Source organism: Cupressus sempervirens, chromosome 5, assembly GCF_028749045.1.
Source record: "Cupressus sempervirens isolate cs-2001-9-10 chromosome 5, ASM2874904v1, whole genome shotgun sequence".
Taxonomy (NCBI): domain Eukaryota; kingdom Viridiplantae; phylum Streptophyta; class Pinopsida; order Cupressales; family Cupressaceae; genus Cupressus; species Cupressus sempervirens.
Genome location: NC_143122.1, coordinates 202,224,032 through 202,296,120, shown reverse-complemented (window position 1 = coordinate 202,296,120; position 72,089 = coordinate 202,224,032). Strand labels below are relative to the sequence as shown.

Sequence of the window (72,089 nt, the reverse complement as noted above, 5' to 3'; positions counted from 1 at the left end):
TTTTGATCACTAGTTTTCATTTTATTAGGTTAAATTGTTTAGGTTCTTTATTCCCGCTATTCAGTTTTGATAAGGCTTTAATAAAATGGCTAGAACTTGAGTTTGCATGGTTGAGAACCTATGGCCTTTGGGAATCAAATAATGGCCTATGTAAATTATGTAAATATCAGTTTTGGAGGTTGTGGGAGTCAATTTGCTATTTTTGCAAGCGAGCCCTAAGCAAGCCAGTGGAAGCTTCATAAGGCACAATGATGCTTGCAAGAAAGTTCTAGAAGGAATGATGGATTAGCACATGCCAATCTTGGTTGGGCAATGGTAGAATGGTGTGTCTAGTGTCCAAGAATTAGTGGAGGGAGTTTGGAGTGAAGATTTTTTTGTGTTAGAAGTGTAGTTGTTGTCATTGCTCTAGAAACCCTTAAAAGTAGGGTTTTCTGAAAAGGTACTATACAGACACTTTGAGGACCTAAGATCTAGAAAATCCTTGAGCCTAGGTCAAATGGAGACAAAGTCTATAAGGCTTTAATAGGCCTTGTTAAGAGTTTTTTCAAGATATTGAAGATTCCTTGTTTTTAGGAGGGCTAATAGGGGCTCTCTGGGCTACTAGGCCAAATAGAGCAAGAAAGAGTTGTGAAGGTGGTAAACCTATCAAAATGATGCAAAATGACTTGGAATGTGTCAAGAACCTCATAAGGGAGGTTTAAACTTGATTTTTATTTGCTCATAGCATTTGGTGGATTTTTGGCTTGATAGGACAAGAAGTGCATAGTTTGGATTTTTGGGGTTAGAGGAGAGGAAACTAAATTGATTAGTAAGTTTCATGGTGGAAGGGGATTAGGAGAGAGTCCTCTAGGTTAGGGTTAGAGTAGAGACCCTAAGAAGGCTAAGTAGTAGCCTTAGTAGAGCAAAAAGGCTCTAAGAGAAGAAGCTCCCCATCAAGGGTGAAGACCAAGGCAGGTTGCTCTTGCATGGGAATGATGTTGTGCCCATACATGGAACCACCAAGATTAAGAACCTGGACAATAATATATCCTCCGTCTCTCTAAATCTGACTGTTGATGACATGAAGAAAATTGAGGCCATATTTTTTCCACTATAGATGCTACAGTCAGCATTCTAAACAAGTCAGAGTTTTTGCAATAAAGGTGGACGAATTTAGAAATACCACCTTACAATACTCACCATTGAATTAAAACACATAAACATTTGTTTGTCTCTTAATTTTGCACTACAATACTTACATCAAATAAAGGCATTACATGGAAGAGCTAGATGAATAAAGGCCTATAAAGAATTAGAAACATGAAATGAAAAAGTGTTCTAAATAAATGGTTTTTGTTATTCTTGTTTTCCTCTATCAGTACTATTTAGTTATTACAACATTTTTCGCAATCTATTGATATGCTTATTATGGTATAGTATTCTATTGTAATCAAACATCTCAGAGCTCACAACATTTCATTTAGATCTTAATCATTATTATATTTTGTGAACATAATGCGCAATATAGGTGGAGAAATAGTTTATTGATTAGGCTAGAATTTAGAGTATTAATTGGTAGTGATAAATTAGAGGAGGTTTTTGTGTTGTTGAAGGGGAGGAAAATTTAATCTAGAGATTGGGGTGGCTGTAAAGGAGGCCATAGCTTTCAAGAAGTGGTGCACGAGATGTTATAGTAGACAATATAGATGTAGTGACAAAGCGATGGGAGAAATAATTATTTGCAAGAGTCATTATTTTGGGCTAAGCAGCAACCGTTAGAAAGCCTAATGACCCTAACCCTAGACCTAACGCAATGGGAAATTAGAAGAAATTCAAGGGAATGACGATGAGAGGGCTTGAAGAAAATTGAGGCGAACATCAATTGAAAAGGATGAATAATATTGAATCTGCATGTCCAGCAGACGTTATCCATGAAATTTGTTGAGACATCATAAATTTCAATTTTATGAAGAAGTTAAAGGATTTTCAATTTGAAACTTGCACATAGATTTATAATTTCTTTATGATCTTTTCACTGCAAACTGAGATATCTATTTCTAGTTCGAGTAAATTGACTCACAAACTTATAGTAATCAGTTTTTTTTTTTTTGGATTCTTTAGGAGCTTTAGCATCTTAAATTTAATGTCCACAAAAAGTGAACAATTCTTTTATTCAAACTTACATCAGCGTAAGTAGTATTATCTTGAAGGAAAGACTTTGAATACTTTATTTTTTTAGCCAAAGCCCTATTGTCGAGATGGTAAGCTATTTTCAGCTTGATGAATCTGATGACCCTTGAAAATTCTATTGGATCTCAGCTTAAAAATGCCGGAGACATCAGTTTTTATTAAAGCAAAATGATTTCTAAAATTTTGCCTCCCTTAAAGAATTGTAAATTTTTTTTCTAGCTTTAGCTGCAAAAACATAAACAGCAAATTGTATCGTACCAAAGGGAAGAAAGAGCATACAACAGAAGAATAAATGGAAAATAGATAAACACACACTGTACCAAAAAAGAAAAACATCACAATCCTCCTCCTTCTGCATACTTCTTTTGCAGCCTATTTGCTCATACCAAGGAATAAAGAAGAGGTTGAAGACTTCGCTGGAAGAATCCCAAGGAGTTTATGCCTGCCAACGCATTCCAATTGGAAAACAATAGATGTACAACTGTGCATTAAATGAAATTTATGATGGTTTGACAGTTAATTTTTACTATTTTCCTTTATAAATTCGAATTTATTCCTTGCGTTTTTTCTCAAGAGTCAATTGGAAAACAGATAATTAACTTCTTTAGATTTGTAAAATACATATAAACTCATAAACTATAGGATAAGCCTATATGTCTGAAAATTCTGAAATGCTATTATATAATTAAATTATTTCCTTCCACTTGGGCTAACTTGTCCACGTGAATCTCAAAAATTAATAACAAATTAAATATCCCAATGAACCAGCTAGGACCTGCCACTCAAATTGGGTTCAGCCAGCCAGATTTTATATTCTAACATATGCACAAGCCAATACAATCGATCAACCTAAAGGAGCCCTAAAAATGATAAAGATTGGAGTGAAGAACTATCAAGAGATGCTGTTCTTATCATCTTCAAGCATTAAATTCCTTGTTAGGCTTTCTCTCACATTTCCTGCGGGTAAAGCTTCTTTCCCCATTTTCTATCTCCTCAACCACTTTGTTCCAAATACGTAGAGCTTTCCTAAAAACAGAGCTTTAACAAAAATCCATCGGTATATACTAGTAGCGATGCACACTGCCAGTACTGATATATACCTGAACGTATAATGCTAAGAGCATCGTTTAGATGTCCAAGCCCTCAGAAAAAGGCAATTTTTACAAATGAAAAATAAGAACTTGTCTCAAGTGTCACATTCGCACTCGTTATTAGTGCGAACCTACGTCTAAAGATTGCTTTTATTAGCATCACCAATTATCACTACGGGAACACTCTTCTTATTTGTAATGAGAAAATTTGTTCGCATCTCTTACAACTAGTTTTCTTGCCACGCTGTTCAAGATAAACTCGTTTTTAGTATGGCAGTTCACATTCTGAGAGTCTCTTGACAACTCTAAAAGTTGCTCCAAATTGTGTTTAACGATCCAAAAGCAATTGCCAACTTCTCACTATGGCGATAGAGTGATGATTCTTCTTCCTCTTCTTCCATATTATTATTCAGGACATAATGAATCTGGAAACTGTCCTGCTGCCTTGATCTTCCAGGACAAGGTCTCCAACTTTTCCTATGCACCTGGTGTCTATGGGTGTAGTGTGTGTCATGCACAAAAAGCATGTACCAGTTTATGACCTTCAATCCAACTACATCCAGGAGACTTTCTAATTCCTCTATCTTTCATCAAATTCCATACATCTTGAGCCTCATCCCACCGGCCCATTTCTGCATAGACATTTGCCAGAAGAACATAAGTCGCCATCTTGTTTGGATCCACCTCAAGAAGTAGAGTTGCAGCAAATATTGCTAAGTCTTTGTTCTTATGTGATCTACATGCACCGAGTAAGCACATCCACACAACCACATCAGGTTTAATTGGCATCTTAATGATAAAGTTAAAATCTTCCTCAAGATAGCCAGCACGGCCAAGAAGATCGACCATGCACACATAATGATCCATTGTAGGTGTCAGGCAATAAGATTCACTTATGTCATTCAAGTATTTACAGCCCTCGTGTACCAAACCGGCATGGCTGCACGCAAATAAAATACAAGCAAAGCTTACGCTATCAGGGCATGTTCCAGAGTTCTTCATTAGTTCAAAGTGTTGGAGAGCATCCTTGCTAAAGCCATTTTGTGCAAATCCTGCAATCATTGCAGTCCATGAGACCACATTCCTTTGACGCATTCCGTCAAATACTTCCCGTGCATTTTTAATGGTTCCACATTTTGCATACATGTCAATCAGGGCATTTGCAACTATGACATCTGACCAAAAACCACTTTCGATTATGCTTTGGTGGATACTCCTTCCCTGATCTAAAGTCCCAAATTGGGCACAGGCTGGGAGGATGCAGGAAAACGTAGTGGAGTCTGGCTTTACACCTGCTGATTGCATTTCCTTAAAAGTCTCCAATGCCTTTTCAACAAACCCATTTTGTGCATATCCTGTCGTCATGGTATTCCAAGAGACAACGTTTCGTTGAGGAATTTTGTCAAACAGTTCACGTGCCTTCTGTATGCTTCCACATTTTGCATACATGTCTACCAGTGCACTTGCAACTACAACATCAGCTGAAAATCCACGTTCAATTATGCTTTGATGTATTTTTACACCATGTTCTAAAGCTCCCAATTTGGCACAGGCTGGAAGGACGCTAGCAAAAGTTGCGGAATTTGGTTTTGAACCTGCAATATGCATTTGCCTAAATACCTCCAAAACCCTTTCGTCAAACCTATTTTGCAGATATCCTGCAATCATGGTATTCCATGAGATGACATCTGTCTGAGGCATTTCTTTAAAAAGATTCAAAGCCTCATCGAGAACACCATTTTGTGTATATCCTGCAATCATTGCATTCCATGTGACCATATTTCTTTGAGGCATTTTGTCGAACAGTGCGCGTGCCTTACCTATGCTACCACATTTCGCATACATGTCTAGCAGAGCAGTAGCAACAACAACATCTGATAAAAATTCCCTTTCAATTATTCTTTGATGGATCTCCATACCCGTTTCCAAATCACTGATCTTGGCACAGGCTGGAAGCATGCTGGCAATGGTGAAATGATTGGGCTGGGCATTCGTTCCTTGCATTTGATTAAATAGTGTTAATGCTTCGTAAGGATAGCCATGTATTTGGTAAGCTGCAATTATCACATTCCATGAGAAGCTGTTTGGATTTTTCATGTCGTTGAAAACTTTACGGGCATCTGCCAATTCCCCGCATTTGACATACATATTGATAAGCTTTTCTTTTACAGAGCTCATACCTGCCAATGCCGACCTGCAATGGTTGAACATATGATGAAGAGTCTGGAGAATGTTTAACACCTCCTCCAACCAACCCTCTCTGCATTGTACTTTGTAAAGGATATCCGGTCATCTGAATTGTACATTAATGCGATCAGATTTCCACAATCCATCATAGTTATGTAAATCAGTTTCTGGATTAGATTGTGTGGAGATTTTTACCATCAACGTTCTACGTGATCCATAAAGTGATGTCAAATAAAGTGTATTTGATTGTCTTTTTAAAAAGGGTATTTGGTGTAGAGTTAAATTCTTAATTATTTAGCTGTCAGCTTTCATAAGAATTGAAGAGTATCCATTTCATTGAAGTCCTTCGTGGTAGGATTCTAGGCCTCCTCTAGGGTTTGCCCTTTCTAAAATTTGATTCAATAATTAAACTTCAAGCACATTAAATATTTATTGATAAAATTATTTTTTTCTAAAAATTAAACTTTTCTAAAATTTAATATTAAAGAATATGTTTCAAAAAATAAAATAAAAATAAATAAATAGAATAATGCAAACTTTTTTACTCGTGGAAAACATCTAAGGATGAATATAATCAAGCTTGTTATGTTGGTAGATTTCTTAAGATTTTAACTTTATATTAGGTATTTTATTTTATTCGTCAAATATTTTTATTTTCTTTTATTTTCTTTTGAAAGTTTTAAATTTATATCTAAAGAGGACATCCTTTACATATTATTTTTCAATGACCTACACTTCTTTATTTTAAAAAAAACTCAATATAATATCAATTATTTTTAGCGGTTATTAAAATAACATGAAAGTAACACATTTAAAGATTAATATACATATGATCTCAACAAACAGATAAAAATATATGAGAAACATACACAACAAAATTGAAAATAGCTAAATTCTAGTATAGGAGAATTAATACTTCTTATTTCACTATAAAAAAGGTGAAGTATAGATGTTTACTTATTGCAATTACTTCAATGAATTCTAAAAATAATCTAATAAATATAAAATCTAAAATTACATTTTCACTATGATTAGACTTGTAACACACTTGCAAAAATCTTGAGATGGGTTAAAGTCCTACCAAAAATAGAGAATTGACCCCACATTAATCATGGAAAAGAATTGCATAAACCCCCTTAGTCTTTTGTCCTTCAAAATTGAGAAACCAATTAAAAAGTTAAAGATCAAAAGAGGAAAACTCTTTGTATTACATGTTTTCTTTCCATGGTGGAAATTTTATTGATTCGAAACTAATATGCAACCATTGATGCATTTTTTGTTTGCTACTTCATTTGAGCATTCATTGTTGTTAGAGTAATTAGATATTTTCTAATTAACTCTATTCTACTAATCTAAACTTTTAGCAGATAATAATTAATTCTTTTATTAATTATAACCTATGTTTTACCTTTTAGGATATTGATCCCCTTTATAAGGATTGACCTCTTTGTACACTGATCATTCACTTAATATATTTTTGTTTTGATTCAATCAAGTATGTCTCCTCTGTAGATCTGGTGATTGCAACCTCCATAGCTTTTGCTCCTCTCTTTCTGTGACAAGTGTTTACATGTAGGTGATTCTTTGGAGTTGTGAGGTTGATCTTTCATCAACTTCAAGGTGGTATCAACCCTAGATCTTCATGCCCTCGTTCTCTTCCTGAGTGGTTTGGCTTGGTTTTGAGCTCTGTATTCTCTCTTTCAGAGGTGTATTGTAATGGATATTGGGGGGGTGTCACTTTTTTCAAGGCACTTTGAGCCCAAACAGACATCAACATTGAGCTTAGAGCACTTGAGAACCTCAATTTTCATATATAATATGTCCAATTTGGATGTTGTTGAAATATGAGACAATTTTTTTGTAACTAGACCATATTGACATGGGGATGCAAAATGAGGCAATGATTTTTTATTTTTTATCAAAACAATTTACATGAAATTTATTTGATTTTTTGGTGGAGATCATATTTAATTTTGGGCCCCTCCCATGGAAACACAGTCTCGTACCTGAAGCCACATTTTGTTTTGGGTTTCCATGCCTCGACCTTGAGACATGTGCTTTGCCCACCTTGCATTTTGATTGGAGGATATTTCTGGGCCCTGTGCACCACAAACTTTTGGGCTTGTTGCCGATGCACAAGTCTTTTTTTTGCATGGTCAACACATGCAAGGGCATGTACAACCCACATGCTACTCGACGAGGAGATGAGCATACTTGGTCTGGGCCCAAGCATTTTCTTTTGGTTGTGCATGTGGTATGCATTTTTCTTTGGACAAAACACTTTTTGTTTTGGAGAATACGCTTGGTGTTTTCAGTGCCTCTCCTTCATATGTGGTGGTTGGTGTTCTCCCTCACAGACTCAACCCAAGCACCCTCAACTCCAAGTCTCTCCCTTTGAGTTGACTTGGCACATCTAGTCACAAGGGAAAGTTCACATCGTTCACAACGTTAGTGCTTTCAATGTACATGGGTCATTGGTTTTTGGGCACCATACCATTTCTCATGTAGTTTCTCCCTTTTTGATAGGGGTTTGCGATTTGGGCACTGTTTTTTTAAACATTGTTTTTCATGCATTATTGTTTTGATTCACTCATTGATCATTCACTTAATATATTTTTGTTTTGATTCAATCAAGTATGTCTCCTTTGTGGATTTAGAGATTCCAACCTCCATAGCTTTTGCTCCTTTCTTTTTGTGATACGTGTTTGCATGCAGGTGATTCTTTAGAGTTGTGGGGTTGATCTTTCATCAACTTCGATGTAATATCAACCCTAGATCTTCATGTCCCCATTCTCTTCCTAAGTGGTTTTGCTTGGTTTTGAGATCTATATTCGCTCTTTCAGAGGATTTCAGTTTTTAGAGGTGTATTGTAATGGATATGGGGGGTCACTTTTTTCAGGGCACTTTGAGCCCAAACAGACATCAATTTTGAGCTTAGAGCACTCAAAAATCCCTATTTTCATATAAAATATGTCCAATTTGGATGCTGTTGAAATCTGAGGCAATTTTTTTGCAACTAGACCAAATTGACATGGGCATGCAAAATGAGGCAACGATTTTTTATTTTATATCAAAACAATTTACATGAAACTTATTTGTTTTTTTGGTGGAGATCATATTTAATTTTGGGCCCTTCCCATGGAAACACAGTCTTGTACTTGAAGCCACATTTTGTTTTGGGTTGCCATGCCTCGACCTTGAGACACACGCTCTGCCCACCGTGCATCCTAATTGGGGGAGATTTCTGGGCCCTGTGCACCGCAAACTTTTGGGCTTGTTGTCGATGCACAAGTCTTTTTTTGCATGGTCAACACATGCAAGGGCATGTACAACCCGCATGCTACTCAACAAGGAGATGATTGTACTTGGTCTGGGCCCAAGCATTTTTTTTTGGCTGTGCATGTGGTATGCATTTTTATTTGGACAAAACACTTTGTGTTTTCAAGAATATGCTTGGTGTTTTTGGTGCCTCTCCTTCATATGTGGCGGTTGGTGTTCTCCCTTACAGACTCAACCCAAGCACCCTCAACTCCAAGTCTCTCCCTCCGAGCTGACTTGGCACATCTAGTCACGAGGGAAAGTTCACATCGTTCACAACATTAGTGCTTTCAATGTGCACGGGTCATTGGTTTTTGGGCGCCATACCATTTCTCCTACAATTTCTTCCTTTTTGATAGGGGTTTGCAATTTGGGCATGATTTTTTCAAACATTGTTTTTCAGGCATTTTTGTGGGCCTTGCTAATAATATCTTTGCCTTGGTCGATGCCACACCCTACACAATTTTTTTGGAGATTTTTGGTGATCAGGCCAACTTTGGCACTATTTCTTGAACTCCTCCATAGATCGAAATGGCTATCGAACTGACGAAATTGCAATTTATTAATTATTTATAAATTCTAAAGAAACTATTTTGTAATTTTAATTTAATTTTTAATAGTAGAATAATGTCTATTCTATCCACTGGGTAGACGCTTCCTCCTTATACTGTCATTTGTCACCGATGTTAGCATCACCCATCATGACCTGTCACCATATCTTGGGTGGACCATGTGAAACCATTGTAATCAATGCCCTTTATATGAGTCTTCTATGTTTCTTAGGCCACTTTTTTAGGGAGTGAGTTTTCTTTGGCCATGTGGGCCCCTTCGCCTTCTGGTCACGAACCTCACAAGCCCTCTCAATGGTGCCTTGGAATGCAGATATTGGGATTTGTCCCCGTGCTCCATGCATGCCCAATCAACAAGTATGTAGGCAAAAAAGTTTGGCTTGTACTTTAGGACTCCATTTTTCTCCCTTGCTTCTCCAATGCACTCACGCCACAAGCTTCTCCCACACAATGTGCTCATGTTGGGCCACACGTTCCCTGCATGTATTGCTCAGTGGCTTTGATCATTGTGCAAGTATTGTTTTGAGCATGCATTTTTTAAAGAGTGGTTTGAATAATGTTGCAGTTTATATTGGTGGTTTAAGGCTCTTTGGTAGTATTTACTTCTAGTAGTATTCCAACTTTTGGGTGGTTTACCACTTTGCTAAGTAGTTATTCGTTGTTTTACCAGCTCTGTTGTGATTTGGTGTTTTCCAACCACGACAACAGTTTGTTGAATTATTATTTTTCAATCACATCTAGAAATATTTGCCATCAGATTTTGTTTTCCAACTCCAACAACATTTTTTGGTGGAACTGTCTCTTTTTGGTGAACCTTTTCCTTCTTCAGCATTTAGGTTATTTTTCAGGTAGGTTTTTTGCCTTGACCACCATTTGACTATCAAATATGGGCTAGTCACTTGTTGACGTTAGTACTACATCAGCGTGCCCTACAAACCCTTATGGATCACTTTGTACATATATGTGGTTTTTCTGTCATATCTTGCTCATCTAGACTTCATTTTTGGCAAACAAGATATTGTTAGAAAGCTGATTTCGAGCCCCTTGTATTGGTATAGGCTTTTTTCAGTTTTGATGCATTTTTTATAGCTTTTTTTTGCTATCAAAGTCAAGTGTTCTTTTTTGCACTCCGAGAGACATATCTTGAGCATCTGATCTCCAATTTGGGAGTTCTTTATATATTGTTGGAAAGGTCTTTGTACATTCTTTCCAATGATGCTATTTATTTTTCTACATTATACTCTAGGCACATTCTATTCAATTTTTTGCATTTTTGCATTATGGTGGATATCTTGGTTGTTTCAGGTCTGAGGATTGATTTCGTTGCTTTAGATGATTTGTCATGGGTTGTACTATATTTTGTATCAATCTTATGTCTCATCTGGTCTTTGTAGACATTATTTGTAAGCATTTTTGCAAATGCACTGAGATAAAGTGTCATATTTCTTTTGTATTTTCATTTCAATTATTTTGCTTATTTTTCCTTCTAATTCGAGAAGTGTCATTTGAGGATATTCATGTAGATTATTGTATTCTTGGGATTCATTATATCTTGTTCCTTATTGTACATGCACTACCCTGATTAAAATTCCATGAGGGGTGGATGTTTTTCCTTTGTTTACCATCTTCCTTTGTTAGTGACTATTCCTTCCATGATATTAGCCATGTTTGAGATTGATCACCTCAGTACACACATATGTATTCTTTTGTGCATCTTGATCGTGGTTCCTTGACTTGCAGTTCCTTTGGACCACTTTTCCAATTGCCTATTACCTCACCCTTGTCTGCACTAGGGGAGTTCTTCTGTTTTTTCTCATGCTTCCTTGGTTCAATGAAGTGAGCTACATAGTTAGTGTTTGTTCCTATGCACTAGGAGGATGCAAGGGCTGGGTACCTATGCATTTCAATTAGATGGATCATTTACCATATAGACACTCTAATTTTTGCTCCTACTTTGAATGCAACCTTTCATGTTTGATTGATCAACTCTTTAGGCTTTAGTGTTTCATGTCATCTGTATCTTTGAGTTCAATTATTTTCCTTTGTGTGCCTCCTGATTTGGGTAGTGTCTTATGAGATCACTCATGCAGGTTATAGACTTCTCTACTTGGTTAGGTTCTATTGTAGTGGAGGCTCTTCAGATCAACAGTTGCTTTTGACAAAGCTTTGCAACATCTACATGTTTTAGTGGTGTTCTTCATGATCATTCTTTTGTTCCTATCTTTTGAGACATTCTCTAGTTTGGAGGCTTCTTCAGTCATTCACTAATTCTGTCAGCATTTTTTCCATCTCTTCTTGGAGTAAGATTTTTCCCATGTGGTTTTCTCTATTTCTCCTCTTTATAGAGATTTGGTTGTGCTTGGGTACCTCATCAACCCTTATTGCTAGGACCCAAATCTACTTTCAGTAATAGTTTCTAGGTTTTAGCTAGTCCCTAAGTTTATCTTAAGTGGGGTTGTTAGAGTAATTATATATATTTTTAATTAACTCTACTATACTTAAGCTTAACTTTAGGCATAATATAATTAACTATTTTATTAATTATTACATGCAACCTAGGTCTTACCTTTTAGGGTTTTTCTCTTCTTTATAAGGATTGATCTCTTTGTACACTGATCATTCACTCAATATATATATTTTCAATTCAATCAAGTATGTCTCCTCTATGGATCTAGGAATTCCAGCCTCTGTAGCTTTTGCTCATCTCTTTTTGTGACAGGTGTTTGCATGTAGGTGATTCTTCAAAGTTGTGGGGTTGATCTTTCATCAACTTCAACAATTATAATAGTGGAGTAATTAACATGGTGGAGGGAGAGTTTGTTGAGCTTTCAAGATCATTTAGAGTTATTCAACCTTTCCCAAAGACGTCTTGGGATGTTTCATAGCATCCTTTCTCATCCTTAGAGATCATCACACTTCACTTTATGATATTGCCCATAAAAAAGTATTAAATCCATCTTTGTATCATTGCCATCCTCTAACAGATGCACAAAAATATGACCCAAAAGGTCTAGCAGAATTTACCTTAATTTTTGAAATAAAACCTCCTTGATAAGGATGATTTTGGTCTCCCAAATCTTTAGAAAAATTAAAACAAGGAATATTTTGCAAGTTTGAGAAAGAAGAGAACTTGGATGAGTTATTGATGTTGTCATTGTCATTGATATCAACATGTCTTTGTTTTGATTAGTGATTGGTTGTTGTAGATTTTCTTGTGTATTTTATGCAAACACTTGAGAGTTATGATCCACATTTATTCTTGTTGAAGTTGATGAAAGATCAACTCCACAGCTCCCAAGAATCATCTGCATGTAAACACCTGTCATAGTAAAAGAGAAGCAAAAGCTATGGAGGTTGGAATTCCCAAATCCATAGATGAGACATTCTTGATGAGCAAAAAGAGAAATTTTTATTAATCAAAAGTGAATTAGTCAGTTAATTACAATGAGGGATCAATATTTATAAAAGGAGATCCAAAACCCTAACATGAATCTAACCTAGGTTGCATGATAAAAATTAATAAAATGATTAATTATTATATGCCTAAAGTTTAGCTTAAGTAAAATAAAGTTAATTAGAAAATATCTAATTACTCTAACAAATCCCCCTTAAGATAAATTTAGGGAGTAGCTAAAAACCTAGAAACTACTACTAAAAGTATATTTGGGTCTCGAAAAACAAGGCCTAATGAGGTACCCAAGCATGACCAAATCTCTGAAAAGAGGAGAAATAGAGAAAACCACATGGGAAAAAGCCTACTCCAAAAAGAGATGGAAAGAATGCATTGAAGCATGTAGAAGTTGCAAAGGTCTGTTAAAAGTAATTGTTGATCTAAAGAACCTCTGTTGAAATAGAACCTGACCATGTAGAGAAGACTATAATATGCATGATTTCTCTCAAGATACACTACTAGAATCAAGAGGAACACAAAGGAAAAAAAATGAATTCAAAGATATAGATGACATATAATACCAAATCCTGAAGAGTTGATTAATCAAACATGGATGGTTGCAACCAAAGTAGGAATGAAAAGAAGAGTGTCTATATGGTAAATGATCCATCTCACCAAAATGCATAGGTACCTAGCCACTACATCCACCTAGTACATAGGAACAAAAACTAAATACATAGCTCACCCTATTGAACCAAGGAAACATGAGAAAAAAATAGAAGAACCACCCCCCTCCCCCACACCCCCCCTCCAAAGTAGACAAGGGTGAGGTGTCAAGCAAATAGAAAAGTGGGTCAAAAGAACTGCATGTCAAAGAACCATGATCAAGATGCACAAAAGAATACATATGTGTGAACTATGGTAATAAATCTCAGACATGTCATGAGGCTGATGTCACAGAAGGGAGACTCACTAGACAAAGGAAGATGGAAAACAAAGACAAAAAATCAACCCCCCTATGGCACTTTAATCAGAGCAGTGCATGCACAATAAGACACAAGTTATGGTGAATCCAAAGAATACAGTAATTTGTATGAGTTTCCTTAGATGACACTGCTCGAATCAAAAGGAAAAACTAGGCAAAATAATTGAAATGAAAATATATATGCAATATGGGACTTTATCTCAGTGTGTTTTCAAAAATGCATACAATAGATGTCTAAATAGACTAGAAGAGACATAAGGCTAATACAATAGATAGTACACCTATGATGAGTCATATCAAGCAATAAAATTGATCTCCAAACCTAAAACAACCAAGATATCCACTAGAATGCAAAAATACAAAGAATGAATAGAATGTGCCTAGAGAAAAATCTGGAAAAACAACCAACATAACTGGGAAGATCTCTAAAAGACCTTTCCAATGATATAAATAATTTCTAAATCAGAGATTAGATGCTCAAGATATGTCTCTCAAAGTGAAATGTAGAACTCTAACTTTAACAAAAAAAAGGCATAATAATGCATAAAAATTCAAAATTACCTATACCACTATGATGGGCTTGCAACTATCTTTCTGATGATATCTTGTTTGTAGGAAACAAAGTTTGTATGCCTGAGATATGAGCAAAAAATTGAAGGTAGGTCTAAACAGAGCTAGGACGAGTGCCATGAGTGCTAATGGTACTGACATTGTAAGTGACGAACCCAAATTTGATGGTCAAATCATCATTCAAACAAAAAAATTCCTAAAACATGACCCCTACTAGAAAAACATCTAGTTTTTGAAAACAATATGCTAGAAAACAAAGGGACGGTGCCAGAAACAAACCCGATGGCCAAAAATGACTTGTTCTAGAAACAAGTTTAGAAAAAATCTTAAATTGCCTATGGTGCATGGAGACCATCAAAAGTCGCCAATAAAGGCTCACATAGTAGGCACTATTTGAAAGGACAAAAATTTCTTCAATCCACCATAGTTGTTGAAACTATGTGGGGCCCATGAAAAAAGGCATTTGGTCCCCAATCAAAAAATTATGCCCAAGTCAAGGAATGCATGTCTCCACAGAAGTGCAGTCAAATCCTCCAACGAGCACACGAAACCATAAAATATTGCCAAGTCCAAAATATATGTAAATTTCCAAAAAAGCACCATTGAACACACCACAAAAACTACTGAATATGGATGGGGCTGGAAAATCAAGGTGTAGGAAAAGCATGCTAGAGACAAGAGCACGTAACAAAGTTCTTGGAGAGACCAAGACATGAGGTGCCAGAATTCCATGTGCATCAAGCATGGTTCTCCAAACAAAATTGTAGGCAGGGCCCCAAGGAAAAGTCAGCGACAAGAAGAAGGTGCAAATTTTTCCTTTTAATGAGCACCCAACACAAGTTGCAAAGCCCAAGCCAAAAAACATGCAGGGAAGGTGGCTATAGACTTGGGCACAACTCCAAATGAAATAAAAGCAACCCAAAGGTGAATCAAAGCTTAATTCCAAATGAGGGAAAGTTGCATTAGGCAACATGTAGAGGGTACTTTGGGCAGAGAGCCACAAGGAACAAAGGTCAACAACTTTGGAAGATCCAACCAAGCCTCAAAAAACTTCCCACAACTACATTTGTGTACAAGATCCAAAGTGGGGACATTGATTGACCTATAAACTTTCCAAAAAGTGCTTCCTTCAATTTGGATTGCATGTGCTTTCTTACATATTGAATGCATGAGATGTAAAATAAATCAACCCCATACCATGTGTTTTTATTAAACACTTTTCTACACAAAAACCAATGATGTTTTTGTAAAAAAAAATTGCCCACTTTTTTAATAAAATAAAAAATCACCTCCTAAATTTTTGGGCTAATTTTTTTTGGCTTCAGATTTCAATAGTTTCCAAACTGGACATATTCTATATGGAAATGGGGGGGTTTTTGAGTACTCTAAGCTCAACGGTGATGTCCACTTGGGCTCAAAGTGCTCCAATAAATAAGTCTACCTAGATCCAATACAAAATCCTTTGAAAGCCACAAATTTGAAATCGATGTCAAATCTCTCACAAAAAGAATATGGGCATGAAGATTAGGAGCTCTGATACCATGTTGAAGTTGATGAAAGATCAACCCTACAACTCCCAAGAATCACCTATATGAAAACACCTGTCACAAAAAAGAGAAGCAAAAGCTATGGAGGCTAGAATTCCCAGATCCACATATGAGACATTCTTGGTGAGCAAAAAGAGAAATTGCCATTAATCTAAAGTGAATTAGTTAGTAAATTAAAATGAGGGATCAATCCTTATAAAAGGATATACAAAACCCTAATAGGAATCTAACCTAGGTTGCATGATAATAATTAATAAAATAATTAATTATTACATGCTTGTAGTTTAGCTTGAGTAAAATAGAGTAAATTAGAAAATAGCTAATTACTGTAACAATACTATATTGCCAATTTATTCATTTGTATTGTATATGTTGTTAACCAATGTTTAGAGGCATTAGAATCGAGAATTTGTGCTCCAAATCATAATTTGAAGGAATTTGTGTTCACTAGTGTGTAACAATGTTTGGAAGAGTTTCCTATGAGAAATGTATGCTCCACATTTCTTTGGTATTTTTTGGCATTATAGATTTATAATTGTGTTTTAATTTTTCTTATTTTTTTTGTAGCTCAAATGGTATGAGTTTTTATGTTTCAAAGACATCTATTCAAAGTCTAGTAGTGTTATTATAGGTTTGGCTAACCTTAGGGGTTAACAATTTCACATAATAATCTTTGGTGAATGTAAATTGAATAGTAACATGTAAGTTGTAACTTTTGGTTTTGGTCAAGATGTGACACAATTCACTTTTCATTCCTTTATTTTGAGAATTCTTAGTGCCGATCTAATTTGAATTATACTCAAGTAAGATACTTAGCCATCCTTAGAAGATTTTACAAGTGTGGCGATGGTATAAATACATGATGATTTGATGAAGTGCACTAAGTTTTGATGAAGATTCATATAAGAGAATATGTCTCCATGTTTTCATGTATATGAGTAAATGCAAAGTATCATGATGTATAGTGTGGAATTTCATGAGTTAGCTACTAGGAGTAGCAAAAATAAGGTGTTTAATAAATATTTCATCAGATTGTAGAGGTGTCGATCTTTTCTCTTTTACTCTTTCTCATTTGGGTAGTTAACTTTTTCTTGTAGTGAGCATTCTTTGTGAAAATCATCACAACCTAGGTCGTCCCAAAAAGTGTTTATAACATGGAGCATTAAACTTATATGTCATTATTCCCTAATAGTTATTTTCCATTTAAAGCTAGTGTTTCAATTTGTATGGTGTATTGTGGTTTTTAATTCTTACATATCACTTTCAAGTTTATATTTTTTATTTATTAAGGATTAAAATAATATTTTGTTTGGATATGATTGAAGAAAATATTTATAAGTTTTATATACAACCAATTTACACCCCTCTCCCCCGCCCCCCGGCCCCCCCCCCCCCGCCCCCCCAATTATCTTGTGCATTTAGCAATTGGTATCAAAGCTTTGGTTCCTTGGAGAAGAGCTAAATTTCTTGAGGATATCTAGATGGTATAGAAATTGACCATTCCTATGTTTAATGGATTTGGCTATTCTTATTGATTTATCATCTTAAAATGGAAGCACCCTCAATTAGTACTCATTTCAGTATGTGTAGGCTTCCCACATTGATTTCATGCTCTCCTAATACTTACTGGACCTTAAAATTAATATTATTAGTCATATGTTGATTTGATCTCTTTAAATATTAAGGTTGGTCCTTATTTCCAAGTACGATCTTATTTTTTCCTCCAATCTAATAATTGATTTCATTACCTGGGATCTATGTCCTTACTTGTGGCCTTTGTGGCTTGTCCTAACCTTGGAATATGATAAGTAAAAAATTGGCACCTACTGTTGGAAATATTCTTAACAAAGCTAAGTTACTGAGAGGGGAGGGGTGAATCAGTAACTTCTAAAACTTCTACAATTTTAACTCTTAATCCAATAGTCCAATTAACATTTAATCCTTCACATATGATCTGATCTAATTGTATGCATAAGAAACTGAAAACATGAAAGCATTCATAACACTTTGACACAAGGATTTGGTGACCCAGAAACCTTCCAAATAGAAAGTAAAACTGGGGTGGGGATGATACCCACAAGCTTTAGTATTGCAGTATAAAGTTGGCCTATCAAGGCTTACATTGATCACTTCTAATGATCTGCCTTGTTAGGAGTGATAAGGACTGCTAGGACCACCTTGTGAAAGGATTTACAAACATACAATGAAGTATGCACTTGGTAAAGAGATTTACAAAAGACTATTAGGTCTACCTTGTAATCTGCAACTTGGTTTGCTGAATGAGATTCCTTTAATTGTATAAATCACCTTGCTGTGATAGATGAATCTTTACTACTTCTTATAATGTTGTAGCCTTTTCAATTCACACTTTCTACTCTTCTCTTAAGATTACATTACATATTCATCATTAATACTTGCATTGGATGTGATACAATGCACTACATATATACTAATCCAATTATACAAATTACAAAGTCGACCACTATACAAGTTTACACAAATATTACAAAGTCAGCTCAAGTGTAGACACTCAAGCTCTGAAGACTGACTTGATGAAGTTTTGATACTCGACATCCACTATCAATGCTCGACATCATTTTGCACTCAGTAGATGTAGAAGCTCAGTCCATACTAATCACTTTCAAGTAGTCTTGAACTCAGTCTGCATTGGTGACTTGGTAGATACTGTCAAACTTGTCATATAAATTGAATCACTTGTTTACCTCTGCATAGCTTGGTAAACACTATCACCTCAAGTTTTGTATAAACTGAGTCACTTGGTTAGCATTGAATAGCTCAGTTAACACTGGACTTGCATCACATAAATTGTGAACTCAGTAATCACTGTGCAACTCAGTTTGCACTGGTAAACTCAGCATACATTGAGATGCTTCATTTACACTATTGATCTTCATGCTAATTGTGATTGCTCAATAAACATTGAAATTTTTCTAAAGGATTCAATAGCAACTATAGAACTTGGCAACAACTGAAATACTTGGCAAACACTGTTAACTATATAATAAGCTTAGTAGATACTTACAATATGAATAAGTGTATGTCACTAATAAAAAACTTGACTAATATGTCAACAATCTCACCCTTTGGCATTAGTGACAAAAACACTTATAAGCCAAAACTAAATTCAAAAAGTTTCCTGAATACCTTTATCCATCACCTAGTGATTCTTAGCTTAGTAGAGTATACTATTTTTGAGATTTTTCAAAATTGGTTTTGTAAGATATATATTTGTACATAGTAAGGCTTCTTTACAGTATACTGTACATCTAAATACATTTCCTTGCTATATAAAATGTATATTTCTGTACACATCTATCTCCCCCATTTCCTTTACAACTTATGTACCAATTTTACATTTTTTTTTTCATAACTCATTATTTCCATTTCTTCATTATATCTTATGTGTCTTCTCCCTCTTTCTATTATATATTCTCCCATAACATTTCTCATATCTTCTCCCCCTTTTTTACAATAATGCCATAGATTTTATTCTATATATTTACATATTAATGCCAAAATGAGACAAAAAGTTTGAATGTACCTTGAGTATTATGGTCAATGTTTTGTCCCAATTATCCTGCAAGGCCATACATGTGTGAAGGGCAATCTGGACTTCTGCTGACAACTAAAACATGTGGTCTGCTATGGAGAAGTTGTTGTCATGGATGAGGGTTTTGGAATATGCAATATGTTTATGAAGTGCATCCATGTTGGCCTCTTCCTCAAGCAATTATGCTTGCAACTCAGTCAAAAATTTAATCTTATTGAAATGTACAAAGCTTGAACTAGGGTCAAGCTATAGTTGTTGAGCACTTACCTTGAGGTCTTCATCTATCTTGGACAATTTTTCCTTTATTTCTTTAGTAAAATTATAAACATCACACAATTTTCCAAAAAGTATTGATACATTTGTACATGAAGTTTTCAAGGAACCCAAAATGGTGGAGAGTTCTACTTGATAAATTACAATTTGTTGAGCAATGTGCTCCAAAACTTTATTCTCAAACTTCTTTTCTACCTTCTGCAATAACTTATCTTGTCCATCTATATCTTCATTGTAATTTTGAACTACCTTTGCTAGTGTTGGTGTTTGAAAACGTTATAGGTTATCAATTACCTTGATGAGAACACAACACATCTAGGGGTAGCTAACTCACATTTTCAAAATGCCCATTCAGACACCAGGCCAACTATAAGGCTAGACCCTTCTTCTTCTTTAGGCTCTGCAAAACCTAGGCGGGTATACCTATAGATTCTTTATATGGTACCAGTTGTCAAAGCATACACTAAATCTAATGTAAAGCAGATAAGAACCCTTAAATCTCCTAATAACTCATGAAATAATCATCAATCTACAGTAGCTAATGTAGATCTAGGAATCTCATAAGCTGAGTGAGGGTTCAACTTTTGTAGCTCTTCAACATGAAAGGGGAAAAGCGTTTGATTATTGATGTTGATCTAAGCAAAACATGATATGAACAACACAACCTTATGATCCTTCAAAATGATCAGTGCCTTATCTATTGGACATTTCACACAAAACCCTAACACACATCCCTTAAAGTCACTAACATATGCCATACATCAGGACTTCCTGATCTATCTATCCACTTTGTGAATTAGACATCTGCATCCTTCTGAACCTCATACTCGACTTATCCTTTCATGAAATATGCAATCCTATGATGATGAATCAAGCATTTACATAACTCTTTGAGTCATAAGAAAAATAAATCAACATATACAACCAATAGGTTGCAACTGAGTTTCATATTCTTTGTCTACAAAACACAAAATATCACAAACAACATGAATGGGAGACAAGATATCAGAATGAAGATTGACTTGCTGCTGCCTTATCATTCATTTCCTTGAAATAAATTACAATAAGATGCATGAAATTTAAATGAAAATCTACCTAATAGATCAGAACTATCTGTATTCTTATTTCTTGTTGTTCATTACATGAGAAATTTGCTGAAGAATGTATGGTATCACAGTATGGGAACACATCAAAACTGGATCCAAAACTTGGTATCTCAGTAGTGAATGGTTTTCTCCAAAAGATTGGAACTTTTGGAAAGAATGAAAGATAGAAAGATATAGCAAAGGAAAGAATCTCAGATCTGATCTCCAAGTGACAAGTGTCCATTTGAAATGCAATCCTCTTAATTGAATAACTTCTTCCTTCCATCTCCCATTCTGATCTAATCTTGTTTCATCATTTCTGTTATTGACTTATAAAATATCTCTGCCTAATGATGAAATCCCTTTACTTGCCAAAATATCTAATTTGCCTCATGAAGATGCCGGTGAAAATAAGTTTTTTACTAAGTAAATCTGAAAAAATTCAACCCTAGCTACATTTCCATTACCTTTTACTGATATTCAAGTCATTACCTTGTTAGAAATCAGTTTTGAGCTTTGATGCCTGAATTTAGTTGCAAGTTAGGTACCTGAGAAAAATCTCCTTATAGCTCGAACAGACTGCTACTTGTGCAAAAAATGACCTCATATTCAAAAAATTTAGATCTTCTCAATTTTGACGGTATATTGGAGTGCATATCTAGCCTCCCAGAAATGCCCAGAAAGTCGATTTGAAAAAATACTCCTCTGGTTGAAATGTTCAAGTCTGGAATTTGATTTTTTAAATTTCTTGAAAAATTTAAAAAATCTAAAGTTGGAACTTTAGAAGAAATTCCTTTTTGAATTTCAATGACGTGCAAATCATTTTTTTGGAAATAATAATTTAAAATTATTATTTTTGCATTTCAATTTTTTCCTTCTATGCTTCTCTGGGCCCACTAGGTGCCACCCGGGCTGCCACATGGCGGCTCCTGATTGGCCAGCCAATTTTCCATCTCATCACCTCTGGCCCTGCCATGTCACCTGCCTGTTTGCTCAGTCACCACGTGTCAATTGCTCGCATTCTCGCAATATTTAACCATCGAGCATCTTCATTTTGCGAAAATGCAGAATGTGTCGGATCTGCCACATGGTAGCATCTTGTGCCTCTGTCTGCAACTGATCGTCTGCACCATATCATCACGTGCACGGGACCCAATTTCCACATGACGTTAGCCTACTTTCTCGCATTTTTAAAACTCGGGTGCAACTTCATATTGCAGGGAAGCGAGCATTGCCCGATCCGGACACGTGGCTGCTCCTGGTTGCAATCTTCACTTTGTGCGCCATGTCATCTTTATTGCATTTTCGTTTAAAATTTGGTATGCATTGCACTGACGTCATCCACGCTTGCCACAAACGAGATCGACACAACGCACCTTGGATTTCATAAAAAGTGCCTGCTCCAATTCACAATACAAGCGAGGTAAATTTGCATTTAAACAAATAAAGTATTGCTTGTGTTGGAAATGTGGGATAAATGGGTTTAAGACCTTGCTCATAGTGGCTTCCCTTCTCAACAACAGTAGCTGAGAGTTTGCACTCGTCCACACTACCTCTTGCCTGTCTCACGCTACACATCCACCTTGAAAATTGTGGACTGGCTTCCTCTTAGCTTCATGGTCCTCATTAAAGGCACAAGCTCTCCTTTTTTTAGATATCTTGTTGTGTTATGGGAAGTTGCCCATTCACTGCGTGGGGTCTTCTTATTTAAAACACTACCCTTTTCCTTTTGAAATAGCATGAGCCCTCTTTCTTCAAAACAAGAGGCAGAACCTGATTTTCCCATTGCATGAGTCCCCTTCAAATGCATGTATTTCCTGGGTAATGCCTTTGTTCTGGTCTTTGATACCATGACTCATTTATTTAACACTGGTGCTGCGTCCTTTCTCCTGCTAAAGCCGTGGATTTGATTTTCTTTTATGATTGCATGAGGTAGCTTGTTCACATGGCATAAGAGCTACTTTGAAATGTGTTCTACTTTTTCATTGCTTTTGCCATTGATTTCTCACATTAAAATAGGTGCTCGGGCAGCTTGAAAGGTATGGCACATCATGCTGAAGCCGCCCCCCCAAATTCTTCCTCTACCGTGGGCCTTTTCAATAAAGTATTTGGTCTTTTATGTGGACGACCTCCCCTATTTTATACTGCGGGTTACTTTGTTGAATGGCATGGGGATCTTTGTCGTTGCACTAGGTATGAGGAACTCCCTTGGCATGATCTTGAATGCAATAAATACATCTATATAGAATTTAGGCTAACCCATATTTTCCAAATTGTGCCTTGTTAATTATTCCACAGATATGTTCATTATTTTGAATTACAACTTCTAGTTCCCCACTAGATTTTCCCCAGTAATCACCTGGCACCTTCCTTGATTTGTTCATGGTAAAAGATGGTCTCCCATTAGTGACATGATTTAAGACTGTTGTTATGACCTATAGTTAGTCGCATATTGATGGAACCCATCTCCAATTTCATTTTGGTAATGCCCATGATCCAATTTAGATGCTCTCCTCCCTTTATATATATTGTTCTTTCTGTCATGGCTTCCTGAAGCTTTAGTTTAAAATGGAGAACACATAAAATCTGATGTAGGTATTGGGCCTAGGTTATCTTTTTCAATAAATGGTTAATACCTTTTAATCACTTTGAAACCGATCAATCCAGGCAAAAATAGTTGGGCCCCAAAGTGGGTCTAGCTTAAAAAAAATTTCGTTTCCGAACAACTAAACTACAAATTGATCCAATAATCTCCTTGAACTGTCTGGACACCAAGTTTGAAGACAAACACGCCATAGAAACTCATTTTAAATTATTTTCGCATCACTATGAAATCTCTGTCAGGAGGCCTGTTGCCTGGCTTTAAATACCGATTCAAACATTTGACAAAGCTCTAAAACTCAAGATCTATCATCTCTTTGACACCCTCAATAGGTCTGCAAGATGTCGTTGCAAGACGACATCAGGGTCAAAAGATATTCATTGTCAAAGTTGCCTTCTCAGATTTACTTGCAAGAAAACATGTCAGAAAACAACAAACTGGGTTCAAAATTGGCTTGGAAAAACTAGGCGAATAGGCACTTGAGGTTTTGAAAACTGGGATATTGGTACTTTGCCGTGAGAAAATTATGATTCTATAGTTTTGGCTCATGACGAATCATAGGTTGAATTTGGCAAGCATCTGAAGTTGGCTATCTGGATTTGCAGGACATGAAATAATGACAAGATAACAATTTTTACAAACGGAATGACCCTGGAAAAGTCTGTAAATAGATTTGTCAAGATTTGAAAATTGGCACACTTGTAGTATTTTCAGTACAAAACATAGGGAAATAAACCATTCAATCTCACCTATCACGGATCAGGAGATATGATGTCATGAATAGGGGTTCCAATCAATCTGCAAATACTGACACCAGTAAGACTTTAGAAATTCCATTTGAAAACTGATCAAACGAATTCGTCATAAGTTGAAACTTGAAACATAACAAGTCCCTAACATCTACAATGCAACGTAAAAGGAATTTAAACATTTTGGTCAATTGGGTCAAAAGTTATAACACGTCAAATAGGGCTTCCCAGAATTATGCGCAATGTACATCAGCATGAAAATATTAAATTGCCAACTTTGAGGGATTCAAAACCTAGTCAAACGGACTTGAAATGACTCAAAATTTGAAACATAGGTTCTTAGGTATGGACACTAGATAATCCAAAAATGGCAAGTCATGAAACAATTCTGAGTGCGAGATATTAAGGTGCAAACACAGCCTCCTGTCGCTGTTTGACACTAGGGATACAATGCAAATTTGACAAATGCTCAAAACATGACTTCACGAAATAGCTTGGAATGGAAAATTAACTTCATGGAACAAGTAGATGCACTAAATGAAAGGTGTTAGAAACATTAAACACATCTTAGGCCTCAAACTGATAGCCAGGTACACATGCACTTAAAAGCGTTTATAGGACCAAATTTTCTCAATGGTGCTCAAAATTAACCATGCAATTTTTAGCGCCAACAGTGGCTCTATTTGGGGATGAATGTCCCTTGTGGGCATGGCAAGATTTTAGATCTCTGGGAGAAGCAGACCACACACCTGAATGGAAAAACTTCCTCTCGAACAACTTTACTAAAAACAAGGAAACTACTCCTACTATGTACAAGCGATGGCCCCGGGCCACCAGAAAGTTTTCAAAACTCCTTACCTCTTCCATAAACCTTATTTTCATTTACATTCTCCAGAGGTAAACTAAAATTCTCATTATCATTTGTTTCACCAATCTGATTAGCATATTGAAACAAATAACTTGGCAAAACAAAACAACTTCCTTCATTCTCATAGTGCATATAAAATTCAAAGACCGTTTCATCTTCATGTTCACTATGAGAAAAAGCATCAGCATGCTCATGACTACAAAAACTAAACTGAGAATCAAAATCCAACGATGATTCATGCATGCTGATCAGAAACACAAAAACTTCATAATCTACATCATTCACCAAGTTGCAAACACCAAAAACTTGCAACTCACCTTGTGTCTTTGGCTGCAAAGAGTGTTTGAAATTTGATTGTTGCCTACTTGCAGTCGTATCATTCACTAAATCAGATTCATCCTTCACTGAAACCTCTTCACACTCAAAACATTGATTAGTCACCATACATGAAAATTCATTTTGAAAGTGTTGATCTAAACTATGTTGATCACTATCATTTTCTTCATCAAACTGAATTTCAGAATACACCTTGAACTCATCTTTACAAGACTTATCAGAACATGAAGAAAATCTATAATTTGATTGAAAACCTTCACTGTTTTCCTCCTCATCATATGAAAAATCAAAACAATGTTTAACAAGATCAACGTAAAAAGAATTTGAAACAGCATTAACCTTCCCTTCATTAACATTCTCTACATCCAACAAATGGTCACGTGCAAAGACATTTGAGGTACTATCATCTACACCTCCAAAGTCTAACGAAGATTGTTTAGATTCTACCTCTTTTTCCACATCAAACTTTGGGGAATTGATTTGACTGAATGAGAAAGTATTATGAGAGAAAATATGAAGATCCTTAGAAATACTTACGTGCTTTTCAAACTCACGAGCCAACAATTCTAAGATTTCATCGGAGCTCAAGAAGATTGCCTCAAAAACTTCTCCTGGCTATGGTTATTATCTGGATAACATGAAGAACTTACAACAACAGGATCCTTAGTGTAACAATCTGGAAAATCAATATTATTACAACATTCTTTCTTATCATGGCAATCACTAGATCTACTGTTGTTACAACTTTCTTCAACTTCATATGTACTGTAGAAAAATTTATCTTCTCTTTTATATCCATGTTTTTCATGCTGATTGCTATTACCTGATTCATTAACATTTGAATCCATTTCTTCACATTCAGAAGACAGATTATCTTGCTCTACGGACTCATTATATTCGTTACTACCTTGGCTTTCAACACACTCATTATCATTAGAAGACATAACATGAAATCCATAATCATTATTTTCCATCTCCTTAATGAATCTTTCGATTTGCAAAATTATTTGTAACCTTATAGGTGCTGGCCAATTGACTGAATCAGGTACTAGAACATCAAGGAAAACACTAGGCAGTGAAGATTCCTTAGGTCTACAATGAAAAGGCATCTTACTGATTACTGATTTAAGCCTTAAATAACATTGTTCGGGACTTAAACCTTGAGTACTTCCTACCTCAATTCTTATAAGATTGACAATCCTTTTATAGACCAGTCTATTCAACATAGCAATGTTATTATTCACAATTTCCAAACTCTCAAAATTTGGCAAACTAATCTCAGATCTGAGATCTGACTCCATCATAAAACAAAATTTCTACCTCTTCTTTCTAGTGCTAAAAATCATTGAATAGAGGCAACTTCTTTAAACACTTGACTTCCATGAAAAGAAAACATGAAAACCAAAATACCTCTAGTGTTGATGCTAAACTTCGATCTGCTGATTTGGCACAAGTGCAAGACTGAAATTCTTTACACCATTGATCAAACTTTGTAGAGCCACCACCCCCTTTTAAGAGGATAAAGAGATCACTGCTGTGATTCACTTTTACATTTCAATTTCTTATAACAAAAAATTTGAAATAGCACTTTAAAACTTATCAAGAATTTAGAATTTCCTTTCCAAGATCTATCAACAGTTTATGATTTTCCCATACAACTGAAAGTCCTTCAAGATTTTGCAATGAAATCAACTAGGAAAAAATTGGTACAGAGATTTGAGAGTCGCCACTCACACTTTGTGAGAAATAAAACATAATTTGTCACTTGAAAAATCTGAATCAGACCTTCAATGTAGGAGAAACTTGCAAATCATTATTATCTTGAAAAGAATTTACACTTTATAAATGAATTCTTGACTCTGAAACTTTCTCAACAATATTTCTAAAAACCAAACTGATTGAAGATAGACCTATGATAGTCATAGAACACAATTTTCATCCAGTTTCACAACATACTGATGTGCATGAATAAATCTCAACTGGGGTGCATGATATTTGAGAAAGAGACCTGGAAAACACATCAGATAACCTACTACTGCAACTTTTTTATGCACTTCTTTTGCTGTATTGAATCTCTTCTTTTAAATTCTCAAGGTTTGTCTTAAATTTGATTCAACACAACTCCCTAGCAGAGTCGCCATTTTGTTGGTGCTTGAAAATGTTACAAGTTTTCAATTACCCTGATGAGAAAACAACACATCTAGGGGCACCTAACTCCCATTTTCAACATGCCCATTCAGACGCTAGGCCAACTATAAGGCTAGACCCTTCTTCTTCTTCAGGCTCTGCAAAACCTAGGCGGGTATACCTATAGATTCTTTATATGGTACCAGTTGTCAAAGCATACACTGAATCTAATGTAAAGCAGATAAGAACCCTTAAATCTCCTAATAACTCATGAAATAATCATCAATCTACAGTAGCTAAATGTAGATCTAGGAATCTCATAAGCTGAGTGAGGGTTCAAATTTTATAGCTCTTCAACATGAAAGGGGAAAAGCGTTTGATTATTCATGTTGATCTCAGCAAAATATGATATGAAAAACACAACCTTATGATCCTTCAAAATGATTAGTGCCTTATCTATTGGGCATTTAACAAAAAACCCTAACACACATCCCTTAAAGTCACTAACATATGCCATACATCAGGACTTTCTGATCTATCTATCCACTTTGTGAATTAGACATATGCATCCTTTTGAACCTCATACTCGACTTATCCCTTCATGAGATCTGCAATCCTATGATGATGAATCAAGAATTTACATAACTCTTTGAGTCATAAGCAAAATAAATCAACATATACAACCAATAGGTTGCAACTGAGTTTCATATTCTTTGTCTACATAACACAAAAGATCACAAACAAAATGAATGGGAGACATGATATCAGAATGAAGATTGAGTTGTTGCTACCTTATCATTCATTTCCTTGAAACAAATTACAATAAGATGCACAAAATTTAAATGCAAATCTACCTAACAGATCAGAACTATCTGTATTCTTATTTCTTGCTGTTCATTACATGAGAAATTTGCTACAGAATATATGGTATCACAATATGGAAACACATCAAAATTGGATCCAAAACCTGGTATCTCAGTAATGAATGGTTTTCTCCAAAAGATTGGAACCTTTGGAAAGAATGAAAGGTAGAAAGATATAGCAAAGGAAAGAATCTCAGATCTGATCTCCAAGTGACAAGTGTCCATTTGAAATTCTATCCTCTGTAACTAAATAACTTCTTCCTTCCATCTCCCGTTCTGATCTGATCTTGTTTCATCATTTCTGTTATTGACTTGCAAAATATCTCTGCCTAATGATGAAATCCCTTTACTTGCCAAAATATCTAATTTGCCTCATGAAGATGCCGGTGAAAATAAGTTTTTAACTGAGTAAATCTAAACAAATTTGATCCTAGCTACATTTCCATTACCTTTTACTGATATTCAACTCATTACCTCGTTAGAAATCAGTTCTCAGCTTTGATGCTTGAATTCAGTTGCAAGTTAGGTACCTGAGAAAAATCTCCTTATAGCTCAAACAAATTGGTACCTGTGCAAAAATTGACCTCATATTTAGAAAATTTAGATCTTCCCAGTTCCGATGGTATATTGGAGTGCATATCTAGCCTCCCAAAAATGCCCAGAAAGTTGATTTGAAAAAATACTCCTCTGGTTGAAATGTTTAGGTATGGACTTTGATTTTTTAAATTTCTTGAAAATTTTAAAAAAATCTAAAGTTGGAACTTTAGAAGAAATTCCTTTTTGAATTTCAATGACGTACAAATCATTTTTTTGGAAATAATAATTTAAAATTATTATTTTTGCATTTTAATTTTTTCCTTCTATGCTTCTCTGGGCCCACTGGGTGCCACCCGTGCTGCCACGTGGCAACTCCTGATTGGCCAGCCAATTTTCCACCTCATCACCTCTAGCCCTGCCATGTCACCTGCCTATTTTTTTAGTCACCACGTGTCAACTGCCCGCATTCTCATAATATTTAACCATCGAGCATCTTTGTTTTGCGAAAATGTGGAATGCGTCGGATCTGCCACGTGGCAACATCCTGTGCCTGTGTCTGCAACTGATTGTCTGCACCATGTCATCACATGCATGGGACCCAATTTCCACATGTCGTTTGCCCACTTTCCTGTAGTTTTTAACCCGAGCGCAACTTCATATTGTGGGGAAACAGGCATCACCCGATCCGAACACATGGCCACTCCTGGTGCGATCTTCACTTTGTGCGCCATGTCATCTTTATTGCATTTTTGTTTAAAATTTTGTATGAATTGCACTGATGTCATCCAAGCTTGCCGCAAACGAGATCCACACAACGCACCTTGGCTTTCATAAAAAGCACCTGCTCCAATTCACAATACAAGTGGGGTATATTTGTATTTAAACAAATAAAGTATTGCTTGTGTTGGAAATGTGGGTCAGTTTCCTCATCATCTTGCTTTTCTTCCTCAGTAGCCTCTTGCTCCTGTTCCTCTTCATCATCAATGTTGTCAAAATGAGTTGCTTCTTCAACATTTTCCTCTTCATCTTCCTCCTCTTTATCATCATCATCATCTTTTACTTCAACAACAAAACCATAACACCTGATTGAGAATATACCTTATCCATTTTACTTAAAATTCACAAGGCATATGAAGAATTTTTGTCAACCCTTATGTCTCCAGGTGTTGATCCTCAAGTTTTTAGACACCATTAACACACAGCTATCCTAGGGCTTCATCCATTTCCAAAGTGCCAATATCTTGAATCATGCATTTAAAGTGAGAATGAATATAATTTATCATTAGTACCTTTGGAGGGATTTGAGATTGCACTCCACTAAGATCTAGGGTTTCGGTGATTACAGGGGTGAGTTTGAAATTTGGGGCTTTCCATTTGCCACGAACTAGCATATCAGAACCTCACTTTGCCTTGCTACTGCTAGATACTGTCTTCACTTGGCAGAGTTTGAGAGAACTCAATTTTTTTAGTAACAATTCACTCAAATCACTTGGAAGCTTTGAAGATCGCACTGCGCAATAGCTCTCAAAAATTCATAGTGAAAATGATTTTGATTTTGTTGCTTTGATCAAATTTCACTATAAGTGCTTAGTACTTATGGTAGATCAAGTTGATGAACTATCATCTACTTCTTTGCATTGATTACTTGGCAAAGTCTTCCATCATTTGGTAGCCATATTAAATTTTAGTTACTCCTAACCTCATTCAAAAGAGTTTGTGACCCAACCTCACTTAGTGATCCCTTTGTATCTTGAATATAGATATGGATTTTCTGTCCTTTTAATCTGGAACTATTTTGAATGTCTTCTTTGATAACCTAGTCCTAGTTCTCCCTTTGAGAACTCAAGTAGAAATTGTGGAGCCACCCAATTCTTGAGTGACTTGTTCATCATTGCTTGGACTTTCATTCTCGGTAGACTTTGGAACCCATTACTATTTTATCTATTTTTAGATGTTATCAGCTTTTGCCTTCTTTTCATCTTCAATTCTACTAGGTATTCATGTAGTTCTTGGAAAGATGACCAAGTTTTATACAAATGAAACATCTTTTAGTAGTATCTCTTTTCCTCTAATGATGCTTTACACAATTCATTCCAATTTGTCCAAATTCTCCACAATAATGACATTTGCACCAGGTGTTGTAGTCCCAACCAAATATGGTTTTCACAATCTGTTCTACCAAATTTAATATCTTGGTTTTGAATTCTAATGATTGTGCCCATGCTTCTTGCATTTGTGACATTTGCCTTCAAATCTTGGTTTATCTTTGCATTCATTAGCCTTATGAGCATGCTGATTGCAATTGTAGCACTTTCCATTGAATTTTTCTTTTCCATTGCTCCAACATTTGTTATAAGTATGAACTATCTTACCACATTGATTTCAAGTAGGTCTTTGATTCTTTTGATCTCCTTGCTTGGATGATTCTCCTTTTTCTATATATCTAATTCTCGCTTTTCCTTTTTGTCTATAGAGATTTTTCTCATTTGATTGATTCATGTTTTCTTGGGATTTCATCATTCTTTCATTGATTTGGCTTTTAGAGTTTAGATCATTTCATAATCTTTCATTTTTAGATCTTAGGCTCATGATTTCTTCATTTGCATTGGAGAGTTGATCAATGAAGTCTTCTTGTTGAAGGGTTTGGTGTTGGATTTCATTGTTCTTTCCTTCTATCTCTTCTCTTATCTTATTTTTCTCTTCCATGACTTCACATGGCTTTACTGACTGAATTTCTTGTTCTCTTCTTAGTTTTCTTACTTCTTGTAAGGAACCATTCTTTTCTAGGATTTCTTTGATTGCTTCATTTGCTTCATCTGGATTGCTTGAATGAAGGTCTTCAATCTTTTCTTTAATGTAGAGATGATCATTCATTTGAATCGCAAGCTATTTTCTTCTTTTTAGGGATTGAGAGAGTTGCTCCTTTTCTTTCTTGAGTTGGGCAATAGCCATTTCCAAATCTAGCTTCTCATTTCCAATAACTTTGTCAAGTCTAAATATCTTCATGGCTTTAATCTTTGCTTAAGTTGTTAAACTTTCTCTTGAGAACCACAATGCTTTGATACCAATTTTTGAAAATATTCTTAACAAAGCTAAGTTACTGAGAGGGGAGGGGTGAATTAGTAACTTCTAAAACTTCTACAATTTTAACTCCAACAATCCAATTAGCATTTAATCCTTCACATATGATATGATCTAATTGTATGCATAAGAAATTGAAAAAATGAAAGCATTCATAAAACTTTGACACAAAGATTTGGTGACCCAGAAACCTTTCAAATAGAAAGTAAAAATGGGGTGAGGATGATACCCACAAGATTTAGTACTATAGTATAAAGTTGACCTATTAAGGCTTACATTTATCACTTCTAATGATCTACCTTGTTAGGAGAAATAAGGATTGCTAGGTTCACCTTGTGAAAGGATTTACAAACATACAATGAAGTATGTACTCAGTAAAGAGATTTACAAAAGACTGTTAGGTCTACCTTGTTAAAGGATTTGACTGATCCACCTATTAGGATGAAACAATAGCTAATCTCTAATCTGCAAATTGGTTTGCTGAATTAGATTCCTTTAAGTGTATAAATCACCTTGTTGTGATAGATGAATCTTTTCTACTCCTTATACTATTGTAGCCTTTGTAATTCACACTTTCGGCTCTTATCTTAAGATTACATTACATATTCATTGTTACTACTTGCATTGGATGTGATACAATACACTACATATATACCAATCCAATTATACAAATTAAAAAGTCAGCCACTATACAAGTTTACACAAATATTACAAATTTGGCTCAAGTGTAGACACTCTGGCTTTGAAGACTAGCTCAGTGAAGTTCTGATACTTGACATCCATTGTCAATGCTCGACATCATCATCCACTCAATAGATGTAGAAGCTCAGTCCATACTGATCACTTTCAAGTAGTCTTGAACTTAGTCTGCACTGGTGACTCGGTAGATATTGTGAAACTTGTCATATAAACTAAATCACTCATTTGCCTTTGCATAGCTTGATAAACACTATCACCTTGATCTTAGTATAAACTAAGTCACTTGGCTAACATTCAGTAGCTCGATTAACACTGGACTTGCATCACATAAACTACAAACTAGGTAATCACTGCACAACTTGACTTGCACTGGTAAACTTGACATACATTGAGATGCTTAGTTTACACTACTGATCTTCATGCTAACTATGGCTACTTGGTAAACATCAAAATTTGTCCAAAGGACTTGGTAGCAACTGTAGAACTTGACAACAACTGAAATGCTTGGTAAACACTGTTAACTATACAATAAGCTCAGTAGATACTTACAATCTGAATAAGTGTATGTCACTAATAAAAAACTTAACTAATATGTCAACACCTACCCTATTTTCCTAAACTCCCATTCAAAATTTGGCCCATTCTCCAAGGTATATGTTGCCAATGGGGACATTTTCTTGGGGCTTGTGGTCCAAATTTTGCCTAGAGCGCAACATTAGGGTATTATCAAGTGTAACATTAAAATCTAAATGCATTTTTATGTTTTATTTAAGTTTGATGTATAAATTATTATGCCACATTAGGGAAGTGAAAGAAGGACCTTCAAGCACAATCCCTCAAAAGGGGCTAAAACTAGATCAACGCAACTCATGGAGGGTGCCAATGCCAAATCTATGTCCCTAATCAAAATCTATACTTCGAGGACACTTTCTAACAAGGTACGCTCAACTAATTATAATCATGTAAATTGATTTCAACCAAATTGTTATGAATTGCAAGTAAATCAAACAATTGAGACACAAATAATAAAGTTGCATAGAAGAAAAAAGCATGCAATAATAAGATCTAAAACTAAATGATGGATGATGTGAAATGATAAAATGAAACTAACCTTGAAATATAGTGTAGAGAAAAACCTTAGATTTTCCAAATTGTTGTAAAAAAAAATCAATACTTGAAACTTTTTGGGATTCAGGACCTCTCAACTAAGATTCCTAGATTCTGCATTGGAGGTCTAAGGACAAGGATGACTTCCTAGGTCTAGGTCAAAATAGGTTTAGGGATGACCTAGTTAAGCAATGAGATTTTCCCTTACTTGATATACACGAAGTTTGGAGTTTTAGATATAAACTTGCAATCTAAAGCCCTATTTTGTAAATATGAGTTCTATGGCTTTGAAACCTATAAATCTATACCTACAAATAAGGAAAACAATTTTTATTTTTGTTGGGTGGGGTGGGGTGTTGGCATAATTGATGAAGTTGATATAATAGGTGATTATATGGTGATGTGCATAACAAGTATTCTGGAAGCATGTAAGAAACTAAAGGTAAAAAAGGAGGAAGCTGAGTATTAGACAAAAATAGATAAACTAGTTCTTACTCAAACCTACATTCCATCATAGATTATTGATCAAGTTATGCTTGACACTCCTAAAAAAATTCATGTCGTGGGACAAAAATAATTAGATCAAACCGATGGAGATACAATGAAAATGAAAGATATTCCATATAAAGAAGTTGATCACAATTTAAAGGTACAACATGATCAACCAATGATAGAGCAAAAAGAAGAAAATGGTAAAGACGTTAAGGAATCCGTCACAATGAAAATGAAGACATTTTTTAGTAGTACAAGTAAAAGGAAGAGGAACAAACCTAATATGAAGGTCAGTCTAGATGAGGAAGAGGAAGAAGGACAAGATGACACATGAAAGATAGTAGACATCACAAAGTTGAGCCCTAAGGAAATATTTGAAATATTTAGAGAAGTTGAAGATGAAGGATGAAAGGGATATAATGAGAGAAAAGAACATGAAAGCTAGACTAAGGAAAATGACCTGAGAAATTATATTAGACTTAGTACCTAATGTGGAATATGATCTCAATGCAAGTATGATTGATCAAATGGATACATTGATCAAATCCATTATAGGACAAGTAGTTGAGACAAATAAAAATATAATAAAGTTGACAAAGAACAATTATGAGAAGAAGATCTAACTAAAAATTTGATGGAAATATTGGCAAGGAAAGGAAGACTTTATCATAACAAGTTGATGAAATAAGGGTCACATTCAAGTATGTTTGTCAAATAATGACCACAATATCAAAACTAATAGATCTTACCAATAAGTTGGAGAAGAGAAATAGTGAGCCACAAAAGGAACTTTACACATCAACTGAATAGTTTTATCCAATCTCAAGTTCTATAGAATATAATACAATGGTGAAGTTGATAAGACACAAGGTAAAGAAAATAAAAACATAACAAGAAATGAGGATACCTATTCTATTGGAGTTATAGTCCTATCTAGCACCTACAATAGAGATGATGCAATAGAATGTGAAGAATGTTGAAGGTCTACTTAGTTTACCTGATATGTGTGCTTTGGATTCAATGGAAGAATTAGCAACTAATCTACTTGGATGGATAGTCATGATACAACACTTGAAGAAATCATGGAAGGAATCACTAGATTCAGCCAAGATAAATTTCAAAGAATTCTTTGATATGTTATCTATTGGAAAATAGTTTAAAAGAAAAAAAAGGAAAGACAAGGTCACCTTTGTCATTGTTGACAAAGGAGGAGAATAGGTTACATGTAAAAATGAAATGTAACAAAGAAGAGAGGCAAATAGAAATATGGAGAATATATACGTAAGGGAGTAATAACTAAAAGGAGAACAATTCATATTGATGCTCTGACCAAAATCATTTTCACATAGAGTTTGTCAATAATGCCAATGGGGGAGATTATTAGCAATGACATCAGAATTGATGGAGATTGATTTGTTGTGAGGAGCACTCAGAAGCAGTGGAGTATTTGGTTTTCATTGATGGCAATGCAATCACATCACAAAGATGGATTGATTGGTAAGATAAGGCATGTGATCAATGAGAAGGAAAATGGCTAATTGTTATAACTACTATGTGGGAGGAGAAATAATAAGTTAGACATTTTAGTGGTGACCACAATTTCCTATGAATAAAGTATAGTGGTCATAGTTAAATCTTTTATGAGATGTATAAAAACTACACGATTGATCAAAAAACACAATGATGAATGATGAGAAGGGTTGTCAGTGTTAGAAGCTATGGTTGGACATATAGCTTATGTTCTTGAGCTACTGATGATAGATTCATTGGTGTGTGATTGGTAAGATTGATGTGGTGAGAGTAGAAGATAAGATGATGTGTCTTAATCATATGAATATGTGATGAGATAGAAGTTGTTTGATGGAAACAAGTATAAAGAGTGGATTCGAGAAGAAGTTGGAGAATCTCAAACATATTCTAATTTTTCTTGGTAATATCACTTGAAAACCTTAATGTTGCTTAAGGTGGTGATAAAAAATGTATTAGGTGTATAGAGAGATGTGAATCTTATGTGGTATATGCATAGGAAACTTGAAATTTAAATGGATGGCAAAGATTAAGCATAATCATGACTAAGTATTTATATGTTATTGTTCTAAGAGAAACTATGTTGAATGTGGTGATTACGGTAGAAGAATTTCATGATTATAAAGGTTGTGATAAAGGTGTGAAGTAGAGATTAATAACTGAACAGTGTCAGAGTGGATAGAGTAGATTGGATCTGACAAGAAAGAGGTGCTACTTATAGATAATTCAACTTGTTGTTCCCTAACACTTGCAACGAGGGAAATCCCTTAATTGGGTGGACTCTAATAGATCTCTTTGGGTAAATCCTTTTAACAAGGTGGAATCTTAGAGGGAGTTCTAAATCCTCTAGTGAGATAGAATCCTAGTATCTATTTGTTTTACTCCTAGTATTGTACAAATCACTCGTAAAAAGGTGAACCCATAGAAAGGATATTTGTAGCTTCTAATAGGGAAAACCTTTTTACTACAATGAAGAGCTTGTGAGTTTCATACTCACCATAGTTTTCTCCCTCTAGCCAAGGGTTTCCATGTATAAAAATAAGTGTGTTATGTGTGTTTCATGTGTGGTTGATTGGTGTTATTTAGTTCTCTTTCATTTCAACATTTATATGATGTGTGTTTTAGAAGTTACTTTAAGATAATTAGATTAGTGGTTTACCTATTTTTACTTATTCACCCCCTCTTAGTGCTTCTATATACCAACAAGTGTAAATGCAAACACACTAAAGATGAGCTAAACAACCACTAAATTGAAATTTCTTCCAATTTAGGACGATACACCAATTACAAAAAAGTGTATTCTTGTAAGACAACAAGGAGCTTAAGGAATTATGAATTATTGAAGGCATACTCATATGGAAAGAGATATTTGATTTATGAGTAGAAAAATAGATGTTGCTAAAACAATATGAAAAGAATTAGGAGATATGATCTTTTAAATGACATTTCTTTTAAATAAATGTATCTCCTCAATGAGATATAAAAATCATAGCAAGACTAGCACAATAATAGATAAGAAGAACAATCATCCATTTTAGATTTGACAAAAGGGAGTTCTTAAATAAGAATAGGTGATTGAGAGAAGTTGTTTATATCAGAATAGATAAATCATAATCTAAGAGAAGGTACCTTATGTTAGTAATAATAATTTTTTTACCTTTTGAAAACATGATCCAAGCCCTTTTGGGTGGAGGGAATTCTTAGTGAATGTAAAGAATGATCCAAGTCATGCTTAGTGGAGGACATTCTTAGTGAATGTCAAAATTGATCCAAGTTGTGCTTGGTGGAGGGAATTATTTGTGAACATTGAGATTGATCTAAGTCATGCTTGGTTGAGCACATTCTTAGTGAAATTGAATGTTGAGATTGATCCAATAAATGCTTAGTAGAGGGAATTATTAGTGAGTGTTGAAACTTGATTAAGGACATTCTTGGTTCAAGTTAAATCTTGATCAAGGATATTCTTGGTGAGTGTCAAATATTTATAAAGGTCATTCTAGGTGAATGTGGAGACTTTATCAACAACATTCTTTGTGAGTGTCAAAGCTTGATTAAGTAAATTCTTGGTGAGTGTCAAAACATGATTAAGATATCATTGGTGAGTGTTAAGGCTTGATCAAGGATATTCTTGGTGAGTGTTAATACTTGATTAAGAAAATCTTGGTGATTTTTGAGGCTTGATTAATGAAATTCTTGGTGAGTCTCAAAGCTTGGTTGAAGACATTTCGTAAGTGTCAAAACTTGATTAAGACATTCTTAATGAGTGTCAAGGATTGATCAAGGGCATTCTTGGTGAGCGTTGGAACTTGATCAATAGAATTCATGGTAAATGTTGGGATGTTCATGGTGAATTTTAAAATTCCTAAAAATAAGTTAAGGAATTAATTCTAATTCTTGAAGGCTTATTCATCAAGGAGTGAAATAACTATTAAATTTAGGATAGTTCTCTATTTCTACAAATATGGTTATCTTCTAAGTGTAGGAAGTTATAGAAAATTTATCAATTACAATTAAAATTCCTATACTCCTTTAAATGATGGTGTGTGTGTGTGTGTGTGTGTGTGTGTGTGTACATTATATTCAATAGCCCAATCATGATTGGTCATGACTATTCAATGGAAAGTCATTTACGCATTTGTTAGTATACACTAACTAGCAAGTAATTAGTCATATCATTAGCAATATGCCTAAACCGATCATTATTCTATGAAGCCCAATAATAATATGTGTGTGTGTGTGTGTGTGTATTCATCAAGTTCATATTAGTATCATATGATTATGCTAGTCTTTATTCAAGAATATTCCAAAAATATATTATGAAAAGTACATGTGAATATATTCAAAACATACATTCACATATATGAGAAATTAGTGTTCAATATAATCTTACTGACATTATCATATATCAACACTTGCTCTTAGCTAGGGAGGTTATACTAAGTATGAAAAAAATTAGATGCCACCTCACTCATTATATCAAGGAGTATAATAAACATCAAGTCACATGAAATTCATATATCTTAGTTATGGTGTGAGAATTGATGTCACATTGTAGGATTTTTACCATAACATAATGATTTACAATAGGTATCATGTCTCATGATATCCATCAAAATGCTCAAGAGATACTAAGTATTCCATATTTAGATATCACTTCACTTATGGTATCAAGGAGTATATTGAACATCAAGTCAGTATGATATTCATATATCATGGTTATGGTATGTGCACTGACACCATATTGCATGATGTCTACCATAACTCATCATGGCATATCCACAAATATTATGTCACATAATATCCACTATGATTAGCTCATAAGGAACATATTGATACACAAATAATATCAAGTCAACATGATATCTATCAATAAGTACACGAGATACCAACTATCAAGACATGCCAATGAATATCAAGTCAACATGACATTCATCGTGATAGTAGAGATTGTAAATTCATCATCTTACAATGTTGAATACAAGTGTATATTATCAAAAATATGATCACCTTTTAGTAATTTATATATGGGGCCCATAAATTCATAGAGTCATGCATATGACAAAGAAGTTTACACAACATCGCCATAGATTCTCCCATGTGGTGTTTTCATGGTGTGACACACATGACATAAACAATTTACATAAAATCATGATAGATTCTCTCACGTGGTGTTGCCTTCACATCCAAAATATCAAATGGTGGATCTACCATATCTACTCCCAAATAATTTTACAAAAGTTTACTTTAAGGTTCTCTCTTGTAGAGAAGAATCCAATAAAAGTATATTTCAAGAAATAACTGATTCTAAGACTCCTCCTTAGCAAGGGCTTCATTTTCCATAACTCCAAGATAGTCTCCAAATGAAAAAACTTCACTTGGTATGGCTTGGTGAGAATATTAGCCATTCATATTATTGTGATAATATACTTTTTCTACAAACCACCTCCATGATCTACTTCCTTAGAAAATCTCCTAGTTCTGAACATGACATTATTCTTATTCATAGCAATAGTTTCTTTTACACAAATACACCTTTTTGATTTCATAGTAACATGAGTGAATTCAATAAGCTTTATATTTATCCATAGGCTTGGTGATAACAATCATTCATAATAATGTGTCTTCTATTTGAAGCTTCCAATACATGTTTCTTTCTATTGACTTCCCATTCAAGATTTTCTATGATGAATTTTCATACTCACTCTGAATGCTGACTCTTCCTCTTAGAAGAACTATGACCAAAAAATTCCATCACAATCTGCTACCACTAAGAAATATAACCAAACTCATTGGATGTCATTTATTCACAAATCCTCTAGTTGCTCCCTTTTGGACTATGTCACAAGGTCATTTGAATGACCAATCTCAATATTGGAACAACATTTCATTGCAATCTTCTCCCTCTTCAAAGGAAGAGCCCCTTGACTTGTCTTTATTTCATAGATTCAAAAATATGCCTCAACAACATTCCTAATGCATCATTCTTCTTTTTCTAAGAGAATATCCATTTGGAAATTAACATCCTTCATACAAGTTGCTCCAATGAAGGTCCATATGTATCACATAAGATGATGTTATTCAAATATTACTCTAAAGGTCCCTCTTGTCTTCCATCTCTCCTCTAGATATGGTTCAAATGAGAATGGAACACTGGTTATCATCCCCCCTAACAATGTAACATTCCCACTCTACTTCTTTCTTTCTTCTGAGTATTGGTTCTCTTCTAATATCCAATTTTATGCTTCTACCAAGGTAATTATTCATTTCTCCATTTAACAATGGGGATAATCTCTCTATAAAAATTATATTCTCATGAACATTAGATTCACTCAAATACTCATCAATCACTAAAAAATTATCTGCAAAAATGTCATATGAAGAACTTAACACATCCTTCAAAAATGTTAGTACTCAACAAACCCAAGAGTATTAAAAGAAATAATTATGTAATCATAGTTCAAGAGAAAATATTGAAGATGTCTATGTGCTCAGTCTGTAGCAAGAAATAGAATATTGACTTATGTTTGTGGGTTGCAATGGATGCGCTAGTTTATAAAATAGTCAAGCAAGCACCACCTCATACTCTATGATTTAGTGATGTTGATATTGTCATTCATAACTATATAAGAATCACCAGATAGAAGAATTAACTTACTTCCTAGAATTGTCCAAATTATAAAGAGGCACTCCAATATAATGCTTCTATTCAACCTCAACTATCTTGAACATTGAGCACTAAGAAGAACAAATACTATGTTAATCTTTAGAAGGTTATGAACAATAAATAGAAAAGGTGGGGTTGTCTATCCTCAATGAAAAAATTTCAAATCCACAAGTTCCTTCAATAGTTATGAACACAAGACATGTCTGATTTTCTTTGCTAAACTAGTCAATGTCTACAACAACAAATTTTCCCAATATCTAAGCTAAGTATCAACAAGTTCAAGTGCTAAGTAAGCTAGTTTTGATATGATTGTTTGTAATGGAACAAACATTGTGGTAAACCATTTTTCTATGTGGGAGATTATTTTGTATGATCAAGGACTTAGTTATGGAAGTGATTACACATTCCAAATAAGGATCATTAATCCCTATACAAACAATTTTTATAATTAGAAAATTGCAAGGACTAAGCTTCACCTAATGAATATTTAAGAAAGGTTTATGACCAAGTTTGCATGTGTGCAACATTTGTGATTAAGTGTTGGGTTGTATGCAAAGTGTGAGGGTAAATCAAGAAGAGTGATCAAGCATTCCAGAGAAGCAATGAAGTGTAGAGTTAGAGATAAATCAGATCAAAGAAGTGGTAGAAAATTGTACAAATAAGATATGTCATCATCATTGTAGTCCAAACCAAAGGATCTAATATTAATACATTATAACAAGAGTTTTAGGTTGTACATCTATGAATAGAGTGGTTTTAACAAACCTTTGTAAGTCTCTTAGTAGAGTGCTAACTTAGTTGTGAGATAAAATCCTTTAATAAAGGTAGATTGAATAAGTCTTGTAAGCTCTTAACAAGGAAGGCCCCTCACAAGGTAGATCATCAAAAGTGATAAAATTTGTAGCCCTAACATTCAAACTTTCTTGTTGTAATAGTGAAGGCTTTGTGGGTGTCATCCTCATCGCAGTTTTACCTTGACCTTGGAGGGTTTATGCATAACCAAATATTTGTGTCATATGTTATGTGTGTTATTCATGCAAGTATATATTAGATATGGTAATTAAATTATAGTAAATGTTTAATTTTGTTAATGGAAATGTTGAGATAAGGATTAATGGTAAAGTTATAAGATATGGTTAATGTTTGGAGTGTTAAAGTTTTAATAGATCCTGATTCACCCCCCCTCTCAATATCTTACTTTCCCATTACATTTCCAATAATTGGTATCAGAGCATTGGTTCTCTTATCAGAAGTCTAACCACTTGAGAAACAAGATCTTGAATATGGAAGCCCATAAGTTGGGAAAGACCATTTAGAACAAGAAGATTGATTTGCATATTGCCTTGGAGCAATTCAAGGTTGCTAAAGAGGAACTGAGGAAGATATTAAAACAAAAGAAGGAGATGGCAATCAAACAACATGACACACAATACAAAGAATAAAGTGTTGAGGACATATGAAATGAAAGAAAATAAAGTGACACTAATGCAACAATAACAGATCTACTGGAAAGGAACACCAATTTGAATGAAGAAATAAAAGTATTGAAAAGAGAACATGAAATGATATTAGTAAGGCTATGTGAAGTCACTAGACAAAAGAAAAGGGTTGAAGATGACAAAGCTAGGATTGAAGAAGAAAAGAGAAAGATGACTACAAGGTTGGATGAAAAGATTACTAAAGTGAAAAAGTTGACATATAATCAATTTGACATGGTCAATTAGCTATTATGAGCTACTCAAGAGAACACAAGAAGGGAACTTGAGATCATAAATATGAAATCCAAGAATTTCATATTGAAGAATGAGTTGAAATCTGAGAAGGAGTTCATTGAAAGGATGAATAAACTTAAAGAAGCAATAAGAATGCTTGACAAGTAGATGAGAGCACATAGAAGACCTCTCGATACTTTTGGACTAGGATATACCAAGAAAGAATAGCCATCTAAGAAAGGAGAACAAAGGAATGTAAATCCATAGAACAAGAATCCCACTTGTTATCACTATGGAAAACTAGGTCACATAGCAAATGTCTACATGAGCAAGTTTGATAAGTCAAACTCTAAACCAAAATTCAATGAATATTGTTTCAAATTCTATAAACAAGGAAATCAAGAATACAAGTGTAGAGAAAAGGTCAGTAAGACATCAACTACTTCTAGATTTGAAGGATACTATTATTCATGTCAGAAGTATAGTCACAAAGTACAAGATTGCAAATCTAATGCTAAGAAAAGTTGGATACCTAAGAATCAAGATAATTTACCTAGGTAAGGTAACAAGATCAATTGTGATTATGATACATGGTACAATTGTAAATTGTGTGGAGAGTATGGTCATATTGCAAAAAATTGCATAAGAACACATTTTAGAGGAAAATCCAAAAGCTAGATGAATGGTGGCATAGTGTGATACCACAATCATAAGGTTAGTCACTTAAGTAGAAATTGCATGAATTGAGTACTATTATTCAACCATGAACAAGACAAGGGCAAAGTAATAGGTGGAGTTGAACAAGTAAGAAGCCATACAAATCAAACTTGGAGGAAGAAGGGAGAAGAAGAAAGTAGCAGTGCAAATAATGTTAAGATCACCCAATCCAATGGACCAAGTGATTCCCCTACTACAAATTAAGCAAATAAGTATGTATGGAACTAAGTTTCAAATTGCTAAATTTTACATCAGTTCTTAAGATTGAATGCATTGAAGCCCATATCAACATGTTAAAGGATGCACAAGGACAAATTTTATGTTTGAACAAAGATATGTATGTTGATACCAAGTTGAACTTTTAGTATTGACCAAGTATTAGTATTAAAAGTTTTGTAAGTGTTAATAGGTTGACATAGAATGGTAGTTGAGGCCGAGATGTGGTATTGACCAAGTTGATGGAGTTCAGAAGTATGATAACCGAGTTTCCTTATATTGGCCATGACAACTATATGTCACTCACTATGAGTATAAAATTATAATGAGTCCTTAAATTTGGAATTCTGAGGTATATAGCAGATATTTTAAGTCATTTCAAGCAAAAAGAATTCAATTTTTTATCTAGAGTAGAGTGAGTTTGAGTGACTAGAGAATATTTAGCAGAGATTGCAAGGAGGTTCAAAGTGTGTCATCAACATTTGTTGTGAAATGTGAAGAAGTTGTAGTTGTCAAGTTACACAGAAGTTCATGATCAAAACCCTAAATTTGAAGAAATGAAAACTAATTAATCATCAAGTGTGAGGAAGAAAGGATTAGAGGTTAGTAATTATCAATTAGTTAAGAATGATGCATGTCCCTCGACTAAGTATAAGGAAATCCCTAAAATTGCAATGAAGGGTGATTCCTTGGGTGCACTATCATCAATTCCACCAAGGGTGATTATAATTCATTATGTAAGGTCATGCTATACGTGAAAGGTTCAAGAAGTGGGAGATTATGAAGTGAGATTGGTGTATGAGAAGTTGTGTGAAGAAGGTGTGTTGAAGGATCAACATAAGCATATAATCAAGAAAGGGGTCACAAAAGTATGTAGAAAAACTATAGACACAAAACCAAACAAGTATACCTTTCCTACATTTACAATTGAACAAAAGGTTAGTCAAGGTGATGCACAAAGTGAAGGTGCTAAGAAATAGGACAAGTCGGCCAATACTATAGATGATGAGCCACCTGAGCAAGAAAAAGAAGATCAGATCACAAAGGGAAATAATAATTTACAAAAGAAGATAAAGGAGAGAAGATATCTAAAGATCAAGCATATCAATATGCTACAATCAGTCATACAATTTCCTCAGAACCTTAGCTAGAGGGAGAATAAGAGGCTGAAACACTAAGTTTAACAAGTAAAATTTGAATTATTGTGAAAGATCAATCAAATGTATCAACACTACAACCAAGTCAAGAAAGAACACTAGAGGAGAAGAAAATGAGAGGAGAAGGAAATAAAGATGACATTACCTAAGATTCACACAAGCTAAATTTGGCAGTTCAAACCCAGGGTTTGCAACTGAATGTGCCGAACTCAAGCACACTAGATTCTAAAGTCAAGAAGTTGAAGAAGAAGCATATACACTCACTCTAGGTCATAAAAGGTAGGACAATTAACTTAGATGAAGATATTGTCATACCAAGATGGAATAAATCAAATTTGAGTGAAGAAAAAATGATAATATTGAGTGAGTTTTTTGCTAGAAAGGCTAAGCAAGCTAAGCTAAGGAGAGAGAAACAACAAAAACAAGTTTTGTATGATACCAAGGATATTTTACTTGACACTATCATTGTTAATGATTTAGATGAGAAAGTCTCCATTCATGAAGAATTGCTGAAAATTGTTGATAAGGTCAATCAGTTTGATGTCAATATTCAACATAAGCTAATGGAAAGAGTTGAATGAAAATATGACAATAAGGTCATGGAGAAAGTTTCAGCCAAGATAGCCATAAAGATGGTTGAACTTTCTAACCAAGATAATAATGTTGAAAATTTAATTTAAGATATTAATTCATTATTTGGGAAGCTATATTGTGTTATAACATTTATCAAGGAAATAAGAGATCAAATGGATAAAATAGATGTTGATTTATAAAGGAGTGCAAGCACTTTTACCTTGGATGCTAGTTCAAATTCTATTCATTTTTCAAGGTTAAGATTTTTTGTAGGGAAAACAATCTGAACTATTGTAGGAAGAGATAAAAATAAGAGCCACATTGCTCACTATTGAAGATTTGCTGACTACACAATTGCTAGTCATGCAAAAACATATGAAGATTGCTAAAGATTTTATTAAGGGAAATAAAAAACTATCCATAGTTGATGACATTATTGATGCACTTAAGACAAATTGAGACAACACCATCGCAATGATTTTAAGGTCCCATGAATCATTTTTGGAAAAATATGGTATGCTTCCTAGCCCCTAGTTGAAAACAAAAACAACCATGACAAAAACAAGGGGGAATGAATGAATAAGGTATGATTAAAACCATCACCATGCAAATTTTGACATTTTGTTGTGTGTACTAGTTAGTTAGTCTGATAATCAGAGGTGTGTATATTAAAAGGCTTTGAAAAAGATTTTGAAAATTGGAAGTAAAAAAGTCCATGTATTGACCGAGTTATCTTTATGGAGTATATCCTAAGGGGGAGTACTTACATTTATTTTTTGATATGTAAACTTTGATCATGACAAAGTGTTTTTGCCACTAATATCAGAGGGGGACATTGTTGAGCCTCAATGCAATCATGATATTATTAGGTTAGTGCAACACACGTAGTCATTCATTAGGCAATGTTGGTCGATCATCACTACAACTGAGTCATCCTATACAAGCCAAGAAATGTAATAAAGGACTTGTATATTTTTTAATTTATGTTGAGGCAATAGTTATTACCAAGCAAGTCTATGGTCATTGAGTACTCCAGTATCAACTGAGTTGGCTAAGGAAGAGTATGTAAGCCAAGTTCATTCTTATGCCAAGTTTGATAGAGATTGAGTGAAATAATGTGTGCCGAGTAGAGTTGAAGCCAAGTGACAACAAAAAAATTTAAACATGGCTAAGTGTCAACAAGTTCAAGTCTCAAGTAAGCTAGTTTTGATATGATTATTTGTAATGGCACAAACATTGAGGTAAACCATTTTTTTTGTGTTGGAGATGCTTTTGTATGATCAAGGAGTTAGTTATGGAGGTGATTACACATTACAGTAAGGATCATTAATCCCTATGCAAGTAGTTTAACCAATCACAAAATTTCAAGGACTTAGCAAAAAAAAAAGAATCTAGATTGTTGATCATGATCTAGAAGCTTCACCTAATGACTATTTAAGAAGGGTTAATGACCTATTTTTTAGGTGTCGAGCATTTGTGATTAAGTGTTTGGTTGTATGCAAAGTGTGAAGGTGAATTAGGAAGAGTGACCGAGTATTCTAGAGAAGTAGTGAAGTGCAAAGTTAGAGATTAATCATATCATATAAGTGGTCATAAACTATATAGAGGAGATCTATCATTAGCATTGTAGTGAAAACTGAAGGATCATGTACTAATACATTCTATCAAGTGTTTCAGGGTGTAAATATATTAACACAATGGTTTTAATAGACTTTTGTAAATCTCTTAGCAAAGTACTCACTTAGTTGTGAGGACAAGTCCTTTAATCAAGGTAGATTGAATAAATCTTGTAAGCTCTTAACAGGACAAACCTCTTATTGACTTGGCTTTTCACGTATTAAAAATTTCTAGTGAAAATCCAGTTCTCTTTCAAAATTAGGGTTTTGTTTTTTAATCTTTGTTGATCCCAAAAAAATCCCTAATCTCATATTGTTTTTCCAATGTTAATTCTTGCCCCAAAAAACCCTTGAGTTAGGTTTTAAATAAATGTGTGGGATAAAATGATTTGAATGCCCCTTTTATTTTCTTGGGTACCTTTTAAATTTATTTTCATTTCCTAACTTTACCCTAAGTCTCCATTTGAAATTATAAACCAATTTTTTTAAAAATATTATGCAAGTTATGTTTTATGTCTAAAAATTAGTTAAGTCATGATGGCCCTTGATCTTCCTTAAGATCAAGGGTTGTTGCTTTGTCACCAAAGGACATAGTGACATAGCAAGGACTCGACACATGGTCATGTGGGCCATTTTTCTTTTTCGGTAATGGATGTGTTACAGTGAGATGATAGTTGTCAATGTACCATTGGTTCTTTGCGATAAAAGGCTAGTCTTTCAATATGCTTATATCCACATTTGATCTCAAATTCAATCTAGGGTTGTTGCTATGTTGTTATCCACAATTTCTCAGTCTTTAACCATAGAGACATAGTGAAGGCTTGACACGTGGAATATAGTGGGACCATCCCTTGCAAAAAGTGCCACAGGTTCCAGGTCACTAATGGATTCCAGATGTCAGACTCTCATTTGCCATAAGGATATGCTTTACAAAGAAAAGATGTTTTGTCTGCACCATTAGTTCTTTTAAAGATTGATGGAGGTCACCTTTTTGCCCTAAAAAGTTACATGGTTTTTACCCTTAGTGACATATTGACATTAAGACACATGTCCGATGGGCCCATCTTAGTTATTATATGGTTGTTGTATTTCCTACCATCATATGCAAGATTAATCAATGAGTGTCACTTTTTCGCCAACAAGAGTTGCAAGGTCTTTAATCTTGGAAACATAGTGAGAGATCGACATGTAGCATGATATCCCACTTTCAAAGAAGTTCTATAGTATCATCCTTGATTGTCTGATGTGTAAGAGATCAAAGGTTGTCATTATGTCACTAAGGGAAACTGCTTGATCTTTACCCATAGCGACATAGCAAGGGCTCGACATGTGTCAAGTTACATAAATGAATGGTATGCAAGTTTCCATTGAGGTGGAAAAGGATACATATGGAAAATTTCAATTGGATTGACTACCAAGTGGGAAGGTTGAAGCTAAGTCAGAGTGCGTTTTATTTCTTAATCGTTAGATTTTTGTAGATTGACGACCCATTTTCAAACTCAAAGGGGAATGCCACTCTATGTTTCTTTGCAACCCATTTATGGAAATTAAAAGCTTCTCATGTGAGCTAATATAAAGAATGTAGTAAGGATAGTTGAGAAATTTATCCTAAAAATATATTTCTTGAATTCTTAGAGCTTGGACTTGTTGAAGAACCTAGTATTTCACCTTATTGAGCCGTGAAATTTTATGTATCAAGGATTCATTGCAGCATTTAGAAAAGAAGTGAAAAGGCCAAGTAAGTATCTTAATCTACATATAATTAAAGAATTATGGTATTCTCCTTATTGTTGTTTCAATATGCCTCCAAAGAAGGGTTTTTCTAGGAAGGTTGAATATGCTAGTAGAAATATCCATGATGATTTCTTATAGAAATTAAGTGAATCTACTAATGAGTCTGCCCAAATAAATAAATTAGTTCTCGCAAATCCTAGGCTCCAAGTTGTAGATGAATTATTTGACAAGGGAAATTGGATTCGGGATTCTATGACCTCTAAAACAGGGTTACAATTATTTAAAAAATGGTTTTCAAAGAGGAAATTGTTTGCCTCCCACAAAAATATTTGGAATTTTGACCTAGGCAAGTTAGTAGATCCTGGAGTCTTCATGGATTCAGACCTCCTCACTGCTATATCCCATCATTAAGGTCCTGTAGCTAGGATGGTAAGGAGAATAGATGGGGAGTGCTTGGTGAAAATTAGTACAAAAGAAATACAAGAAGCTTTTGAAATGAATCCTATAATAGATTATCATGAGGTCATTGATCTTTTGGGATTGGAAAAGGAATACTTGTCCCTCAAGGATCAAATTAGGTAGGGAGCATTGAGAGGACACTTGGTCCCAATTGGAAACTTAACTTTTGTCACAACATTAACCAAAGAGCCTTTTAAGAAATAGTTCTTCAATTCTAGGGCTATATATATATATATATATATATATATATATATATATATATATATATATATATATATATATATATATATATATATATATATATATATATATATGACTTTGTGCAAGGTTTTTTGTGAAGATGAGCAAGAATTTGTGGCAGTAAAGATCATGTACATGATGGTACAAATTTCTTCCTTTGGAGTGGACGTTATCTTTGATTTTGCATCCTTTCTAAAAAAATAAATTCATGTAGGATTGATTGGAATTGCAAAAGGAAAAAATGAGAAAACCTTTTGTTTCTACTCTTTGTTAATGCATATGTTTTTGTACAAGGGGGTTACATTTTTTGAGAAAGAGATGGTGTTAACAAGAGAACATGATGGGGAATCTCTACCAGCTTAGTTATGGAGTGGAGATATGACTTGGGATGCAGAGGAGGCCAATTTTGTGAGGTTTGATAGATATTTTGCATCTAGACTGAGGAACTTGTTATTGAAAGATAATCCTAGGATACCCAAGGCATTGTTAGATTCCATTAGGCCTATGGATAACCCTAGCAATTTGAAAGTTTTTCATAATTGGGAAAATATTGTACCATATCTAGTGTGAATAGTTTTTAGAGTATATGGATTCCAAGGAACCTCGCATGTGCTTCCATACTAGGTACCTCCTAAGTTAGGAATGGCTGAGATGTTATGGCAACTAGGTGGTTTGGATGAAGCAGAACTGACTGGTAGATCAAGAGGCTCTATTTTCCCATCTTGCATAATAGCTCATCAGTTTATCATTACAAGGGGCGGTTGGTTGTTTTTGTATAAGATTTAAAAAATGGAAATATCCCATGCTCATTTTAATGATAGTGAAGGATTTTATAATATATTCAGACAGAGAGCTAGGACTAGTGCTCAAGAGCATCAATTCTATTTTTGAAAAGATGTAATAAGAAATGAATTTTCTTTGCAAGAGCAAGAAATCAAGAAAGAAAAGTGGAGAGTTTATTATATGGTTTTATAATTCATTAAATATTTTGATAAGGATTATAGCCCATTGAAAGATGCAAAGACATCAATGGACATAATGAACAAATTAATGATGAATTTCTCTAAGATCATGGATGCAATGAATGAAAAGAAAACTCTTCTTATCAATACTATTAAAGATTGGGGTTTTTCATTTTGACCAAATTAAAGGGAGATTTTCTATATTGTTTTAGAATTAAAGTATTTTGTAGCTATTTTTGATTCAAAAGCATCTAGAGATCTGGTGCATAAGCAAAAAGGTTGGTTTTGTTTTGGGTCTGGGCTCTTTACTATGATTTGGATTCCCATCTTTAAGCCTCAATATTTCAAAATCCCCTTTATGCCATATTGGATTGCCTTTCCCTCTTTGGCTTTCGAGTATAGGGACCCTCAAATTATAAAAATCTTTGCAAACAAGTTGGGAATCTTCCTCAAACATGACCTTATACCTTATGATCACCCACATTTGGAAGTGAGAGTTTATTTGTTGTTCGATATGTGGTAACCTCTTCCTTCTCATTTGACTATAAATTCTCAATGGGGTTTATGGGATTAGTCAATCACAATTCAGAATGAACAAATAGTTCATAAGTTTCAAGATAGATTGGGTCATTTTAATACTCAATGCCAAAATTTAGTTCAAGACATACAAGAAGTCTGCCCAAATTATAACACAGACCCTAATTTATGTGTACACAAAGTTCACTCAAAACTGACCTATAATATGGATACTATGGCTTCTTCTTAGTTTGTCTCTCCTCCAGTTGAAAACCAGAGTTTGATTTCTTCCACAACAATCAAACTCTCTATGTTCCTATAGTTGTTCTTGCCTTTCATCCAATGCTTGTTAGCTAGGTTGAAGGTTTTTGATGATCTCCCATCACTGAAGCCTTCTTTGCATTACCCAGATTTGGATGGCTTGGAGCAGCCACATTCTAAATTGTCACTAGTTTGTCACAAAACAAGGAATTTTCTTTCTAAGAGCCAATATTCTGATTAGAAAACTCCTCAAATTGCAAATCAGATTGTATCTAAAATTGCTAATAATATAATATTTGATATAGAAAATGAAGAAGGATTCAATGTAAAAAATTAGGAAAATAATGATCTTGATGTGTTGCTCAAAGAATTTTAGTATTGGAACAGTCAAATCACCCCAAAGAAAGCCTCTAGTTGTAAGATTGTAGAACTTGTAGAAACTACATGTCAAGTAGAGAAAAAGGTTTCATTTCTGGAATCATGCTTTGATCAGGATCCATTAGGTGTTGAGGATTGCATTGTTCAACAAGTGGTGATTAATTTAGACTTTCAACTTGAAGAGACAATTTTGAGGGAACTTGAGACTTGCAAGGTTCAATCTGATTGTCAATCTCAGAATAATCCAAACATTTCTAAAGATTTCATTTTTTAACAAGTGGTAGATAATTCAAATTTTCTACTTGAAGAGACCATTTTGAGGGAAACTGAGATTTGCAAGGATCAATCTCAATCTCAATCTCAAAATAATCCAAATAGTTTTGATCTTCATCAAACTTACTCAATTTTTTAGTCTCCCTCTCTTGAATTATAAACTTCCAAGACACCCAAATGAAGAGGGTGTCCTAAGGGATCAAAGACCAAAATTGAGATTGCTTCAGGTAAATTCAAACCACATTAGATGAAAAATTTATTGTTAACAAGCAAGTGACGAGGAGAACAAATTGTTCTCTTTTTCAACTATGAAAATTATCTCATGGAATGTCAAAGGCATAAATGCCTCTGACAAGAGAAGTAGGATCACGAGTTTATTGAATCCATGAAAGATGATATTGTGTTGTTACAAGAGACAAAATTTTCACAAGATACATTTCAAAAAAACATGGCTAAATGGCCAAGGTGGTCCCCAGTGCACTCTCCCAACATCAGAGCTTTTGGTGGTCATGTTCTATGAAATCCATTAACAATATAGGGACATCTTATTCAACAACACACAAATTGGCAAATGCTGCAGGTGTCAGATTTCAATGTTTCATTTACTTTATTAATGTTTATGGTCCTACCTCTACTCAAGACAAGTTGAAAATTTGGGATAAATTATCAGTGTTAATTCAGCTTTGAAATTCTTATCAAGTTATTCTTGGGGGTGATTTTAATGCAATCTTGAATCAAAATAAGAAAGAAAGTTGGTGGCATTTGTCCACCCATTAAAACCGTTTAGGATTTTGCTCAATTTGTTGAGAACAATGATTTAATGGATATTCAACCTTCTAATGGTAAGTTTACATGGACAAACAAGAGGTCTAGCTTTGCACAAATTTTAGTTAGATTGGATACGTTCCTTCTCTCTCATGAATGGAAATTACGTAATTTTTGCATTCACTTAGAGATATTATCTTCGCCAGACTTTGATCATTTTCCAATTTCCATAAACATTGATCAATCTACATCACTAGATCATAGTCAACATAAGTCATCCTTTAAATTTGAAAGTATCTGGTTGCATCACCCACATTTTCCTCCACTATTAAAGAAATGGTGGATTAGTGCTCCTTCTGTTCTCAGGGTAAAATGCATCAATTTGCCAATAAATTGAACATGTCAAAGAGCAAATCAAAAATTGGAATCATCAAGTTTTTAAGAATATTTTCAAGTAGAAAGAGGTTGTCAAATTTCAACTAGAGGAAATTCATTGCTCCATAATTTAGTATGGGATGGATAATGATACTTATGTTAAGAAAAAAGATCTTTAGCATGAATGGGAGGACTTGGGTAGTAGAGAGGAAGAATATTGGAGACAAAAATCTAGGGAAGTATGGTTACAACAAGGAGATAAAAACACAATTTTTTTTCATGCTTCTGGCCAACAGAAATGGGCAGCTAAATCAAAATTTCAAATTATGGATTCTAAATCAGGTATTATTTTAACTAATGCTCATTAAATTAGAGATGAAGGTGTCAAGTTCTTTGAGAATCTTCTTGCACTAGTAGAAAATCCATTGCCCTTGCCTTCTCAAGTTGAGGATTTCATTCGGCATATACCTATAATGGTATCCCCCATGGAGAATAATAAGCTTCTAGCCCCATTCACCATTCAAGAAGTTTGAGTAGTCTTCTCCTTCCCCCTAGACAAAGCTCTAGGGCCAGATGGTTTTACTACTCTCTTCTTTCAGAGTTGTTGGGAGTTTATTGGTTGGGATTTTTTAGCAGCCATTGAGGAATCCAAAAATTTTAAATCTATGCTAAAATATTTCAAATCTACAAACATTGCAATCATTCCAAAAACCAAGGAGCCCAAAACTTTTGCAGATTTTCACCCAATCTCACTTTGCAATTTGACATAAAAAATCATCACTAAAGCTATTTATTTGTGACTTCAAAAAATCCTCCCACTCATAATTTCTCCCAAACAAGGTGGCTTTGTTCTTGGTAGAGAAACAATGGAGGGTGCAATGGTAGCTCACGAAGTCCTTCATTCCATCAATAGTAATCTGTCCTCCAATTTTGTTATCAAGTTAGACATGCAAAAGGCATATGACAGAGTCTGCTAGAAATTTCTTTTTCAAGTTCTCCAAAAAATGGGTTTCTCTAAACATTGGTGTAAGTGGATTAATGCATGCATTTCAGGGGCTTGGTTTTTAGTTATTATTAATGGATTAGTGTTAGGCTTCTTTCCTTCCATGCAAGGTGATCAGCAAGGTGATCCTCTGTCACTAGCTTTATTTATCATCATGGCTAAAGCTCTTATCAAGTCTATTAAGCACCATCATTTATCTAACAAGTGGAAAGGAGAAAAAATTGAAGGCACTTCAATTTCCATCATGCATTCTTTATTTGTTGATGAAACATTACTATTTGGTACTTCTCTAGATTTAGAGGCTAAGCAGATAAAGAAAATTTGAAACAAATATTCAGAAGTTTCAGGGTAGAAAATAAATCCTCAAAAGTCAAAAAAATTCTTAATTAATACAAACAAAGTAATATCAGACAAGAGAGTGCAAATTCTATGGTTTTGTGAGGATTTCTTACTATCCACCTATCTTGGGATTCCTTTTTTTATTCGATCCAATAAGAAAAGCTTTTGTGATGACATCTTCAAAAGAATTAAGAGAAAAATTATCTCTTCGAAAGTAAGATGGTTGTCATTATTAGGAAAAATCTTTCTTATTAAGTTAGTTCTATCTGCAATCCCAAACTACTAATTGGCAGTCATGCAAGCACCGTTGTTAGTCATTTCAAAAATTCAAAAACTTATTAGGGGTTTTCTATGGGATGGAAATTTGAGAAATGAAAAGGAAATTCCACTTATTTCTCTCCAAGACATGGCACATATTCCTACTTAAGGACGATCTGGAATTCATGATCTAACAATAAAGAATAAAGTGTTTGGAAGTAAGTTGGTTTGGCATATGTACACTAAATCATAGTCAGCATGGTGTCAAATAATGCAATAGAAATACATAGATAATAACGATCCACACAGAATATTCTCCATGTTGGATCCTCCTAAGGGGTCTGCTATTTGGAATTTCATGATTGCATCTAGATCCATTGTTCTTAAGTACATTTCCTGGGAATTAAATTGTGGTAATAAAATTAATTTTTGGGGTGATTCTTGGAATGGGAAACCTCCTTTAATTGTAATGCCAAATGTTCAAAAAATTATGGCCATTACAAAAATAGAGTGGGCTAATCTTGTTATTCACTTTATGGATGCAGTATGTATTTTTTGAAGGAAAGTAATATGGAAAGACCATGATCAACTCCCTTTAGATACTCAGTGTAAACAGTGGCTTCAAACTAATTTATTAGAAAGATAGGCTTTTGTGTCGAAGAATGAGGATCAATTATCATGGATTCTAGCTAAGAATGGTAATTATTCAATCAAGGAAGGATATAAACTTCTTGAACAAGTTGATTTGAAAAAATCCCCTTCTCGAGCTTTCATGTTCTGCTAGAACAAGCTAGTGTTACCTAAGGCTGGGTGCTTTGCATGGCTAGCAATTAAACATAGGTTTCTAACAAGTGATCGGTGCGATAGGGTCAGTATTGCTCCTCCTTTTAAATGTGTTTTATGTGAAGAAGAGTATGAGTTAGTTGATCATCTTTTTGTAAGATTCCATTTTGCATATCAGTGTTGGACATTTATCCTAAACAAATTAAATTACTCTACTCAATTACAAAATAATATTTGGGACATCTTTTAGGCCTGGCCAATTTTTTACCCTAATGCCTTATTTGTGGGGATCTGGAAATGTGCTCCTACATTAGTGATATGGGAAATTTGGTGGGAAAGAAATAAGAGGATCTTCAGAAAAGATGTATCATCCCTAGATAGAGTGCTCCAAGTCATTGAAAATTTGATTTCAAAAGTTACTAATGCAAGTGTTAGTATATGTAAATTTAATGTAGTTATAACTTCTTGGGATGGAGGTATCATTCGGGAATGGAAATCTAGCCCATCTAGAAGATTACAAACAAGTATAGATAGGTCTTCAGTTAAGTGGCTACCTCCTATGCCTGGATTTGTCAAGCTCAACTTTGATGGGGCATCTAGAGGGAACCCAGGCCAATAGGAATTGGGAGCATGCATTAGAGATTGCACTAGTAAAGTGCTTGCAATTAAAATGACACCCTTACCCATAGGAACTAATAATATAGCTAAGGCTCAGTCATTACTATCAGGATTAATTCTTGCCAAGAAAGGGAATTTTCATCATGTGTAGATAGAAGGTGATTCTCAAGTTATAATATCAGCTTGCATCAAGAGACAATTGTCTTCATGGAAACTTAAGTATGTGCATCAAAAAATTTGGAATTTAATTGATCATCTTCATGAGGTCACATTTTCACACACATATAGAGAGGGGAACAGAGTTGCAAATTATCTTTCCAATTTAGGTTGTAATGGGTTTACTAATTTCACAATGCAACCATCAACTCTTATCAAGAAATGCAAATATTTATAATTCCTAATTAATAATGATTTAGTGAATTGCCAAATTAAGTGGGTCTAATAATTTTAGTAGAGGTTGAAGCTTTATTTTTAGGTTTACTTCTTGCCAAGAAAGGGGAATTTTAATGGGTCTAGATTGAAGGTGATTCTTTAGTTATAATCAATGCACTCTTGTCGAGCTTTCAACAATTGCCAAGCTCTAGTGCTTGTTGAGCTCCAATGCTTACCAAGCAAGGTGGGGCAATGCTCTTGCCGAGTCACTCAAGCATAGTGTTTTCTGAGTGAACTTGGGCTTAGTGTTGATTGAGTTGCTTGGTCATAGTGTCTTTTTGAGTGACTTAGGCCAGTGATGATTGAGTGCTTGCCAGACATCAAGTGGTGTTGTGTTGATCGAGTGTGATAGTAATGATTGAGTGGGTAGTGTTGACTGAGTGACTGGTTGTCATCAAGTTGTATTTAGCTTGGAAAATTAAGTATGTGCTGCAATAAATTTGGGACATTATCTATCAGCTTCATGTGGTCACATTTTTTCACACATACAGAGAGAGGAATATAGTTGCAAATTATTTTTCCAACTGAGGATGCAGTGGGCTTACAAACTTCATAATGCAACCTTTAGTTCTCATTGAGAGATGCAAATATTTTCAAGTTTAATCAATAATGAAATAGTGGATCATCAGAGTTAAGTATTGATTATTGATTAATTCCCCTTTTTCAAGTCATTCTGGCATGTACTTGGTGAAGTTAAGGCAATTCTTGCAAATTTATTTTTCATTACCCAGTGTCATGTAAGCTATCATCACCCAGGTATATTTTGATTTCAAATTGGCCATGTGGTTTTTTACACATGGAAAGATCAATATAGAGATCAACTTTGCAATATATTCACATGGTTTTTAATCCTACATATGTTCAGCACATATCTACAAGAAGTGATTAATTATTATCCTGCATGGGTATTATGAAGATATTTTCTTGTGCTTTTATAAATGGTGACAATGGCTTATTTAGTTTCATATATTGATGGAGGTGAGTGATTTCTGATATATCCTGCTCAAAAATGTCTTCACCTTTGGAGTCATGTGCCAAGTGCAAATCCTACAATCAATTTCACTATCTCTACTACCCAAAAATTATCCTATATGGATTAACCCCAATGTCAATGAAGCTGTTCTACCCCTATGTATTGATGATAGGACCTTGGAAATGATGTTCTTCACCAAGTCTCCTTAAATTCATTGGGGTCTTTAGTAGGTAATTATTGAAGCAATTCTATGCCCTTCTGTGAAACATTTCCTATACCCATCAAATGTTGTGTCCATCTTTCTTTCAAATACCATGGGCTTGTTATAGTTAGTTCATTTGTTGGAAATTTTGGCGGGGAAAGTGCTTCTTTCTCAATTTTGGAATGAAAATAAACTTGAAAATGCCATGCAACAGTATGATCTTTGGTTTGGGCATGCATTAGTGACATGAATACATGGTCATGTTTGATGCTCTTTAGAAAGCTTTTGAAAAATAGAATCCCTGCATTATGAAATCTACTCTCCAAACTATTATAAGGGCTTTGGGTCACCAATTGGAAGATAGAGTTAGGTGCACTAGTTTTGCTATATTGGATTTTCTGAGCATATCCAATTTTGATTATTAGATTCATGAAGGGCCTCCTTCAGGAGCATTCCAAGATTTTGGTCTCGATTTGCAAGATGACATAGTGATTACCAATTGTGTGCATTGGCTTGGTAGTTTGACCGAGACTACATTTCATGAATTAGAACATGTTCAAAAGGAGGCATACATAATTATGGAGGAACCTCTTGTTACAAATACTACAGATGATGTTACTGCTAGTTCGGGCTCGGGTTGGGAGGTTGCTCTTTTACCAAGTTTGGATTCTGGGTGGGGACATTTTCTGCAAATTGGTTTGGCCTCAATTTTTGTTGATGGTGTTTCATGCAAGGATATGGAGGAATGAAAATCTTAAGGTTTTAAGGTATTCTGTTTTCGAGGATTTTTTGACAAATGACATGTATTTAATCTTTTTGTATTTTTTGGTCAAGCTTGAGTCCTTCATGCACATTTGGTTGAAATGTTTTTTGAATTGTAATAACTCAAAAAATTTTGAACTTAGATGGGAATATGCCCTCTCTTTGTAATTTTGATTACGTTCATCAATATAATATATTGTAAATATCAATGTTTAATACTTGTACATATCGCGACAATGCTAGGTTTTCTTTCTGGTTCTTTCTCAGTTGAGCACTTGAACCAATTTTTGTTAGGAACCTGTGTGTTCCTTCTGTTTATTTTGTTACAGTAGAGTTGTTGGACGCATATGCTTTGTAAGTCGTCCCGTGAGTTTATTTTATTATCCCACATGCATAGGTAGTATTACTTTTCTAGATCGTACCCAGTATATAAGAATAGGTTGAGGCCCTTGATGGGCACGGACGAATTTATTGTATTGAGCTTGCTCAAAGGAGGTTACCCCCTCGAAGTGGCCTGCGATCAGTAGATTTATTCTGAGTTCTGCTATCACTTTGTATTCTGTTATTTCGAGCATTCTCACGATATTGCTATAAGGAGGTTCTTCTCATCTGGTATCAGAGCACTCTCTTGGGCTCGCTGGGTGGAAATTACATCAATTTTTTTTTTTCTGTCGTGGCCTTCAGGTTCCTCTCACTTCTAATATCTCTTGTTATTGCAATATCGTTTCGCATACTTCCTTCCTTGGCGACCCAACCCCAAATTTTACATATCAAAGCCCTAAATCCCTCATTTATCTAATTTTAGGGTTTGCCCTATCTTTTTCACCTCTCATCCAATCGCCACCAAACTGAGCCACAAGATTCAATTCCTCATTTTGCTCCCTTATCCCTCTTGGACTGTTCGCCTCATTTCGCCTCCCTACCCTTGAAACCCTCATTTTTCTTTTTCCCTTGTCCCTAGATAGTCTCCCACCACCCGTCGAACACCCATTTCCTATATGAGTTTTACCCAAATCCAAGTTTGCCGTAACTAAAAAAGTTTTTGTTTCTCATCTTCTACCCATTTCAAAAAAAAAAAAAAAAAAAAAAAAAAAAAACCTTGTTTTATGGTTGTTACGCGTACAGGAGCAAAAATCATGGAAGAGGAAATTGCATCCCTCAAAACCAGACTTCAAGATCTGGATGACAAAATTCTGGGTCTTAACTTTCAGCAGTCAGCCATGAGCCAAAACCATTCAGGAGATACTGGGTCCTCTTCTGGCAATTTCCGTGGACCAAAGCTTGATTTTCCACGCTTCAATGGTTCTGATCCGACTGGATGGATCTATAGGGCAGAGCAGTATTTCAGCTTGCATAATACTTTGGATAACCACAAAGTCTCCCTTGCATCTTTTCATTTGGAACATGAAGCTCTTCAATGGTTCCGTTGGTACATCAAGGCTAATGTAGGCCCAACGTGGAGCGAATTGTGCACCCTCATTTTGGAGCGCTTTGGCCCTAGTTCCTTTGATGATTTCACAGGAGCACTCACTAAACTGCGTCAAACAGGCACTGTAAGAGAATACCAGACAGAGTTTGAAAAATTAGCTAATCACAAAGAGGGCTTGTCTGATGAATTCTTCCGTAGTTGTTTTGTCAGTGGTCTGAAGGATGCACTTCGCTCAGAAGTCAAAATGTTTCGACCTACTACAATGATGGAAGCCCTTGGGTTGGCTAAGTTAGCGGAAGACAAGATTAGTGCTCTACAACGCTCCAGATCTAATTTTGTTCCATTCAGAAATACAGGTTCTCACAACCCTCCAGTCATACCAGCTCCCAGAACTACTCCGATCAAGCACTTGTCTGAAACAGAGATGCGAGTTAGGCGAGACAAAGGGCTTTGTTATAATTGTGATGAGAAATGGTCTCGGGGCCATAGATGTGTTCAGCAAAAGCTCTATCTCTTGGATGTGGATTCTCCACCGGAACTGGAAGAATATGTAGATGCTCAGGAAACAGTGGATGCTGAGGTTGAGCCTCACCAGCCTGAACCTCCTTCCCCAGAAGCTCCACCAGAGATATCTGTCCATGCTTTGGCAGGAGTCACTACTCCACAAACCATGCGGGTCCAGGGTTTCTTCAAGAAGATCCCTCTTACTATACTCATTGATTCTGGTAGCACTCATAACTTCATTGATCCACGAATAGCCAAACAGGCTGATTGCTTTATCCATCCCTGCTCTAGCTTTGAAGTCATGATTGCCAATGGGGGCACTTTACCTTGTAAAGGGAAATGTCGCAATGTGCGTCTCTCTATTGGAGCTTATAACATGCGCTCTGACATGTTTGCCTTACCCTTAGGTGGTTGTGATGTGGTTTTGGGTGCCCAATGGTTACGCACTCTTGGCCCCATTCTCTGGGATTTTGCTGAACTTTGGATGCAGTTTTCAGCCGAGGGGCACCAACACACTTTGAAAGGCTTACAACCAGGGTCTCTCAGCATCATCAATTCACACCGTATGGAAAAACTTCTTAAGAAGAATTCACATGGTGTCATCGCTCAGCTCCATTCCATTCAGATGCAGCCATCAGCAGTCTCTAGCACTCCTGCCGATCTCCAACACATTTTGGACAAGTATTCTGGTATATTTGCTAAACCTGTGGGATTACCTCCTTCTCGTCCAGAGGACCACCGTATTCAGCTCCTTCCTGGCAGTGTTCCGCCCAACATCAGGCCCTACCGCTACCCATTTCATCAGAAGACCGAAATCGAGATACTTGTCCGTGACTTACTGAAGCAAGGTATTATTCGCCCTAGTACCAGTTCCTTTTCTTCTCCAGTTCTGCTTGTTCGCAAAAAAGATGGGTCATGGTGACTCTGCATTGATTTCCGAGCACTTAATTATCTCACTATAAAGGACAAGTTTCCCATTCCAGTTGTTGATGAACTTCTTGATGAACTTCATGGGGCTCATTTTTTCTCCAAGTTAGATCTTCGTTCTGGGTATCATCAAATTCGGGTTAATGAGGAGGATATACCTAAAACTGCCTTCCGCACACATGATGGTCACTATGAATTTTTAGTCATGCCCTTTGGCCTCACGAATGCTCCTTCAACATTTCAGGCAGTGATGAATAACATATTTCGACCATACCTCCGAAAATTCATTCTGGTCTTCTTTGATGATATCCTCATATATAGCAAAACTTGGGCTGAGCATCTCCATCATCTGGAGCTTGTCTTGCAACTTCTCTCTGATCATCAACTCTGTGCAAAACTATCTAAATGTGTGTTTGGCCAGGAGGAAGTGGAGTATCTCGGGCATATTGTTGCACACCATGGAGTGCGGGTGGATCCTACAAAAATAGATGCCATGAAAACTTGGCCGCATCCTAAAACTCTCAAGAGCCTTCGGGGTTTTTTGGGGTTGACTGGCTACTACCGCAAGTTTGTCAAAGATTACGGGAAAATTGCAGCACCATTGACAGCTCTGTTAAAAAAGGATGCCTTCTCCTGGACCCCTGTTGCTGAGACTGCATTTGAACAACTGAAACAGGCTATGTGCAGTACACCTGTTCTCGCGATGCCAGATTTTTCCAAACCCTTCACTATTGAGAGTGATGCTTGCGACAATGGATTGGGTGCTGTTCTCCTGCAAGATGACCATCCTATTGCGTTCACTAGCAAAGCCCTCTTTGGTAAGAATCTAGCCCTCTCTACTTATGAAAAAGAAATGATGGCTATTTTGCATGCTGTACAGAAGTGGCGGCCATACCTCTTAGGGAGTCATTTTTGCATCAGAACCGATCACCAAAGTCTGAAATACTTCCTGGAACAACGGGTATCCTCTCCTACACAACAGAAATGGGTCAGCAAACTCATGGGGTATGATTATGAGATCACCTACAAGAAGGGTAAGGAGAATATTGTGGCAGATGCTCTTTCTCGCACATTTGATAATCAAGCTTCCCTTTCCGCTATTTCTAAGCCCATTCCCAATTGGTTAGCGTCTGTTCAGCAGGGCTATGACAATGACTCTTCTTTATCTCAAATCATTCACCAGCTAGCCAATAATCCTTCTGCTATACCACATTACTCTTGGGATGGTGCTTCTCTTCGATACAAGGGTCGGCTAGTGCTTCCTCAGAACCCAGCTCTACATCAGGCTATTTTTTATGAACTCCATGCTTCTCCTTCAGTAGGGCACTCAGGCTTCCTCAAAACTTATGAGCGAGCAAGGAGAAACTTCTTTTGGAAAGGGATGAAACAGATGATTCAATAGATGGTGGCTGAATGTGATACTTGCCAACGCCACAAGGGTGAAACGACCCTCCTTCCTGGCTTGCTCGAACCATTGCCCATCCCTACACGGATTTGGACTGATATTTCTATGGATTTCATTGAAGGGCTTCCTAAATCTAGTGGCAAGACAGTGATCTTGGTTGTGGTTGATCGTCTCTCGAAATATAGTCATTTTTGTGCCCTCAGCCACCCCTATACTGCCTCCTCTGTTGCACAAATCTTCATGGACCAGATATTTCGTCTTCATGGACTCCCTTCTTCCATTGTCTCTGATCGTGATGCAACTTTTACCAGTCATTTTTGGACTGAACTGTTTAAGAAAACTGGCACCAAACTGAAGATGAGTTCGGGCTATCACCCACAAACTGATGGTCAAACGGAAATTGTTAATAAATGCTTGGAAACTTATCTTCGTTGCTTCACTTCCGAACAGCAACATCAGTGGGCCAAGTGGCTCCCTTTAGCTGAATGGTGGTACAATACCTCTTACCACACTGCCTCTAAAATGACTCCATATGAAGCAGTCTATGGTCAGGCACCTCCAGTGCTCCTTCCCTACACTCCCAACAGCTCACCAGTCCAGGCAGTTGACATAGTTCTCCGCAGCAGGGATCAGATTCTTCGTACCTTACAGGATAATCTTCACATGGCCCGTAATCGGATGAAACAGCAAGCAGATCAACACCATTCTGAGCGCTCATTTCAAGTTGGGGATATGGTTTTTCTTCGTCTACAGCCATACAAACAATCCTCCCTAAAGCTGAAAGGGCGTCATAAGCTGGCCCCAAAATTTTATGGGCCTTATCAGGTTCTGCAGAAGATTGGTTCAGTTGCTTATAAACTGGAACTTCCTCCTTCTTCCCGCATTCATCCAGTCTTTCATGTTTCTTGTCTAAAGAAAGTTCTGGGTACCACTGTCAGAGCACAAACTACTCTCCCTGAAATGGATACGGAAGGATCCATTATCCTAGAGCCGGTGGCAATCATTGACCAGCGCACTCGCCAGCTTCGCTCTCGCTCCATCTCTGAGGTCTTGATTCAGTGGCATGGCATGCAACCAGAGGATGCTACCTGGGAACCCCTTCTTCAGATTCAACAACAATTTCCACACCTTAAGCTTTGAGGACAAAGCTTTTTTCTAAGGGAGAGGGGATGTTAGGAACCTGTGTGTTCCTTCTGTTTATTTTGTTACAGTAGAGTTGTTGGACGCATATGCTTTGTAAGTCGTCCCGTGAGTTTATTTTATTATCCCACATGCATAGGTAGTATTACTTTTCTAGATCGTACCCAGTATATAAGAATAGGTTGAGGCCCTTGATGGGCACGGACGAATTTATTGTATTGAGCTTGCTCAAAGGAGGTTACCCCCTCGAAGTGGCCTGCGATCAGTAGATTTATTCTGAGTTCTGCTATCACTTTGTATTCTGTTATTTCGAGCATTCTCACGATATTGCTATAAGGAGGTTCTTCTCAATTTTATTAAAAATAATATATTTAGTGGTTTGTCCACTTTTGACAAAATACAAAAATAGAAAAAACTATAACTAACTTAATATTGTATTAAAAGAGTATAACATATAAATTGATATAATATCATACTATTAAAATATTATATTATATTATACTTTAATGACTATATATAACCTATTAATATAATAATTATATATATATGAGTGAATGTTAAAATAATAATAATTATAGTAATAATATCAAAAAAAAAATCAATAACACAATAAAGTTATAAGTCTCTAAAGAGAGTAAACTACATTATTATGAGTCCCTAAGACATTACATTATACTCCTACATTTATGATTCTAAATCGTGATGATGTCAGTAAGACAAATGGTGGTTGTCTAAGTTGACAAGTGATTAATTGGCAAATTTTTTTATTTATAAATATCCTCAAAATAAGAAACAAAAAACTCTATGATTGTTTGACATGCCACACTCCATGACTGGTTGACTATCCATAACTAAGATTGTGAGATATAAAGAAATCAATGACATACGATTTAGGAATTAGCATAGATTGAAACCAATACTAATATAAGATTATCAAATGTAACATGATGAGCATGTAATCATGAAAGTAATATATGTAATGCAATCATAGAAAAAACTACCATTTAGTGACCATTAATTATTACAATTTTTTAAAGAATAGCTAATAAAGAATGGTCAAGGAATATTGATCCAAGCAAGGAGTCGACACACACAACTATCCTCATAATAAAAATGATATGAAATTAACCAATCTAATTATTAAAAAATGTGATGGAAGGGACAAGACACATCTCATACATTGCAAATTCTTCTTCATGAAAAAATGTATAAGAAGTAGTTCCATTAATCAACCAATGGGAAGACTAGATTGGCTTTTTAGTTGACACAAACAAGAGGTCATCAAATACTATCTATCCTTCTTGTTTGGAGATAGTAATTAGACAATACAAGTAAGAACCCAATCTTTCCTTGAAACCCAACTAAAAATATTATAAACCAATATTAGATTCATACAAATTTACACCATTCAACTAAGGCCACACTTTCAACTTCTACATGTATTCCTTGTATAAAACATTGCATATTGAAAGTATAGTAGTTATAAATTCAATTGCATACAACTATTTATCTATCTATCTATCAATATCTATGTATGAAAATATACATATATGTATAAAGTTGTGTGTATATTTTACTTATATATATAATACATTAATTTTTATATAAACCTATAAAATCAATATTGCTCTATCAAATATCTTGGTAAGAGTTGGCAATTAATTTTAAAGGCATCAAGATCACTTTTCATCAAAGAATATTGTTTACTATACAATTGGGGCAAACTAAAATTCAATATAAGTAGTAGATAAACATAAGTCTTTAACAATTGAATTTAAATTTAAAGAAAAGAAAAGAAAATAGGTCCCAAAAAATCCAAAGGATCAAACAAGATACATTATAAAATGCTATGAAAAATTGAATGCGAAAGAAAATTCGACCAACTTTGACAATTCAAATTTGAATACAAATAACATTCCTAAGCAATGAAAGATGAAAGAAAATATAATATAATATAATTAACAACAAAAACAAATTTCTAAGCAAAATATTGCAATAGAACACAATTGTGCACCTATACCAAACTCAACAATAGAAAAAGGAAAAATTTAATTAAACAAATAGGAAAAGTATAAACATGAATAAATATCCAATTTTTAATTGTAGACATTAGGGAATGACCTAAAAAATCATATTTTAATCTTTAGAAAACTTATTACAAAAATGCACCAAATAAATAAATAATTGAATAAAAATTTTGAATACTATTCGAAATAGGGGAGTGTGGTTGATCAAAAATAGGGATATACAAGACATAACTTAGGGCTGGAGCTAGGGCAATAATTTACATATGTACTCTCATCTCTAGTTTGTTGATGACATTATTCTAATGAAAAAAGATAGAGTCAATAAAATTGAGTTAATTTCAAGAGAATTGTGGACACCTATTTGGCTACCTCGAGACAAAAGATTAATGAGGCAAAACCTTTCATTTTTATTCAATACTCTTTGGGTTATTCAAAATAGGATTTCTTGGATTCTTAGATTTCACATTGATTCTCTTTCGTTGGTTTATCTTGGGATTGCCCTTGGTATGGGATCTCAACTTAAACATTTTTGGTAAGATATTTTGGATAAATTATGCAAGAGAGTTAGTCACAAATATGTAGATGATATTTGTCTAATAGTAGGTTGACTCTTTTTAAGTCAGTGGTGCAAGCTCCCCCTACTTATAATTTTTTTGTGCAAGTTTCCCCTTCAAGGTTAGTAAAGGATTTTGATGCTCTCTCTCTCTCTCTCTCTCTCACACACACACACACACACACACACACACACACACACACACACACACACACACACACACAAATATAAATTTTATTTCTTCAAAATGGAGTCTGCTTAGTTGAGATTTAATCTATAGATCAAATCAAGAAGATGGTCTTAGTTTGTAGCCTATGGGTATGATTAGAGAAGATTTGGCTACAAAGATATAATGCATATGGTGTACTTGTTAAGTGTCAAGCTTGGGATAACATAGTCTTTCATAGAAGTAGTTTAGGAGAGTTAACATTGTGAATGTGGCTCACTATAGTCCATTGGGGAAGGGATCCATGATCTAGGAGACTCTTAAAAGACATACTCATCAAATAGGGTCTTTTTTGGATCTTCAAGCCCTTTGTGATTGTTTGAGTGAGGTTGGTTTCAATAGGGTGGCAGATTTTAAAACCACCAAGCTCAAGATACATTTGGAAGTAACTTGCTAGAAAGATCCTCATGAATGGTCTACCAAAACTACTAAAGAGAATTGACAAGAACTAGTAGGTATTTTAGTTGTTAGACCTTGTAGTTCCCTTGATTGTAGGGATGTTTGGGCTTGGATTCTACATCCAAAGAGAATTTTTGTTGTTGCTTCTAGATACCTAGATATGGATGGCTAGTTGTATGGTTAGGAAAGTGTGTCTTAGTGGAATTAGATTTGGAATTTTTCTTGCCTAGAATAGATGTTTTGCTTGAGATAATTTGAGGAAGAGAGCAATCTATATTCTTTAAAGAAATAGTGAAGAAATTACTTCTCATCTTTTCTTCCACTATTCTTATTCAAGGGAGATTTGGCATCTATTTTGAGGAGTATGGAATTATGCTTGTGTTCATACCACCTCTTTATTTGAGTTTTTGAGAAGTCTTGGTCATCCTCCAACTAAGAATTTTTTCTAGATAGCTTGGAATCCTGGCCCAACTTTTATTATCTAGAAATTGTGGTTAGAAAGGAATCAAAGAATCTTTCAATTTTTAGAAATTTGGAGTTTCCTTGTATGGAGAAAGATTGCTTGTAGACTTTAGGAGAGTATTTCAATAACGTATGATATGACTAAACTTGTGGAGTCTAGTGATGTAGAGGGACCAGGGCTCTAACACTTAACCACTCGTAATTAAGGATCTAACTCTTGAACCATCAAATGGTTCTTGTTTTCTTGATCTTTCCACCAATATTAGCCTCCAAGAATCTTACACCAACTTGCCTCCTAGGTATAGTTGGATAGGTGTAGACTTAATCTCCCTTGTTAAGACATTAGTCCTACTAGCCCTTCCTTTAGAATCCTAGCCCTTGCTTAGGATCTTTCTCTCTCTTCCTTGGTTTCTACTAATTTTTAAGATACCCTCCATATCCTTCTTGACCTTTCCTAACACATCTAGCCACATCAACAACCATTAAATAGGGTTAACTAGGCCTATTTGCTTTAGGTCTAGTAACACTACTTTATTCCATTTCTCCAAATCCTTCCCAATAACCCCATGAAATACCTTAGGATTATGAAAGCTATCAAACTACTATATTTGGGCCTGAATTGCAATGGCCACCTATTACCTGAGTGATAGTAACAAAAATTGGCCCTCGTTGGATGGACATTATACTTTTATTGTCAAAAATTACAATGGAAAGAGTGGCTATCACAATGGTGATGGAAAAAGCCATCACAATTTGTAAAAATATAGATGAACACTTCCTCTTCATGTCGTCATATGTTCAACAGCTTACCATCATAACTATGATGACCTACATATTCAAACAACCATCATAGTTTTGACTGCATTATTTTAGGCCCGACGGATCATTGAAAGGGATGTCACAATGAAGATGACATTTGACAAAAATGCCATTGGAGTGATGGCCATCCGTTAGTAGTTTGCATTACAATTGTGACAACATGCAATGACAATGTTGTTTGAATGATGACTGCCGGTCAAACAAGCCATCATAATTGCAACAGATTGTTGCATTATTAAAAAAATATGATTTAAGATGGTCCTATATGTCAAAGTAAATTTGAATAGACACAAGAGTAAATAGTGAGTAGTAGAACGAGTTATCTGAAACCTAAGATAACTTTCATATGTCTAGGATAGTATTAGGCATTACAACCATGCAGTCATTAGGGAATAAATCTGACAAGAATAAAAAGAATTTATGGGAGACAAATAAAATTAAAAATATAACTCAATAAGGGAAAACAATAAATTGTAATGAGATTGAATAAGAAATGCAACCAATAACATAATTATGGAATATCATGGCTCTAAAATCATAATTAAATTTGGATAAATTTTGAGTGGAAACATTACAATATATCAGATAAAACCTCAAATTATTGTGCCAAGATAATAAATCCATATCTAAGATGACAACTATGATGAAACAAGATGCTAAGTAAAATAATTAACAAAACAAGTGAATGTATAAGGGAGCTTGCAAATTTGTATATCTACAATCAATAACTACACCATACAAATTAAAAAGTACATGATATAGGACAAAATAAAAATAGATCCCAAAGGGGGACATTAAAACCATATAAACATAGGAAGAGATGCTCCATTATATCCAATTGATGAAATTCATGCTTGCAGATTTGAATATCAATTATCAGTCTTACATGGTTAATATCATCAATATTAGCCATGCAAGCTCCAAATTTGTGATCTAAGTGAAGTATCAGTTAGCAAGAATTCTCCTTCAATAGAATTTAAAGAAATCAGTCCAAAATCTAATAGAACAAGATAGGGGATATTATAGGCAAGCAACAGGGCTCCACTTGGAAAAAAATGTGAAGACCAATTTTACATTGATCACTCCTTATCAACAATACATACAATTAGAGTTTCTTCCTTGTTTGAGGTTACCAGATAGAACTTCATTTAATAATGAGAATTGTTGTTAGTGTTATAGTCCAACAAGGATAGGTACATGGTTGGCTAAAATTGTTGCAAACATTAGTTCAATGCTTTGATAGCAATTATTTCAATCTGATGGAAGGTGCTCTTGATACATTATCAATGATCAATAAATATATACAAGAGGGGATGGATGTTGGTGTACCAAGCTTTTAGGAGTGACTTATTGATTTTTTTTGCCTAGATTATTTTAGCTTTTTTAGTCACATATGTTTCTCTCAAGAAACTGGCACTTAGCTCTATGAACTAGTATATTGAGGTTATGCCTAAAATATTGCTATTATCTATCGATAAGTATCTTCAGTTTCTATTTACTCTTTCTCATGATTTAGCTATTGAAGTGAGGAAATTGGTATGTGTTGTATTGGTTCAACTCCTTAACACTTGGCCTAATTTCTTAAAGCCCTAGATGAAAAATATAATTATATATATGTTGCAAGAAAATTAGCATGTTGATGAAAAAGTGGCTCTCAAGTCATGTGAATTCTGATCTATATTTTTTGAAGCTCATCTATATCCACAAATATTGAGGGAGTTTCTACCACATTTGATTGTGGTTCTATTATCAAACATGGTGTATGCACATAATGATGAGGCAATTGTTGATGCAGAGACTGATGATAATGGTTTTGATGGGGATCAATATTTGAAACCTATATTTTTTTATTCACAACCACAAGTGGCATATGGAACTTATGATGGAGAAGAGGAATAAGATATCACCAATTCATGGAAATTGAGAAAATGAAGTGCTGTAGAACTTGATATGATTTCTACTATATTTGGTGATGAAATTCTTCCAATCCGTATGCCTCTAGTTTAGTCCAAGTCAAGTACCACTGATATAGCTTGACTTGGTACTAGGTGCAATTATAGAGGGTTCTATCAACAGACTCTTCCCATATTTATAGGAGATGGTTTCTTTTCTTGTGCCTCTTCTTTATGACAAGTATCCTTTAGAGTGAAGCATCACATGTTGGACTCTTTCTCAGTATAATAAATGGATTGTTAAAGTCACAAGTCATCTAGAAGGACATGAATAGTTTGTTAAGGTACTTACTAGTCTTCTTAGATGAATTTTAGACAAAAACAAGAGAGTTTAGGAGGCTTATTTCTCTTCCTTTTCTACCTTGAAGAGGAGGCATCAAGAGAGTTGACACAACATCTAGAGCTTATTTTACAATACCTTTTTGTGTGCCTTTGCTAAATACCAAAGGCCAAATATTTTTATTGTATATGATGTGATTGGTACACTTGAAGATGTTGTGGGTGGAGGGGGGGAATCAACCAAGAAAAATATCTTGATATTTTGATACCTCCACTAATTTCCAAATGGAAACAAAACTCAACTTCAAATATGGATATTTTTCCTTTGCTTGAATATTTCACAACTATAGCATAGGCATTGGGTCTTGGGTTTACTCATTGTGTTGAACCCGTATTTGTGAGATCTATCAACCTGATATGAATCAAAAAAATTCTTAAGGTTGATCCTATAAAGGAAGGTGATCCATATGATAAGGAGTTTGTTTTTTTCTCATTGCACTTTCTCTCCAATCTTGTTGAAGGCCTTGGAAGTGGAATTGAAAGTCTGGTTACAAGGAGTGATTTTAGAAATTTTATTTTGCAATGTTATGGAGATAAGGCTACTGATGTTTGTCGAAGTTCCATTGCACTACTTGGTAACTTTGCAAAAGTCTGTGCAATGCATTTGCAACCACATTTGGCTGATTTCCTAAATGTTGTCACGAAACTGCAACTAGCAAAAGTGAAGAATATTGTTTCTATTGCAAATAATTCTTGTTGGGCTCTTGGGAAAATTGTTGCAAAGCTTCAACATGAGCTATCACCCATTGTAATGAGTTATATCCTATCTTATTCCAATCCTTTGTAATCTTAAGGAGTTAAATAAATCACTTCTAGAAAATAGTAATACAACTCTAGAAAATTTCCCTTGGACTGTAGAACTCTTACCTTTACCTTATGTAGCTTATTGAAAATAAAGAGGATTTAATTTATTTATCTAGCGGCTATCTTATATGCAGGTTTAATTCTTATGCCCTATATTTTAATACCATATTAGAACTATTGACTATGTCATGTTATATTTGCAATCATAGAACGTGGACTTTGTCTTAATATTATTTTTTGTTGCATTTCTCATTAGATTAGGCCTCATTTTTATTCATTTCTTATATTTCTCTAGGGATCACTCTTGAATAACATGACAAACCTTTACGATTTTTTTCTTAAACAATTTTTTTGTTTATTTTGAAATTGTGTACATAATAATGACACAAGGATTGTTTGACAGAAATAATGTGTGTTACATTTGGAATAGTAAAAGCACTAAAGTAGTTAAATCTTACTTGAATCTTACAATAAAAAAATTGTGATGGTCATCGTTGCAACAAAAGTTCAACAATTCATTCAAATTTAACCAAATAATCAGTTGTGTATCCAATGTCAAAGCTAGGACCCTGCAAATACCAAACAAGTCACTCAATGAGTCACAATTTTTAATAAATCAATCAAAGAAAAGCCATGACTAAATTGGTGTAAAAAGTAGGTAAATTGACGAGGTGAGAGAAATTAGTTCTAACTACATGTAAACTAGATGAATCTTGAAGAAATTCAATCCATTCTATATATCCTAAACTCGAATGGCCATATACAATATAAATAAAAACATTCTATATCACTAGAAAAATAAGACCATCGGTATATGTTTGTGTTAACAGTTCATAATTTTTGTTTAAGCATTTTGAAATATATTATGTGA

General features: G+C 34.8%; 1 protein-coding gene and 1 pseudogene across 1 annotated transcript; one reads left to right on the top strand and one right to left on the bottom strand.

Moving 5' to 3' along the window:
• Window positions 1-2,823: 2,823 nt before the first annotated feature.
• Window positions 2,824-5,663, bottom strand: LOC149555114 (putative pentatricopeptide repeat-containing protein At3g23330). Its single transcript, XM_089829124.1, has 2 exons — window positions 5,441-5,663; window positions 2,824-5,314 (listed from the first exon to the last, which is right to left on the bottom strand). The coding sequence occupies exons 1-2, from the start codon at window positions 5,469-5,471 to the stop codon at window positions 3,771-3,773; spliced, it is 1,575 nt and encodes a 524-aa protein (XP_089685250.1). The 5' UTR covers window positions 5,472-5,663; the 3' UTR covers window positions 2,824-3,770.
• Window positions 5,664-34,326: 28,663 nt separating this feature from the next.
• Window positions 34,327-71,304, top strand: LOC149555113 (transportin-1 pseudogene; annotated as a pseudogene).
• The last annotated feature ends 785 nt before the right edge of the window (window positions 71,305-72,089 follow it).

Excerpts from the sequence above, each read along its gene's own strand:
- LOC149555114 (XM_089829124.1), bottom strand. The coding sequence starts at position 5,471 with ATGTTCAACCATTGCAGGTCGGCATTGGCAG. Across the intron at positions 5,315-5,440 it reads TTGCAGGTCGGCATTGGCAG|CTTACCAAATACATGGCTAT; the intron begins GTATGAGCTCTG and ends TGATAATTGCAG.